Genomic DNA, 72089 nt, shown 5'->3' on the forward strand with positions numbered 1-72089 from the left:
TGCCACCTAGGGGGACAACGCTCCACCACCTAAACAGAGGAGCCCCCCCTGCACAGATGTCCCAAGAATTACCTCTAGTATTCCATTTCCTGTATTTTTAATATGGGCATCCTTTATCCTAAGAATTGCTTTCAGTTTGCAAGTAGCCAGTATTTTGTCACAGGTGCAGTGGTGTGGAATTTAATAATATATCTCCTGCTTCATAAATCTACCTGTACTGTAAAAAAAACACTTATTCATTTTGTCCCACGGCAAAGTATGGCAGCAATCTCATTATATGAGAGTTCTGATAATAGCCTCTTTGGTATTTTGTTTAATGTTTTAAGGTTTTTTTATTAACTTACTATATTGTATTATGCAGTGTATGATTCATGGAATGAAACGTCTGAAATATATGTTTCTGACTGATGGAATAGCCTCCCTGATAATGCCAGAGCTCATACTATAATAGGGTTTGAAAACTAGTTGAAAGTTCCCTTATTTGCCTATCTGCAGAGCTACATACTTGGGCTGGAGGTAGCAGTAAGGAATAGTTCCAGGGTTGGAATGCCATTTTGACTCTGTACAAACCTCCTAACTTGCATGTTTTTGGGGGTTTCACCAGCTCTTCCCTTGTTTTTTCCCATACTGAGAAAGGTTGGAAACTTACTCCTGAAAAGGGCAGAATCCAAACTTCTTCCAGGGTTCTAAAAAAAAGTGGTTGAAGGGAAAATGAACTTGAAAACTTTCAACAGGTTTTCACATAAGCAAATCTACACATTCATATTTGCTCTTACTCCCACTCTTTAACACCTCTTTACACTTATTCATTCTCAATCACTTGCAGTCACTCATTTTCATGACTCACTCATACTTACTAACACTCAGTCTCTCACTTTCTCACTCACTACCTGTTACTGACTCTAACTCACACATACATTCACACTGTCTCACACGTACTCACTCTCACATAAACACACTCTCAAGCACAACAGATGTTTAAAATAATTTTTTACTTACCATGGCTGCTACCAAAGGTCCTAACTTTACTACTCCTAAACTGAGAAAAATCCTAACTTTAAGACTTTCAGTATGCACAGAAGGCATTTAAGAGTCCTAAAGTTAAGAGTCCTAACTTCTGTGAATACCGAAATGAGTAAGTGCCTTCTGTGAATACCAAAATTAGTAAGTGCCTTCTGTGAATACCAAAATGGTAGTAAGTTTAGGATGTTGTCTTAAGTTAGTTCTGTGAATCGGGCCCTGTGTTTCTTTTGTCACTTTCACATTTTCATTGAAGTTCTGGCTCCCAGCATTTTAAGATGTTATTTTGCCTCTCTATTATTACTCTGCAGAACTAAACACTTTCCATTCTCGTCGACCAGCCATTCCATTCCGTAGTTCTCGTCAGTTTATTTCACCACCTTGGAAGAACTTTTGACACCAGGCCACAATGTTGTGAAAAACGTGCTTGCTTTGGGAAGCATATTAGAGACTTCTGAATATGAACCTGCTTTTAGCACAGATGTGCAGCAGCCTGTGCTCATGGACGTCATTTGGGGATCAGCAGGGGTTGCAACTGCAACCCCTGTCATGGTGGGTGGAGATGGGCATAATGGCACACATGCTCTATCAAGCAGAGCCCAGTGTACACCCACAATGACTATGGGTCCTTGCCCATATCTACAGACTGTCACAATGCACAATGCCAAGCTGTCTGAATGTCAACATGTACCATGCAGCTACATACATGTGGACACATCATAATACACCATCTCCCCTTCACATCACAGGGGTACCGTCAACACCTCCTGCAGAGCAGTCCCAGCCACTCTTCACTGATGACGAGGAGCACAACACTAGCATCGACACCCAAGCCACCCACAACATCATTGACCTCATCCGCAACTCACCTCCAGGGTCAGGGTAGGCCAGCTGCATTGAGGAAACCCCGCCCACTACCCAAAGCACTGAGCAGGAAGCACCCACAGCCCCGGCACCCCCCAAGACTCTCAGGAACAACACATGGCCTTCCACCTCCGTGTGCTGGAGTGCCAAAGGGAGACCGCAGAGCAGGAGTGGTTGGGCTTTTGCAAATTGGCAACCAAAGTTGACGCCATCCTTGGGTGAGTAGCCCCGCTACATGGTCTCCAACAAGCCCTGACTGACATCGCTGGAGTCATGACGTGGAGAGAAAAACAGCTGTCCACTCAGAGTGGCTCTAGCGATACCAGCCATGAGCTGCCACAGATGTGGTGGCTCATGGAGGACATGGTGCTGTGGTGGAAATGATGGCAGCCACCGCTGCACATGAGCGGAATGTAGCTGAGATCTACCATGCCCTGCAGATCCTCATCTTGGCATTGCTGCCACAAGGCGTAGTGATGTTGAATGCTGCTGCCCCCACACCATCCACATCTCCGCCCTCTGGTGTAGCTATGCCTCCCTGTGCGGCTGGCCTAACCACTCCGGCACCTGAGGTGTCAGTGGCACACAGTGCGGCAGGCCTAACCATTCCGGCACCTGAGGTGTCAGTGACACACAGTGCGGCCGACAAACCACCTCCAGCACCTGAGACGTCAGTGGCACACAGTGCGCTGACAAACCACCTCCGGCACCTGAGGTACAGAAACACCCACAGGTGGAGCAGGGCATATAACCGAGGATGTGGATGGGCCTCTGATCCGAAGGGCTCAGTAGCATTCATTTCCACCACCTGGCCTGTTCTTAGTTGGTCCCGCACAGACCTCATTACCTTCCACTGACGCCCGATTCACTCAGATGCACTCACCTTGGACAGTGACATGGACTACCACATCCTGTTTGATGACCAATGACACAGCAACCAGACTACGGACTGCACCCCTTCTCTTCCACGGCTGGACTCGGGCCCGCCCTACACGAGTCCATGTAGTGTGGTGTATTTGACAGTGCCCTGTACCGCTCCAGCTGCGGAAAAGCACTGGAGCTGCAATAAACATCCAGTGAGGCACTGCTGTGTCATGTCTTTCATCATTCATGTATGTATGTGTGGATGAATGTAGGGACAGTGATTTCCCTAGCGTCAATGATGCTCATCCTGTGGGATGCCAGTCAGAGGGTGCTACATAGCAAATCGTGTCATGGGTCCTGTGGACACCACAACAGGGACACACGCACCAGCCACTTTCTTGTCCGGACTATACTGAACCACGCCCAGTGCCCATGAGTCATTTTTGCAAGCCTTGCCCTGTTTCGGCATACGGCAGGCCAGACCACTCCGCTCACGCTTCCAGGGAGGGGCCTCATAGCTACCCATCACAGGCGTACTCGCTGGTGGTGTGCAGATCACTGGTCTAGTTGTCAGCATGTCACAGACACTCCCTGAGGGCAGGTTTGCACGCACACCACACCCACCCGGCAAAGACGTCACAGGCCATGTGACCCCACAAATATGAGGGGCCGACGACTCACACACCCATCTGCCGGTGGTAACTGAATGACAGACCTGAGGCCTTGAGGCCTGCATGGGTGTACCACCACGTGGCACCAACTGGGGTTGTACAGGGTTTGTGGTAGATGCTGCATTGCGGCCGGCACAGGCACCCCGCCACGGGACACTGACTGGGGTTGGACAGGGTTTGCGGCATATGCTGCATTGCGGCTGGCACAGGCACCTGCCACGGGACGCTGACTGGGGTTGGACAGGGTCTATGGCAGACGATGCATTGTGGGGAGCACAGGCACCCCACCACGGGACAGCTACTTAGGGTGCAGTGAGTCATTGGCACCTTGTGCTGCTGAGTGGGTGTGCAACCTGCGATGTTGGCCCATCATGGCGCTCCTGACTGCTCAGGATTTGTGTGCCTTGCTGTACCATGGTGTAGGTCGGGCCTACTGCCACGAAGCCCCACTTCCGGGGTCACAGAATTAGTGGCACCCATTGGGCTGAGCTGCTGTGCAGGCTGCGATGTTGCCGGGAGCCCTGGTATGTCCTATGCCATTGTGTGATTAAGTCCCAGGACCAGGCATGTGACCTGGTGACCTGCACAGCGTGTATGCATGGTGTGGAGGGTACCAAGTTTGCGGGCCCGGGCTTGTGGCTTGCAGCGGCACGTGGTGGGACTGCAGTCTGCAAGCAAGTGTCGGAAGGTGAGCAGTGTGGCCCGGATGTGCATGGGCTGGCCTGCTCTGATGGGCGGTGGGAGGGGCTGGGATGCCTCTGCCTGGGTGTGCATGGGCGGGCATACTCTGATGGGCGGCGGGAGGGGCTGGGATGCCTCTGGCTGGGTGTGCAAGGGCGGGTGGGCGATGTTGTCTTGTGCAAGCGTGTGTACTGTGCCAGTTATGTCTCTGGACTTTGTTTCAGATGACGGCTCTGTCTCAGATGTGTGACCTGGTGTGCTGCTATACGTACCGGCAAGTGGTTGGAGACACACTGATGGCAGCAGGTGAGCAGTGTGGCCATGGGACACAGGGTCGGCTCTCTCTTTCTCTCCCTCTCTCTTCTTCTCTCTCTCTCACTTCTTCTCTCTCTCCCCCGCTCTTCTTCTCTCTCTCTCTCTCTACCCCGCCTTTCTTCTCTCTCTCTCTCTTTCCCCCGCTCTTCTTCTCTCTCTCTCTCTCTCGCCCGCTCTTCTTCTCTGTCTCTCCCCCGCTCTTATCACGTGTTTTGGGTTCTTATCGCCGATCTGTCTGGTCATTGTGAATTGAGGTGTGGTGTTGTTGCGGCTTTTGGCATTGGAACGCCTACTCTACATCTCATTTGGGATAGTTGCGTGGGTCTTCTGTGGCGATGTTTTTTGCGGCTGCTCTCATGGGTAAACTGGTGCTGTTGGGCTGTTAGCACCTGCTTGTGAATGGTGGGGTAAATTTATCACAACTTTGGCTGCGTTAAAGTGCCATTAATTCGGCGATAGCTCCTTGTGAATATCCCCCACAGTTGGGGATCAAATCAACATAAAAAGATTTTTAAAACAAATGAAATGGAGAGAGAATATTTGGAACTAAGAAACATTTATTGTCTCCACCTATAGCAAGGCAAATGCTAGTGCAACAGTGCAGAAAACCATGTTCAAGCCCACCGTGGGGTGCCAACTATTTGGCTGATTCCCAGGAGAGAACTCCCTTAAATTCGGACACAATGGTAATCATAGTTGGGGTCCTTTTAAATAAGCAGAGTGTTCCTAGGATATGAGGTGGATCTGAAGTCGGTTGTACAGTTTGCGGCCCCCGGCAGTGGCTGAGTTCATGGGAGGCTGTGAAGGTTAAGAGTAGCAGATGGGCTCCAGCTCTGAAGTGAAGGTGCCAGTGGCCAAAGGGGATTGAGTGAAATGGCAGGCCAAGCAAACATCATTGAAAGAGTTTCCAGAAGTAAAGAAATGAGGTAGAAAAAAAGGGAACACCTCCAGGGAGAATCTGAATTTGAACAGGGGCACAAACGCATATATTTTAGAGCAAAGGCTGTGCCGTAGCCGTGAACTCCATCAATGATCAATGGATGCCACAGAGTTGAGGTCTTGGAGTCTGTGGAACAACGTAAAAACCCTCTGAGACAGAATCTGAATGTTTGTGGGAATTCACTACATTCACCGAGGGTGAGGGATGCAGTTGAATGATCCCCAAGAATACTCTAGGGTGGAGGAAAAGAAGAACTTACAAGTTGCAGCATCAAGCATCTAGTGAGGATGGTAGGCGATGCGGTGGGAATTGGTGGGCTCTAGCCGCTTAACCGTGGTGGCAATTCCGCCGAGGTGCTGTGGTTTAATTGAGTGGGCGGGGCCACGTTGGCCAAGGGACGTGTGCAGCACTATGGAGGTAGTGGTCACGACGGCCGTTGGCCGACGCACGCATTGACGCGGCTAGATACCAGAACTGTGGGGATATGTAGCTAGTGTGTGATGATATACACCACCCCTTTCTTCTATGTGTAACTCTCTGATGATCTGGGTTGCTGCACATGGTGGGTCCTAACTAGTCCTTCTAGACCCAGCAGCCACTGCTTCCCTTGGGGCTTTGATACAGCTGTACAAGCAAAAGAAAGCAGAATCCTCATAAACCTTCATCTCCCCAGGGATGATTGCCAGCCAAAAAATCCTGTAAAATACTTGATTTAATATAATTGGATCTGACAACTACACAGAGCTCCCTCCTCCTTTCAAGATTGCTGTAAAATCAGCAGAGCAGGATGCAGTGGTCTGCCTGTGATGTCATTAGTTTTAGAGCGCAAGAAGTAGAGAAAGTAGATATGCCGTCCCACACTGTCCCATTTTCCACCTCACAGGCGATCTGGCCACCTGCACATGGTGGAGTCTAGACTTGCTTTGAAGATCAGGTAGCAGCAGCTGGCCTTAGCTTTTTGTACCTGGTACAGCAGTCAGAGAAAAGAGAGGACCTAGGTCACTAGCTTCCTTTTCATACCTGGGGATGACTGCCAACAGCATCAGCCAGCTCCAGGAAAAAGCCAATCTTATGGTCCAGTTGGGTCTAGGCTCCAAACACTGCTCCCTCCTTCAGTCTAGAAGAGCAGAGCGTGGTTAGTAGGCCACTAGACTCCAATATGGAATGATCATTCTTTGTTTAAGAAGAATACCATAAGGTAACTAGATTCAGAGGCCAATCCACAGCAAGCAGCCAGACCTTTTTCCTTGGCATTGACTGATCCAGCGGAGGCCTTGCAGTTCATGGATCCTTTCCTAGAGCTGTAGCCCATCCAGTGTGCTTCCGCACAGGTGGTCGTACTGTGGTCCTGGCGGATCAGGCATTGAACAGTACTGGAGTGCGCAAATTAGTCTCCAGGACCGTGTTCAGGCTTCTCAATGTCACCTTACCCCTAGAAGGAGGTCAACGAAAATCCACTGTGATGGAAGCAACACCAACCACAATGGCTTGCGTCCACCCAAGGGTCAGGCTAGACAGACAGATCCTGGTGACAGATGTTCAGAGGTCCCCAAGCTAGGGGCTACTGTCTCACCTGAGGAGCAGTAGGTTAGAGGAAAGAAAATACGAGACCGGAAAGGGTAAGAAATACGTAGAACAAACAGAATGATACAAATAGTGGGGTTAAAGAGATAGCCTAAGGAAGCATAAGCCCTCCACCTCCCTCCAACCCACTTCTTGGAGAAAGCGTAATGGAGTAATCCACTGAAATATGTGAGTCTCACTTGTAAGGTATAAGGCATCAATTGAGGAATGCGTGAGACTTCATGAAATGACATGATTCCAAGGCCTTGAATGAGAGGGACACCAGGGCAGGATTTCCATGATGAAAGTGAATGAGACTTTAAAGGGAGGTACACGTCCTGTGATGGATACATGAGTGGTGCTCCATTTATGTGGAAGAAATGTTACCCCACCTGCCCCCTCCCCGAATTTTGAGACCAGTGATTAGGGGATGAGTGACTCCTGGCGGAAGTGACTGTGTCCAGTATATATACTGCTTCTTTGAAATGTGTGGGACGAGTGGCGTGGTATGCGTGAGACTCAGTGAAATCCAATTGAAGTGTGTGAGTCCAGGCATAGAGTACTAAATGAGATTCCATTGAAGTGTGTGAGGCCAGGCACAGGCCTGTCTAAGACTCCATTGAAGTGTTTCAGGCAATGGGCGAGAATGAGTGAGACTCCATTTATATATGTGAGGTCAGGAATGCTAATTAGTGAGACTCTTTTTGAAGCGAGTGGGGTCAGTGAAGTGAGACTCCATTGTATGTTTCAGGTAATGAATGAGCGAGATTCCATTTAAGTATGTGAGGCCAGAGATCCTAATTAGTGGGACGCCCATTGAAGAGTGTGAGGCTAGGATTTGGACTGCGTGAGACCCCAAAGAAGTGTGTGATGTAGGAATGAGCCTGAGCGAGACTCCATTGAAGACTCCATAAGGCCTTTCGTGTGGAATTAGTGGGACTACACTGAAGTATATGAAACCACTGGTTGGAAGCCGTAAGTCTGAGTACAAGAAAGACACCCTTAAATTATAAGACTATTGAATGGGGTATGAGTGAGACTCCAGTGAAGTGTATGAGGCTCTTGCTGTCTGAGAACAAGGCAGGGATGGGGTAAGTAAAACTCAATTGACGTGTACAGGGCCTTTGATGTATGCAATTACCTAATACTTTTAATAGGACAAGTGTTGCCAACCATAATTTATTTTGTTTGTTGATAAAATACCAAAAATGCCTTTCCACCTCCCTTCTGGACAGACTCAGACCAGAGAAATGAGAAACCCTGAAGATCCTTTATTAGACATGCAGAGAGGAGGTCAGCGGTATTGGGCCCTCCACCTTGTCAACAACATAGAATAAAATATCAATGATTATGATTACACCACCAACTGAGGAGCGCCAAGAAGGATGGGCGCGGCTTGTGGTATTCTGGTTGCCTAACAGCTCTCCCCCAGGGTGTGCTTGTCGAACAAGTACTCGCCCATCCCGTTTTGTGGCACGCCCAGGCGACGGAGGTTTGTGAGATGGTCTCCGCGTTGCTTTATAGTCTTCACCTGCTCCTCCAGGTACTCCTCCAGGAAGTCACCAAGCTGCGGAAAAAGAGAGGGCAAAAATCCATCAGAAATTGTGAACCCGGCAAACCTCACTGTCCCGCCCTGATGATCACTGTTGTTTAGGCTCACAGTCTGAAGTGGGAGTGGCTTTGACACAATTCAGTGAGTCTAGAACCTCCACAAACCATCAATGTATGAGTCAACTGGTCACATCAGAACCTGCTATTGATCCCTCCCATCTTCCTGGCCTTTCTGCTACTCAAGCATATTTAGACTATCCCCAGTTCCCCTACCCCCTGACCTGTGTTGCTCCCTCTGGCTCTAGTTTTATCATCTTCAATTATTTCTGATCAGTGGCCTGTTTGCCAGGCACTGTTGTCAAGCAGCAAATCCTATGATTTTTAGGATACACTGAATAAACTTTAGTGTCCATAGAGTAATCTTCAGGATCCATAAAATTATCTTTACAATAATAAAAATATATTTTGAATCTACTCTATGGTCTTCAAGATCCACTGTGCAATTTCTATCATCTACAGAATTTTTTATTGATCCGCATGTTTTTCTTTAGAATCCATAGAATGATTCTTTAATGTCTACAAAATGTTTGCTAGGATTTATGATTCACAATCTTAAGGATCTAAACATTTAGCTGTGGGATCTAGGACATTAGCATGACGTACTAGTTTTAACATCTATGACACAATCTTTGTACTACAAAATATCTATGCTATACAGGTCAATTTGTTAAGATCGACTACAAAATATTTTGTATCTATACAAGAATTCTTAGGAACTATGCCACAATCTTTGGGATCTACAGCCCATAATTATTTTGAACCTGTAATGCAATAGTTAGGGCCCATAATAGAATCAACAAAAAAACATGGGTAGAATGCCTGTAAAGGTCTCAATCACTGGTCAAATTCCACTCCATCATTTTTTTGCACATTGTGCCGCTTCAGATTAGAATATGCTTTAAATAATTGCCAGTGTCTGAGATTAATTTAAGCATTCAACCCATCACATTTTTCTTTTTCTAAATAAATGCTGTGAGTGTGGCAGGTATACCCTGATGTATACTCTGTGCATATTGTGCCATAGGACTCCAGCTGTACCTCACTGACCTTAAACATGGACAAAACGGTCTGGGTTGCAGTTGTTCCCGTCTTTTGCGGACCTACCCTGGTAGTTCAGGATGGACTGTTCCTATTGGAGTAGGACCAAGTCCAATTTGCTTACTGTTGGTCTCTGTCTAGAGCAATGTTGTGGACAATAAAATGAATAAATGCAATGTAGCCCCTAGCAGTTACCAGTAGGTGAGATCAACTCAAGGAATCCGTAACACTTTTTACTTTTCTAATTGAAACAATCTTTATGAACCCCAGCACATTTTGAGGGACATATGATATGATCTTAAGAATAAAAGGACCACTCTTTAGGTATTACAGTATCACCTTTAGGACATAAGGCACAATGTTCATTACCTATATCACACAATTTAGGTTCAATATTTAGGATTCATAGTGCAATGTTGGGATCTATGCCATGAGCCTTAGGTATCACCTTTAAGATCTATGGTGTGAATATTATGATCCCTGTCATGATGGTTTGGATCTATTGAATGGTTTTTAGATATGTAGAACAATTTTTAAGAGTCGTGAGACTATCTTTGTGTTCCAGTGATTAAGGATCTATAGCAATTAACTTTATGATCTGTTACATTTTGTGTATGAACTGTATCGTGATATTTTGGATATAAGGATCATCTTTGGGATCCACACAACAATATTTAGGGTCCATGGTACAATAGTGAGGACCTGTGGGCATACTTTAAGATCTAAGGCATGATATTTAGGATTGTGTGAACAGTATTAATTCTTTTCAGCATGATCTTGAGGGCAAATGGGATGAGTTGGGTCCATGGCACAATCTGTATGGTCTATGGAACAAACATTAGGCTCTGAGGTAGATTGTTTAGAATGTAGGACTAATCTTTAGCATCTGCACCATGTAGTAAACTGAGCCAATGTCTACCTTTGGTTCCCCTTTTAAGTGTCAATCCACTCCGGGAGTTGATATACTCTGTCCTTATAATAAGCAAGTCAGAACTGCTTCCCACAAGTGTCTTCTGGACAGTGAGGCGCATTTATTTGGGGGATGATACTCAGCTGAGGGTCAACCATCTGGGGCGAGTACTAACCGAGAGTGGTGATGGTCCTTGGGGATTGATACTCAGCAGAACGACCTTCATTGGTGTTGCCAATACTAGAGGAGCAGGCTTGTGTGACATGTTTCTTGATGCCACTGTAAAGGGTGCAATCAGGAAATCTTAGGCTTTATGAAGTCCTTCAAAATATCCCAATTTCATTACACCTTCATGCCAGATGTAATGAAATACTACAGCCTAGCCTCCCTGTAGCAATTTCCTGCACAAGGGTTTCCTGTGACCAGGACATCATAGAACAGGTAGCTGCTGTTGATCATGTTTGGTGCTGGTGCCCGCAAGTGATGACCTGGGACGCCATCAAGGTAGGCAGGAGTACTGTGCAAGAGAGGGTGCGGAATAGAGGACTCCTTACCATCATGACAGCATCACTGGGGAGGGAAGGGTGGACAGTGATGCAGTAGTGCCACCCCCCCCCCCTCAACTATTTTGAGCAGCCACTCACAAAAGCAATAATAGTTCTTAACTGCAATGACTGACTGCTTGAGTGATGCAGCTCACACTGCATGCATAATGCAAACTGTCAATATTTGAAATTGCATAACCACATGTCATGCAATTTTGCATGGCGCAGTTTAGGATTCAAACCTCAGGGGATGATACTCAACTAGAGGTTTCTGTTCTGGGGCTATTAGTCACCTGGGGGTCGGTCCTCTCCATAGCCAGCTTGTGCAGGTCCAGCAAGGCCTGGTTCATGTTCTTCTCCATCTGCACCGAAATCTGCATGACATCCAAAGTGTTACCCCATTCGTCCTGTGCTGGCTTCTGCAAGAGAGGTGTCAAAGCATATGAAGAATAAATCCACACTCCAGGGCTGGGGCTGACTTGGTGTGTGTATGCGGAGCTGAGGGCTACCATAGGTGGAACAACATACTAATGAGGCCCCTTTAGGGCTCAGAAGGCTCGGGGGCAGCTTGTGCTGCTGGAGCATAAAGGCACAGACAGAACTCTGTTGGCGAGTGCTCACACTGCTGGTTCAGTGTACAGCCAGGGCACTGCTAGAAGGAAGATCACTCTACTGGAGTGCTATGAAACAGACCGATCCATGCTTGGGGGCCCCCGGACTGATGGATCCCTACAACACTGGTGGTAGTCTTCTGGTTAGAGGCTTACGCTGCTGGGCCCATTAGCACACAGGAGGTTGCCAGAAGGAAGCTCACAATGATATCTCAGCCAGAACAGGGCCGGAAGGCGCTCAACACCTGGGGTCCTACAGCACTAGTGTGGCACTAGCGTGGCACTGTAGTCACAAAGCTTGAACTGCATGTCATCCACTATACCACCACTAGCCTTCACAATTCAAGCACCATCTAAATTAATATGCCTCCTCTCCCCTCACTTCAATAGCCTTCACTCACCTCATCAGCATCTCAACTAAGGGTGGGTGTAGTTGGCTGAGTACTAGAAACTACGTCCGTCTACAGCAACCTCAGATACTTTTGGTAAAATAACAAGTATCTCTGTCTTAATATGCTAGAATGCATAGTCATTTCACAAAAGTGAAAATGAAAATTTAGCAAGCAGTGAGAGAGGTGATGATTTTGGGTTCCTCCCTAACCTAGGGAGAGAACCAAGCAGATGCATTGAAAACAAAGAGCACATCTTGCTGAATGATTCAGTGGTGGTCCGATCCTCTTAAGACCACCCCAAGCACAGTTATTATGGGCAAAAATACAATCCCGACAATTTAGGATCAATATTTAGGATTCATAGTGCATAAAGCATTATCGAACGAGATTAGATTAGCAGTAGGCAGTGAATGTTATAGTATCCAATATCAGAATATTTCTACAAAGAGCTCCAGTTCAACTCCTCGTTACTAGGTGTCCCTCCCGAGTCAAATGCAAAAGCATTGAAAATATTACATCAAGCTGCAGTTCCACTAGTCATTACTAGATGTCCCTCACGAGCCAAATGCAAAAGCATCGACCCTTTCATGAAGCTGCGGTTCAGCTCTTTGTAGAATTTATAAAATTAGCTCTCAGCTCAGGGTTTCAATGCTTTTGCATTTGACTCATGAGGGACACCTAGTAACGACTAGTAGAACTGCAGCTTGATGTAATAATTTCAATGCTTTTGCATTTGACTAGTGAGGGACACCTAGTAAGGACTAGTTGAACTGCAGCTCTTTGTAGAAATATTTAGATTTTGGATACTATAATATTCACTGACTACTGCTAATCTCGTCTCATAATGCTTTGAAGGGCCTTGCGACTGGAACCCTGCCACCTTCCCTTCCGTAAAAAATGGAAAACTCTGCTTTTCCCCAAATAAGCTCCCCTCCCCCCCCTGGTCTCCACAAGTATCATAGCGCGGGGATGCCTCCGGGTCACCAGGCGCTTCTTCTCTTTCTCTCCTTCACGTCCCCCGCTTCCGTAAATCCCGGACCGGGGGCACCCGTTTCTCTGTTAGGGCCCCCCAGATTTGGAACAATCTCCCTCTTTCCATTCGCTCTATCCCGATCTTCTCCCATTTTCGTAAAGCCCTCAAAACTTTTCTTTTCCTTCAGGCTTTCCCCGGCTAATCCCATTGGGCTCCTTTGCAGATACTGATGTGTCCCCTAGCGCCAGGAAGCCGCTTGGCCACAGTGCGCTTTAGAAATTTCTTTTCATTTCATTTCATTTCAGGTGCTCTATAAATCGCTAATAAAAAAAAAAAATATTTTTTTGCTCATATTAACTGTGCTAAGAGGATGGGACCACCACTGAATAAATCAGCATGATATGCTCTTTGTGTTCAAGGCATCTACTTGGCTCTCTCCCTAGGTTAGGACGGATCCCAAAATCATCACCTCTCTTTGTTGGCTGATATTTTTATTCGAAAGTTCATGTTTGTGAATTGGTTATATGTTTTTTAGCATGTAAAGTTGCTTAATTAAAGAATTTGTGGGTGCCGTTAAGTAGCTGACTCAGAGTTCATTGCCCACCCTTACTTAATATCCTGCAGCACCATGTGCGCACTCACATTGACATCCGGCAGTAAGTACTACTCGCACTCACCTTGACATCCTGCAGACTCCCACACACTCAACTTGACATCCTACAGCACGCCACACACTCACCTTGACATCCTGCAGCACGCCCGCACACTCACCTTGATATCCTGCAGAACCCCGCACACTCACCTTGATATCCTGCAGAACCACACGTACAAGTACCACACTCACTCGCATCAATATCCTGCAATACCTCGTGCACTAACCTTGACATCCTACAGTACCACAAGCACTCATCTTGACACCCTGCAGTAAGTACCAGGCGCACACACATTGATATATCTTGCAATGCACTCACCTGAACATCCTACAGTACCAAGTGCGCTCACCTTAACATCCTGCAGCACCACACCCACATTGACATCCTGCAGTAAATACCACATGCACTGACCTTGATATCCTGCAGCACCACGCGCCCACCGCGCATGTTCTGGTACTTCAAGAACTTCTCAGCGTGCTCGCGCTCCTCGTGGCTCTGCTCCTTGAAGTACTTGGCCACGTGACTCAGGGCCACGTCATCACGGTCGAAGAAGTAGGACTAAAGAGAGAGACAGAGAATGATAAGTGAGTATACTGGGCAGCATAGCTGCACTAGCAGCTCCCTTCAACCCTGGATTCTAAAGTCCATTCACAGTATCTTAGGAGCTATATATGAAGTACGCTCTGTCGACTGTGGTATTCGTGCATGTATCGTGCGTGTGTGTCTCGTGTGCGTGGCGCGTGTGTGTGTGTGGCGCGTGTATGGCATGCGAGTGTAGAGCGTGTATGGCGTGCGAGGGTGGAGTGCGTGGAAGGTCGTTTGTAGAATGCAGGTGGGAGTCAGTTGCTGGAGGGGAAGGCGGAGGAGGTCCTGTGCTCATGTTGCTGTACTACTTGCTACTACTAAATAAGGAAGAAGATTGAACAAGCAACCCTGTCTGCGTGTCCCTGCTTACAATACATGGCGACGAGCGGGATCTACAGCGACAGCAACATTGAGCACGAATTTTTTTGGGATTCTTAAATTTTCACATCTTTCATTCAATTTTGCTCAACCAACTTCAAAACGGTAACTACTCAACGAGCGGCGATCTCCTCGATAAATTGGTACGTTTTAAATTTTTTTTTTTTACCTCCAAATACACTATTTTACATAGTGCATCTTTCAAGTTGCCCTCCTAACCAGCATCGGCACGCGCAAGCTGTTATTTCTCAAGCGTGGAACTCCAGAGTGTCGTCACTACGCTGAGCGTCATCACGTGACTCCATCTCATCGTCACCACGCTCACGCTTCAGTGATATCCTCTTCACGTACAGCGGCCATTTTTGTTGTTCCTTGTATCCTAGCAACGCGCTAACGGAGCAACGCGTCAAGTGCACAATGTGTTAAGGAAATAACGCGCTTTGAAAAGAATTCAACAAATACTAATTGCCGGATGCTGATTCTTGCTACTACTAAATAAAGAAGAAGATTGAACAAGCAACCCTGTCTGCGTGTCCCTGCTTACAATATCGACAGTGTGGATGGGTGAGTTTGTGTTGTTATTGTGGAGAGAAGCGTATAGTCTGTGATCTTTCCAGGACACTAGGGGCCTCATTTACAACAAAAGGACGCAGCGTGGCGCCGCAAGCCATTTTGCTGCGCCGAGCTGCATCATTTTAACAGCACAAGGATGCGTTGTATTTACAACAATATGACACATCCCTATGCTTTCCCCTGCGCTGGTGCACAATTGGCTGCCATATGCCAACGCAAGGTACCCTTGCAGCATAGGCACCCTTGGAACATGGTGCAAGGGTGCCTGCTTTGCAGGGATGATTGTTGTTGTGCAGTAAGGGACATCTTCCTGCACAGAAACAATCATTGATGAGGTTTCATTTTCCTTTGCGTGCTGAATGCAGCATGCAACAAAAAGAGGAAAAAACATGGAGAAATAAAAGTATTTCTTCTCGCTGCTCCTCCTTACACCTCCCCTGGGGAGGCCTAGGATTCTGACTCCTTCCCAGGTTTACGAAACGTTGTAAATCTGGGATAAACAGGAGACTAGGTAATCCTAATCGAGACCTGGGAAATAATGAGTAAATTGTTATTATTTAATTTCTGCAGTGTAATTAGGTTATTCCTTAAATTACTTGCCCACATTGAGTCCCGTTAAGACATTGTTGGATGTTGTGAATAGTGTCAGGCACACAATCATGGGCACAGTTGTAACCATGGCATGCGGTCTGGAAGGCTTTGTGTGGTGGGCACACAGGACCTGCTTCATCTCCAGTGTCATTTGTGTCCTACTGTAGTTTTCCGGCAGTCTGACGGATCACACTCTGGCCAAGAGGAGGCCAAGGAAATCCTCTAGGCCTGGTGTGGACAACTGGTGGCACAGGAGGTCAGGGGGAGGGCCTAGACCCGTGACTGGCAGTTTCCATCCTTCTCGTATACTCCTTTCTCCGTTGTGGCTTCAATATTACTTGTGTGGCCTCCCAGGACCTATCGGAGGCGGTTCCTTAAGTGTTTGTACCTTTTATCCACAGCAGATACAGCCTTGTCTCCAGGGATGGAAGGCAGTAGGCAGTGATGCTGGAAGTCCCCACTGGGAGAAGCCACAACCTGAGCACAAAGAGGACAGAGTCCTTTACGCCTAACACCTGCCAGCACTTTGGGAGCAGCTGCTCTGATGCATGAAAAGGCTAATCCTTCCCTTGAGAGGACATTGTTGTCACCAGGGTCCCACAATGTCCATGTATTCCAGTGGGAGGAGTGCAAGAAAGAACAAAAGGCACCACACAACAAAGGGAGCCCGGACTCTCTGCTCCCACACCTCAGAGTCTGAAGCTTCACAAAAGCTTCAGGAGTGCAATGCATACACAACTCTAGTCGGCACTCGCTACAGACTGGACGGTGTCAACAGTACACTCAATGGGGACTGGAAGGTGTAAACAGTACACTCAATGGGGACTGGAAGGTGTAAACAGTGCACTCAATGCGGATTGGAAGGTGTAAACAGTACACTCAATGGGGACTGGAAGGTGTAAACAGTGCACTCAATGCGGATTGGAAGGTGTAAACAGTGCACTCAATGCGGACTGGAAGGTGTCAGCAATGCACTCACTGTGGACTGGAAGGTGTCAACAGTGCACTCACTATGGACTAGAAGGTGTCAGCAATGCACTCACTGTGGACTGGAAGGTGTCAACAGTGCACTCACTATGGACTAGAAGGTGTCAGCAATGCACTCACTGTGGACTGGAAGGTGTCAACAGTGCACTCACTATGGACTAGAAGGTGTCAGCAATGAACTCACTATGGACTAGAAGGTGTGAGTAATGCACTCACTATGGACTAGAAGGTGTCAGCAAGGCACTCACTATGGACTGGAAGGTGTAAACAGTGCACTCAATAAGGACTGGAAGGTGTAAAATGTGCACTTAATACGGACTGGAAGGTGTCAACAGTGCACTCAATACAGACTGGAAGGTGTAAAAAGTGCACTCAATATGGACTGGAAGGTGTCAACAGTGCACTCACTATGGACTGGAAGGTGTCAGCAATGCACTCAATACGGACTGGGAGGTGTAAACAGTGCACTCACTATGGACTGGAAGGTGTCAACAGTGCACTCACTACAGACTGGAAGGTGTAAACAGTGCACTCACTACGGACTGGAAGGTGTCAACAGTGCACTCACTATCGACTAGAAGGTGTCAGCAATGCACTCACTATGGACTAGAAGGTGACAGCAATGCACTCACTATGGACTAGAAGGTGACAGCAATGCACTCACTATGGACTAGAAGGTGTAAACAGTGCACTCAATGAGGACTAGAAGGTGTAAACAGCGCACTCAACGAGGACTGGAAGGTGTAAAAAGTGCACTCAATACAGACTGGAAGGTGTAAAAAGTGCACTCAATACAGACTGGAAGGGGTCAACAGTGCACTCACTATGGACTGGAAGGTGTTAGCATTGCACTCAATAAGGACTGGAAGGTGTCAACAGTGCACTCAATACGGACTGGAAGGTGTAAACAGTGCACTCAATATGGACAAGAAGGTGTAAACAGTGCACTCACTATGGACTGGAAGGTGTCAGCAATGCACTCAATACGGACTGGAAGGTGTAAACAGTGCACTCAGTAAGGACTAGAAGGTGTCAGCAATGCACTAACTATGACTGGAAGGTGTCAACAGTGCACTCAATACGGACTGGAAGGTGTAAACAGTGCACTCAATATGGACTGGAAGGTGTAAACAGTGCACTCACTATGGACTAGAAGGTGTCAGCAATGAACTCACTATGGACTGGAAGGTGTATGCAGTGCACTCACTATGGACTGAAAGGTGTCAGCAATGAACTCACTATGGACTGGAAGGTGTCAACAGTGCACTCAATAAGGACAAGAAGGTGTAAAAAGTACACTCAATACTGACTGGAAGGTGTCAACAGTGCACTCAATATGGACTGTAAGGTGTAAACAGTGCACTCAATACGGACTGGAAGGTGTCAACAGTGTACTCAATACGGACTGGAAGGTGTCAACAGTGCACTCACTATGGTCGGAAAGGTGTCAACAGTGCACTCAATACAGACTGGAAGGTGTAAACATTGCACTCAATACGGACTGGAAGGTGTCAGCAATGCACTCACTATGGACGGAAAGGTGTCAACAGTGCACTCAATATGGACTGGAAGGTGTAAACAGTGCACTCAATACGGACTGGAAGGTGTAAGCAGTGCACTCAATACAGACTGGAAGGCGTAAGCAGTGCACTCACTATGGACTAGAAGGTGTCAGCAATGCACTCACTATGGACTGGAAGGTGTCAACAGTGCGCTCAATATGGACTGGAAGGTGTAAACAGTGCACTCACTATGGATTAGAAGGTGTCAGCAATGCACTCACTATGGACTGGAAGGTGTCAACAGTGCACTCAATACGGACTGGAAGGTGTAAACAGTGCACTTAATACGGACTGAAAGGTGTAAGCAGTGCACTCACTATAGACTAGAAGGTGTAAGCAATGCTCTCACTATGGACTAGAAGGTGTCAGCAATGCACTCACTATGGACTGGAAGGTGTCAACAGTGCACTCAATACGGACTGGAAGGTGTAAACAGTGCACTCAATACGGACTGGAAGGTGTAAACAGTGCACTCAATATGGACAGGAGGGTGTAAACAGTGCACTCACTATGGACTGGAAGGTGTCAGCAATGCACTCAATACGGACTGGAAGGTGTAAACAGTGCACTCACTATGGACTGGAAGGTGTCAGCAATGCACTAACTATGACTGGAAGGTGTCAACAGTGCACTCAATACGGACTGGAAGGTGTAAACAGTGCACTCAATATAGACTGGAAGGTGTAAACAGTGCACTCACTATGGACTAGAAGGTGTCGGCAATGAACTCACTATGGACTGGAAGGTGTCAACAGTGAACTCAATACGGACTGGAAGGTGTAAACAGTGCACTCAATATGGACAGGAAGGTGTAAACAGTGCACTCACTATGGACTGGAAGGTGTCAGCAATGCACACAATACGGACTGGAAGGTGTCAACAGTGCACTCAATACGAACTGGAAGGTGTAAACAGTGCACTAAATACGGACGGGAAGGTGTATGCAGTGCACTCACTATGGACTGAAAGGTGTCAGCAATGCAATCAGTATGGACTGGAAGGTGTCAACAGTGCACTCAATAAGGACAAGAAGGTGTAAAAAGTGCACTCAATACTGACTGGAAGGTGTCAACAGTGCACTCAATATGGACTGTAAGGTGTAAACAGTGCACTTAATGCGGACTGGAAGGTGTCAACAGTGTACTCAATACGGACTGGAAGGTGTCAACAGTGCACTCACTATGGACGGAAAGGTGTCAACAGTGCACTCAATACAGACTGAAAGGTGTAAACATTGCACTCAATACGGACTGGAAGGTGTCAGCAATGCACTCACTATGGACGGAAAGGTGTCAACAGTGCACTCAATATGGACTGGAAGGTGTAAACAGTGCACTCAATACGAACTGGAAGGTGTAAGCAGTGCACTCAATACGGACTGGAAGGCGTAAGCAGTGCACTCACTATGGACTGAAAGGTGTCAGCAATGAACTCACTATGGACTGGAAGGTGTCAACAGTGCACTCAATAAGGACAAGAAGGTGTAAAAAGTACACTCAATACTGACTGGAAGGTGTCAACAGTGCACTCAATATGGACTGTAAGGTGTAAACAGTGCACTCAATACGGACTGGAAGGTGTCAACAGTGTACTCAATACGGACTGGAAGGTGTCAACAGTGCACTCACTATGGTCGGAAAGGTGTCAACAGTGCACTCAATACAGACTGGAAGGTGTAAACATTGCACTCAATACGGACTGGAAGGTGTCAGCAATGCACTCACTATGGACGGAAAGGTGTCAACAGTGCACTCAATATGGACTGGAAGGTGTAAACAGTGCACTCAATACGGACTGGAAGGTGTAAGCAGTGCACTCAATACAGACTGGAAGGCGTAAGCAGTGCACTCACTATGGACTAGAAGGTGTCAGCAATGCACTCACTATGGACTGGAAGGTGTCAACAGTGCGCTCAATATGGACTGGAAGGTGTAAACAGTGCACTCACTATGGATTAGAAGGTGTCAGCAATGCACTCACTATGGACTGGAAGGTGTCAACAGTGCACTCAATACGGACTGGAAGGTGTAAACAGTGCACTTAATACGGACTGAAAGGTGTAAGCAGTGCACTCACTATAGACTAGAAGGTGTAAGCAATGCTCTCACTATGGACTAGTAGGTGTCAGCAATGCACTCACTATGGACTGGAAGGTGTCAACAGTGCACTCAATACGGACTGGAAGGTGTAAACAGTGCACTCAATACGGACTGGAAGGTGTAAACAGTGCACTCAATATGGACAGGAGGGTGTAAACAGTGCACTCACTATGGACTGGAAGGTGTCAGCAATGCACTCAATACGGACTGGAAGGTGTAAACAGTGCACTCACTATGGACTGGAAGGTGTCAGCAATGCACTAACTATGACTGGAAGGTGTCAACAGTGCACTCAATACGGACTGGAAGGTGTAAACAGTGCACTCAATATAGACTGGAAGGTGTAAACAGTGCACTCACTATGGACTAGAAGGTGTCGGCAATGAACTCACTATGGACTGGAAGGTGTCAACAGTGAACTCAATACGGACTGGAAGGTGTAAACAGTGCACTCAATATGGACAGGAAGGTGTAAACAGTGCACTCACTATGGACTGGAAGGTGTCAGCAATGCACACAATACGGACTGGAAGGTGTCAACAGTGCACTCAATACGAACTGGAAGGTGTAAACAGTGCACTAAATACGGACGGGAAGGTGTATGCAGTGCACTCACTATGGACTGAAAGGTGTCAGCAATGCAATCAGTATGGACTGGAAGGTGTCAACAGTGCACTCAATAAGGACAAAAAGGTGTAAAAAGTGCACTCAATACTGACTGGAAGGTGTCAACAGTGCACTCAATATGGACTGTAAGGTGTAAACAGTGCACTTAATGCGGACTGGAAGGTGTCAACAGTGTACTCAATACGGACTGGAAGGTGTCAACAGTGCACTCACTATGGACGGAAAGGTGTCAACAGTGCACTCAATACAGACTGAAAGGTGTAAACATTGCACTCAATACGGACTGGAAGGTGTCAGCAATGCACTCACTATGGACGGAAAGGTGTCAACAGTGCACTCAATATGGACTGGAAGGTGTAAACAGTGCACTCAATACGAACTGGAAGGTGTAAGCAGTGCACTCAATACGGACTGGAAGGCGTAAGCAGTGCACTCACTATGGACTAGAAGGTGTCAGCAATGCACTCACAATGGACTGGAAGGTGTCAACAGTGCACTCAATACGGACTGGAAGGTGTAAACAGTGCACTCACTATGGACTAGAAGGTGTCAGCAATGCACTCACTATGGACTGGAAGGTGTCAACATTGCACTCAATACACACTGGAAGGTGTAAACAGTGCACTCAATACGGACTGGAAGGTGTAAGCACTGCACTCACTATAGACTAGAAGGTGTCAGCAATGCACTCACTATGGACTGGAAGGTGTCAACAGTGCGCTCAATACGGACTGGAAGGTGTAAACAGTGCACTCACTATGGACTAGAAGGTGTCAGCAATGCACTCACTATAGACTGGAAGATGTCAACAGTGCACTCAATACGGACTGGAAGGTGTAAACAGTGCACTCAATACGAACTGGAAGGTGTAAGCAGTGCACTCAATACGGACTGGAAGGCGTAAGCAGTGCACTCACTATGGACTAGAAGGTGTCAGCAATGCACTCACAATGGACTGGAAGGTGTCAACAGTGCACTCAATACGGACTGGAAGGTGTAAACAGTGCACTCACTATGGACTATAAGGTGTCAGCAATGCACTCACTATGGACTGGAAGGTGTCAACATTGCACTCAATACACACTGGAAGGTGTAAACAGTGCACTCAATGCGGACTGGAAGGTGTAAGCACTGCACTCACTATAGACTAGAAGGTGTCAGCAATGCACTCACTATGGACTGGAAGGTGTCAACAGTGCGCTCAATACGGACTGGAAGGTGTAAACAGTGCACTCACTATGGACTAGAAGGTGTCAGCAATGCACTCACTATAGACTGGAAGATGTCAACAGTGCACTCAATACGGACTGGAAGGTGTAAACAGTGCACTTAATACGGACTGGAAGGTGTAAGCAGTGCACTCACTATAGACTAGAAGGTGTAAGCAATGCTCTCACTATGGACTGGAAGGTGTCAAAAGTGCACTCAATACGGACTGGAAGGTGTAAATAGTGCACTCAATATGGACAGGAAGGTGTAAACAGTGCACTCACTATGGACTGGAAGGTGTCAGCAATGCACTCAATACGGACTGGAAGGTGTAAACAGTGCACTCACTATGGACTAGAATGTGTCAGCAATGCACTAACTATGATTGGAAGGTTTAAACAGTGCACTCAATATGGACTGGAAGGTGTAAACAGTGCACTCACTATGGACTAGAAGGTGTCAGCAAAAAACTCAATATGGACTGGAAGGTGTCAACAGTGAACTCAATACGGACTGGAAGGTGTAAACAGTGCACTCAATATGGACAGGAAGGTGTAAACAGAGCACTTACTATGGACTGGAAGGTGTCAGCAATGCACACAATACGGACTGGAAGGTGTCAACAGTGCACTCAATACGAACTGGAAGGTGTAAACAGTGCACTAAATACTGACTGGAAGGTGTATGCAGTGCACTCACTATGGACTGAAAGCTGTCAGCAATGCACTCACTATGGACTGTAAGGTGTTAACAGTGCACTCAATAAGGACAAGAAGGTGTAAAAAGTTCACTCAATACTGACTGGAAGGTGTCAACAGTGCACTCAATATGGACTGTAAGGTGTAAACAGTGCACTCAATACGGACTGGAAGGTGTCAACAGTGTACTCAATACGGACTGGAAGGTGTCAACAGTGCACTCACTATGGACGGAAAGGTGTCAACAGTGCACTCAAAACAGACTGGAAGGTGTAAACATTGCACTCAATACGGACTGGAAGGTGTCAGCAATGCACTCACTATGGACTGGAAGGTGTGAACAGTACACTCAATACGGACTGGAAGGTGTAAACATTGCACTCAATACAGACTGGAAGGTGTCAACAGTGCGCTCAATACGGACTGGAAGGTGTAATCAGTGCACTCACTATGGACTGGAAGGCGTTAACATTGCACTCAATACGGTCTGAAAGGTGTAAACAGTGCACTCAATATGGACTGGAAGGTGTAAGAAGTGCACTCACTATGGACTGGAAGGTGGCAACAGTGCACTCAATACGGACTGGAAGGTGTAATCAGTGCACTCACTATGGACTGAAAGGTGTAAGCGGTGCACTCAATTCAATTCCATTCAAGAAATGTCTATTCAGCCCATCTAGGCCATTAAAGAGATGTGCCAATACAATACAAACAAGCAAAATAAATTAAAAAAATAATACAATATCCTAAACCTATAAACAAATACTCGTGCAAAGTGTATGGCGACACAATATCACAAATATGCATATGCAAATCAGCCTTGACCCTGTGCCTCATGGGAACACTCCAGCCCGAACTGCAAAGCCATGTCTTACCTGGACCGGAATCAAACATCCTAGGACTGGTTTCTAGCTATCAGCCGTCATCAGCCAGGATAGCTTGACTCCAGTGGTGTGGAGAGCACAGGACTCACGTCTGAGCATACCCGTCCCACTCGGGGTGACAAATGCCAAAACAACAGTTGATGGTCAGAATGCAGAACAATGTCATACATTCACCCCAGTACAGAGATATGGGCCTAAATCCATCGTGTTTTAGCACTCCACACCACCCCAGTTCAGACATGGCTATATGCAAATCAGCCTTGACCCTGTGCCTCATGGGAACAGTCCAGCCCGAACTGCCAAGCCATGTTTTCCCTGGACCGGTTTCAAGCATTCTAGGACCGGTTTCTGGCTATCAGCCGTCATTAGTCAGGATAGCTTGACTCCAGTGGTGTGGAGAGCACAGGACTCACGTCTGAGCATACCCGTCCCACTCTGGGTGACAAATGCAAAAACAACAGTTGACGGACAGAATGCAGAACAACGTCATACATTAACCCCAGTACAGAGATCTGGGCCTAAATCCATCGTTTTTTTGCACTCCACATCACTCCAGTTCAGACATGGCCATGTGCAAATCAGCCTTGACCCTGTGCCTCATGGGAACAATCCAGCCCGAACTGCCAAGCCATGTCTTCCCTGGACCGGAATCAAGCATTCTAGGACCGGTTTCTAGCTATCAGCCGTCATCAGCCAGGATAGCTTGACTCCAGTGGTGTGGAGAGCACGGGACCAGGTCTGAGCATACCCGTCCCACTCGGGGTGACAAATGCAAAAACAACAGTTGATGGACGGAATGCAGAACAATGTCATACTATCACCCCAGTACAGAGATCTGGGCCTAAATCCATCATTTTATTGCACTCCTCACCACCGCAGTTCAGACATGGCCATATGCAAATCAGCCTTAACCCTGTGCCTCATGGGAACAGTTCAGCCCGAACTGCCAAGCCATGTCTTCCCTGGACCGGAATCAAGCATCCTAAGACTATCAGCCGTCATCAGCCAGGATAGCTTGATTCCAGTGGTGTGGAGAGCACAGGACTCACGTTTGAGCATACCAGTCCCACTCGGGGTGACAAATGCAAAAACAACAGTTGATGGACAGAATGCAGAACAATGTCATACATTCACCCCAGAAAAGAGATCTGGGCCTAAATCCATCATTTTTTGCACTCCACTCCACCCCAGTTCAGACATGGCCATATGTAAATCAGCCTTAACCCTGTGCCTCATGGGAACAGTCCAGCCCGAACTGCCATGCCATGTCTTCTCTGGACCGTAATCAAGCCTCCTAGGACTGGTTTCTGGCTATCAGCCGTAGTCAGCCAGGATGGATTGACTCCAGTGGTGTGGAGAGCACGGGACTCACGTCTGAGCATACCCGTCCCACTCGGGGTGACAAATGCAAAAACAACAGTTAATGGACAGAATGCAGAACAATGTCATACATTCACCCCAGAAAAGAGATCTGGGTCTAAATCCATCGTTTTTTTGCACTACACCCCACCACAGTTCAGACATGGCCATATGCAAATCAGCCTTAACCCTGTGCCTCATGGGAACAGTCCAGCCTGAACTGCCAAGCAATGTCTTTCCTGGACCGGAATCAAGCTACCATGGACTGGTTTCTGGATATCAGCCGTAGTCAGCCAGGATAGACTGATTCCAGTGGTGTGGAGAGCATGGGACTCACGTCTGAGCATACCCGCCCTACTCGGGGTGACAAATGCAAAAACAACTGTTGATGGACAGAATGCAGAACAATGTCATACATTCACCCCAGTACAGAGATCTGGGCCTAAGTCCATCGTTTTTTTGCACTCCACACTACCCCAGTTCAGACATGGCCATATGCAAATCAGCCTTGACCCTGTGGCTCATGGGAACAGTCCAGCCCGAACTGCCAAGCCATGTCTTCCCTGGACCGGAATCAAGCATCCTAGGACCGGTTTCTGGCTATCAGCCGTCATCAGCCAGGATAGCTTGACTCCAGTGGTGTGGAGAGCACAGGACTCACGTCTGAGCATTCCCGTCCCACTCGAGGTGACAAATGCATAAACAACAGTTGATGGACAGAATGCAGAACAATGTCATACATTCACCCCTGTACAGAGATCTGGGCCTAAATCCATCGTTTTTTTGCACTCCACACCACCCCAGTTCAGATATGGCCATATGCAAATCAGCCTTGACCCTGTGCCTCAAGGGAACACTCCAGCCCGAACTGCCAAGCCATGTCTTCCCTGGACCGGAATCAAGCATCTTAGGACTGGTTTCTGGCTATCAGCCGTCATCAGCCAGGATAGCTTGACTCCACTGGTGTGGAAAGCACAGGACTCACGTCTGAGCATACCTGTCCCACTCGGGGTGACAAATGCAAAAACAACAGTTGATGGAAAGAATGCAGAACAATGTCATACATTCACCCCAATACAGAGATCTGGGCCTTAACCCATCGTTTTTTTGTACTCCACACCACCCCAGTTCAGACATGGCCATATGCAAATCAGCCTTGACCCTGTGCCTCATGGGAACCGTCCAGCCTGAACTGCCAAGCCATGTCTTCCCTGGACCGGAATCAAGCATCCTAGGACCGGTTTCTGGCTATCAGCCATCATCAGCCAGGATAGCTCGACTCCAGTGGTGTGGAGATCAAGGGACTCACGTCTGAGCATACCCGTCCCTCTCGGGGTGACAAATGCAAAACCAACAGTTGATCGACAGAGAGCAGAACAATGTCATACATTCACCCCAGTACAGAGATCTGGGCCTAAATCCATCGTTTTTTTGCACTCCACACCACCCCAGTTCAGTTATGGCCATATGCAAATCAGCCTTGACCCTGTGCCTCATGGGAACAGTCCAGCCCGAACTGCCAAGCCATGTCTTCCCTGTACCAGAATCAAGCATCCTAGGACCGGTTTCTGGCTATCAGCCGTCATCAGCCAGGATAGCTTGACTCCAGTAGTGTGGAGAGCACGGGACTCACGTCTGTGCATACACGTCCCTTTCTGGGTGACAAATGCAAAACCAACAGTTGATGGACAGAAAGCAGAACAATGTCATACATTCACCCCAGTACAGAAATCTGGGCCTAAATCCATTGTTTTTTTGCACTCCACACCACCCCAGCCTAGTTGGCAATGGTTTGCACCTTTGTCCAAGTAGGGACCCTACTTCCTAGCAAGGGTAAGGAGGATTCTCTTCTAAAATAACCCCTGTTCACCCCCTTGGTAGCTTGGCACAAGCAGATTGGCTTGTCTCAGAGGCAGTGTATAAAGCATTTGTGTACAGATACAGTAATACAGTGAAAAGACTACAAATGGACACCACACCAGTTTCGAAAAATAAGTAATCTCTAAATCAAACAAGACCAAAAGAACAAAAATCCACAATACAGTAATCAAAATGTAATCCTTAGTGGGCAAAAACAGTTCTGTCCAAAGCAAACTATGGATGCAACACTTTCAACACAAAGTACCTTGGATGCGTCACAGTCACAAACAAAAACAGCCACATGGAAGGTGATGCATTGGTTCCTTACGCCCAGGGAAGGTGATGCGTTGGTTCCTTACTCCAGGGGAAGTGATACGTCGGTTTCTTACTGCCACGCAGGGGAGGTGATGCGTTGGTTCCTTACTGAAGGGGAGGTGATGCTTCGGTTTCTTACTGCCGCCCCGGTGATCTTGTAGACTGACACCCAAGTGCGATGTATTGCGCACTGGAGGTGAGGCATCGCCATGCATGGCTTTGCTTCATCTGGCGGCATTGCTTGTGCCTGTGCAGTGAGGCTTTGTATCCCACTGCAGGACTCGGCGCGGCTTTGCGTCACCCAGCGTCGGTGCTGGGGGGCTGCGTGGTGAGGCTTTGCGTCATCCGGCGGGACTTGGTGCGTCGTCCAGCGTCGGTTCTCAGAGGTTTTGCATGGATTTACGATGCTTTGTGCCGATTCTTGCAGAGAGTAGCTACAAAACCCACTTCTGAGGTCTTTTGACTCCAGAAGTCACCTCAGGCAAGGGTAGCACTCACAGATGGCAGAATCCAGCAGCACCAGCAGAATTGCATGAAGTCTTTTGTGTCCCTGAGACTTCTTAACAGGAGGCAAGCTCTATTTCAAACCCTTGTAGTTCTTCCTCAAGCAGAGGACACAGCACACAGTGAAGACCTTGTCCTTTCCTTGGCAGAAACAGCCACTGCAGGCCAATCCCAGGCAGCAATCAGCAAAGTGGCAGTACTCGTCCCGAGTTTCTCCAGCTCTTCTCCTTGGCAAAGGTTCCTCTTGATTCCCAGAAGTGAACTTTGAAGTCTTTACTAGCCCTGAGAATTCCAGCATGAGGCACGCTCTACTTCAAGTCCTTGGAGAAAACTCTAACAACAGGATGATGAAAGCACAGTCCAGTCCTTACCCTGCCCAAGACAGAGGCAACAACTGCAGGCTAACCCCAACGGCACACATCACAGCTTTCCCGGTTCTTCTTCCTGGCAGGTTCCTTAGTTCAGGATTAATCTAAAGGTCAGGGGTCTGGGCCCCACTTTTTATGACACAAATTCCTTTGTTCTCTGGTGGCAGAGAAGCTCTTTGCCCAGCCGAGACCAGTTCTGTCCTCGCTGGCGTAGCTGCCCAGCAGGAGGTGGAGACAGCATTGTCCAAGGCAGACCAGGCCAATTCAGGTGTGAAAGAAATCTCCTCGCCCTACTCTTAATGCAGCCAAGGGCTATTCAGTCCAGCCCTGACTCATTCAGGAAAAGCATGACACACATCAACCCCCCCAGTGGCTATCTACAATTAATGCACATCCCCACACCCTGTCACTCCAAAGCCAGACAATCAATACACAAACCTAGCAGAGGCACACTGGATGGCTAAGCAAGAAAATACCTACTTTCTAAAAGTGGTATTTTCAAACACAGAATGTAAAAATCACCTTACTAAAAGATGCATCTTTAGATTCTGAGTTGAGGCATACTGAACTTCACCTTCCTATCTTGTCCCAATAGGAAGGTATATACTCCCATTTTATCCTTTTGGACTTTCAGCCTTTCGATAGTAAAAAGCAAAATTCACTGTAGTTCACTATCAGGACATGTTTCACACATCAAAACATGTCATACCTTTCACATACATTGCACCCTGCCCAAAGGGGTATCTTGGGCCTACCTTGGAGCTGACTCACGTGTAAGAAAAGGGAAGGTTAGGTCCTGGCAACTGGCAAGTGGGTGCACTTGCCAGGTCAAAATGGCAGTACCAAACTGCACACAGAGGGTGCTCATGTAGGTGGCACAATCAGCGCTGCAGGCCCACTAGCTTATCAAGAAAACAGTGGTTCCTGTGGTGCAATAAATGTACGGTAATGATTCAATACTCTGTACAGCAAGATATACGCAGTGCACTAACTATGTATCGGACAGTGTAAGTAATGTGTTTGCTATGTGCAGGAGGCTCCAAGCTGTGTGCTCACCATGTACAGGAAGGTGTACGCAGAGTGCTCACTGTGTACAAGAAGTTATTAGCAGTGCCCTTACTATGAGCATGAAGTTGTGAGCAGTGTACTCACTCTATACAGGAAGATGTAAGCAGTTTGCTCACTACAGGAAGGTGTAAGGAGTATGTTCACAATACACAAGAAGATGTAAGGAGTGTTCCCAGTATGTGGAGTGGAGGACAGCTCAAGCAGTGTGCTCACTATGAACAGGTTGGTGTAAGTAGTAGGGTCTCTCCGTACAAGACGGTGTAATGACTGTGCTTGCTATACACTAGAAGGTACATGGAGTGTGCTCACAATGAACAGGAAGGTGTAAGCGGTGTCTTCACTGTGGACAGGAGGGTGATCACAGAGTATTGAGTAAGGACAGGAAGATGTAGGGGGTGCACACATCATGGACAAAGCTGGGAACAGAAGGCTCTAGGCCTAGAATTACCAATGGAGAGGGAGGCACAGGAAGGAGCACGCTGTGTGCTCACCATGGCCACACATGTGTACGCAGAGCACCGACCCTGTGCAGAAAGGAGCAGGCTGCGTGCTCACCAGGGATGCATAGCTTATGCACTCGCCCTGTGAGTGGTTTACTCATCAGAGACAGGTGAAGGCAGTACATGATTCACCACAGAAGATGTAGTGTGGAAACGAAACTACTCATCGTGAACAGCGGACGGGGCGTGCACTTACCATGGACAGGTAGGTGTAGGACATGTGCAGCTCCATGTTCACGATGCGGTTGATGGCGACCTCGCAGTCGTGGCTGTAGTGTTGGCGCACCTGGGAATCCATCTCGACAGCGGCGATCACGGTGACGTACAAGGGGCTTTAGGGAGAGATGAGAGTCAGAAAGAGGCGAGGTAGAGAGGCGCGCGAGATGATCCCGTCCAATCACTGTTGAAGCAAGAATCCGACCCGGCACCGGTGTGAGGCGCCAGGGCGCAGAGGGGCCTCTTATACCTGCGCAACGAGTGGCGCAGGTGAGCCCTGCACCAATGGGGTGCTTGGAAACGGGGCACCATGGTGAGCCCCCGGGGAGGTGGGGTGTCTATGCACGTGCCAGCTCTCGGGTTCCCATCCCTATCAGGGGCCATGGAAACGGGCCATGCTCATTTATTTATCAGGGAGACGTGATACACCCGGCCGCGCCCAGGGCGTGGTTGGTACCCAGTGTACAAACCAGGATCCATGCCAAGGCTCGGAGGCACACAATGAAGGGCTGGTGAGATAGCTCGATGTCATAATACGGCTGTTGTGGATTTCAGTACAGGCTCCGGTTCGAAAGCGAGCAGTACAGCTGACTCAGCCTCTCATCTTTCTGCTGTGGATGAAATGCGCATCGCTTGCAATAACGGTTGTTTTGTTGGAAGATACTCAGCGATGTCGGTTGGGTAACAGGAGTGTATTAATGACGATACAAACGCTGTGCAAACAATAGCCCATAATATATCTCGGTGGGGTCAAAAGTCAAATGCAGTCTCAGTCAGGTAGCCCGGGCTTCCACATCTCAAGGCAGATTGAATGGCAGTGTGCGGCACTTACTACGTGAGGGCAATTAATACGGCAGGATTCCCTGGACTATGCTGCAAGGAAATGCACATAGTATAATATATCATTTATCCAACATATTCAGTAGAATTAGTTAGCCAGATTGACATGTATTAGGAAACATTCCAAGGAAAGTATGCAAATGCTACACAAAATAAACGTTTCTTAAGAAAGGTTAGGATACAGCCAGAATATTCTACTCAAGTTGTAATTTTCCAAAAATATATTTTTTCTCATTTACGGAAACACTGAGGGGCATATTTACAATAAAGTGGCGAAACATGCAGTTAAACCAAGATGGCTAACGGCACGGTTTGTCACTTTAGAAGCGCAGGGCTGCACCGTATTTACAAGAATATGGTGCAGCCCTGTGTTTCCCCCTGCGCTGTTGCTGACTTTAGCTGCCTAGAGCCAACGCAGATACCCTTGGTGCAAGGGAGCCTGTGTTGAGGGGAATCTTTAAATGCTATTTTGTAACTTCTGTATGTGATGCTTAATGCAGCACACATCAAAGTTACAAAACAGCATTTTTTAAAAATGATTGTTTATGTGCAGGAAAGGTGGCCTTCCTTCACATGAACAATCATAGGCATTTTGCTGTTTCGATGTGTGCTGCCCAGGGCAGTACACATGGAAACAACAAAAACGAGGAGAAATAAAGCAATTCTCGTTACGCCTGCCTGTTAAAGAACAGGTTTTCCCTGGTCTTAAGTCTAGCTCTGCCTCCTATTTACGCCTCCCTTGTAAATAGGAGGCAGCACCAAAATCAGTGGATGTTGCCATGGAACCCCTACCACATCACCTATTTCCCGCCCCTTTCACGATAAGTGTAGCGTGAAAGGGGGCCTAATTTACAAGTCAAAAACCACAGTTGATGGACAGAATGCAGAACAATGTCATACATTCACCCCAGTACAGAGATCTGGGCCTAAATCCATCGTTTTTTTGTACTCCACACCACCCCAGTTCAGACATGGCCATATGCAAATCAGTCTGACCCTGTGCCTCATGGGAACAGTACAGCCCGAACTGCCAAGCCATGCCTTTCCTGGACCGGAAACAAGCTTCCGAGGACCGGTTTCTGGCATTCCAGCCGTCTTCAGCCCGGCTTGCTTGAATCCAGTGGTGTGGAGAGCATGGGACTCACGTCTGAGCATACCCATCCCACTCGGGGTAAATGCAAAAACCAGATCTCTGTATTGGGGTGAATGTATGACATTGTTCTGCATTCTGTCCATCAACTGTGGTTTTTGCATAATTAACAAGGCAGCATTAAACACGGCTTGTCTTGTAAATAAGGAAAAGCTCTATCGCCATCACAACGTCACTAAAAGTGAGGTTGTTTTCAGGGCCGGACTGGAAACAGAAACCGGCCCTGGCAAATGGCTCAGCTGCCTCCCCGCTGGGTGAGGGGGAGTGCAGCCAAGTAGTTTGCGAGGGCCGATTTCGGCCGATTTTGTTACCGGGAGAGACTATTGCCAACCCCCGGTAACAAAAACAGCCCCCCAGGGGCCCAAAACCCGCTCCCCACCCTAGCGGCCTACCGAGAAAAACGCCAGTTGCCTGCTACGGCCAGTCCGGCCCTGGTTGTGTTGGCAACAAGGGCTTGTAAATATGCCCTCGAACGTCCTTTTATCAAGAACGGGAGATGCATTGCCCCGCTGTAGTGGGCAGAAACGCTTGCCCTGTCCATCAGTTCGGCAAGTGTACACTATCCCAACAAAACAGCCGTCTCCTTAAATGCTCGCATACGGGGATCAAAAGCTGAAAGGTCGTTGGTTACCTTTGTATTATGTTTTTGGTAAATGCTGGGGATTGTGCAGCCAGTTCAAATGAACCGGGTATGAAGACACAACACTACTCACGAGTCACGACAAATATTCAGTTACAATACTTCTAAATCTCCAAGAAATGGCTAGAATTGTCCAACCCAGTCACTCAAATGGAGATTCCGCTGCTGGGGAAAAGTGTTATGCGCCGAAAAGAGAGAATGTACATGGCTTACAGTAAAGTGTTTCCACTGCATTAAAATGCCATCTCGCGGTTTGTTTTTAATCCGTCCCCCGTCATTCAGCATGGTAACTGTAGGAGTGCATCGAATCCGTTTTTGTGTGCAAAGGAAACTTCTCTCCCACCCCCTCTTTTTTGCACGGCTCATCGTGACTCAGCATACACAAGCTATCCCTTCCTCACCATGAATCAGCAACTCTTACCCTGATGAGCTGCAACAATATCGGTATCAGGTGACCCCTGCTTCCGCTTTCCATCAGATCAGCCCATCCTCCCTGTTACATAATGCTGTGGGTGGGGCCAAGGTGACCTTGCGGATGACACAAGCTCTGCCGGAATATTGCGTGTGTGGTCCTTCCAGCTGTTGCGTCAGCGCGTACTCAGCGGCATTTCAGTCTTGTCTTGCTGAGGGTGGATGTTATTGGTGGGTGAGCCAACAAGTCAAAGCTCTGGTGTGGCTTTTACTACCTGTGCACGAGGCCATCCCCAAAAATGTTTTCTAATAAATTATACAACAGACATCACGTAAAATATGATGAAGGCTCCTCAAAATTCAAAAAAGTGTATTTCTCTAACATGTAGAAGCTTTGACGTTAATACATCACACTATAGCACTGCACTGAGAAGTACTTATTAAAAGCGAGAGTTTTGAAACATGTTCCATTAGTGTACTAAGAGGCAAAACAGTTGTCACGTAAACCCTGTAAGTGGCCTAGATTAGTATACATCAACACTATAGTTTATTAAATCAAAAACAATAGGTTTTTGTACAACTAGTATCCTGAACTCACATATTTAAAACTATTTTAATATGCGATAATGAAGAAAAAGGAGCTTTGGGAAATTAAATATTTGCCTCAGATTACACAATTTAAGAGGGGAAGCCATGATTTATCCAGGTTTTCGGGTTTCACTTAGAACACATTGGCCACTACATGGGTGTCTATTTCTTTCACCTTTTTTATGTTAACGCATTGCTTTTACTTCTTAGTGTATTTTTCTGCAGATTTTATATAAAGGGTTGATTGTCAGTTTTTAGAGACACTGCAAAATACGGTGATATTTGAGACCTAATTTGACTATTTGATTTTGGACTTCCAAGAGCGCTTTAGAAAAAAAAGAATAATACATTTTTATTGGCATATTGATAACCACATTACATCTGTATCCATGAGTATCATTTTCAACAATGACCGTTTACCTGCAACTTTGGTTCTCACATGTTTTAATTCAATATAACATACCCAACAACTTTCTGAAGTTACATTACCTCAGCGCCTCCACCCCAACTTCCCCCCCTTATCTCAGTTTCAGTTCAGAGTACAAGATCTCATACACATTTCAGTGCTATATCTGTGTGTAAAAGCCCACTTGTGTCCTAGCAGGGGCGTAACACAGCCCCCCCGCATACCCTGCTGTGCGGGGGGGGAGGGGGCCTCAAGCTCCAGGGGGCCCCATCAGCACAGCACTCTGTCTGCAGGGCTCCTGATTAAGCCCGGAGGGGGGCCCCGAGCTGCCTTGCAGGCAGGCCCCTCAAGGTTCGTTACGCCTGTGTGTCCTAGGCAACCTTCCATCTTTACTCTCTACTATCGGAGGCCTCCTCGTTCTGGACCGTCTCAGATGTAGGTGTTTGGTCTCCCTGTATAGCTGTCAACATAGAGGTCCATGCCATGGGGTCTTCCATCCTCAGCCTTTGCATCCTTCCGGACTAGTTTTATTCTACCTGACTCCGCCGTCGCCGGCGACGGCGGAGTCAGGTAGAATAAAAACTAGTCCAGAAGGATGCTAGTAGAATAAAACTAGTCGTAGAATGATGGACTAGCAGATTAAAATAAGTCCATCCTGTATCCAGTCTGTATACTACGGGGGCGGTGATGCATCTATTCTATAACAACCTGTCTCCTGGCTAGAACTAGTCCAAGATAAACAAATCGCCTGGCAATACCCCCAGCAGTGCCTGTTTAATATCCCTGGTAATACACCAGCCCGTAACCACCCGCAAACATGCAAACACTCTCTCCCACAAGGGAAGCAGCAACAAGCATGACCATATCATATGAAGGAAATCTGCCCCATGCTGCTTACATCTGGTACATTCCTCCGTGCGGGATGGGTAGATTATGTTGAGCATGTGCGGGTGAGGTATACTTGATAGACTAAGTTATATTGAAGGAGCTTGAATTGTGCATTGGTGCTGTTCCTCTGTACCCATATAAGGACCTTTCTCCAGTCACCCTCTGTGAGGGGTTCGTTCAATAGCGTCCAATGCTGGATTCTAAGAGTCTCTTCTGGCAGATCATTTCTAAGTGCTCTATAGAGATGGGAAACCAGTCTCCTTCCCCCGCCATGTATAGCATTACTTTCAGAGTGTTAGTAATGTAGGGCTCCTCTGGGAACCCCAGCCAAGCTTCCCATACAACACTAGAAATGCTCCCATATTGCAGGAATTATCCTGGTCCGAGGTTGAAAGAACTTTGCGTCTACATAGAGGTCCCCAAGCGTCTGGCAGCCGCCATCTCTCCAATCGTGAACTGACAACGAGTCTGCGATACTGGCGAACGGGCGTAGTTCCCAGAGGGGCATACCAGGAGTGAATGATGCATGCTGCACTACCCGCCTTACCACATTCTCCCACACCACTGCTACGTGTCGTACAACATATGGACATTCATTGGGGACTCCAGCCCCCAACATCAACAACTCTGTCAGCATGTGATCGCCATAAGTTCCCGCCAACATACGCTTCTTCCAGTTTCCCTCTCTGTCCAACCAGCATGCTGCAGCTGAGAGGCCATATAATAAATCTCTAAGTGCGGCACCTCCAGCCCTCCCTTTTCCCCTGTCCTCTGTTATGTTGTCAGCAGCACCCTTCTGTGCTTCCCCCTCCACAAAAGGTCTATCAGCAGACTTCCAGTATGTGAAAGTATGACTGCAGGATTATGTACAAAGAATGCGCCGTACGTATGAACAGAGGCAAGAACAATCATTTTAACAATCGCGATGCGCCCCATGAGAGACAGCAGTAACTCAGTCAAAAATCGAATCGACCCTCGCAATCCTTCCACCACCCGGCCAATGTTAAGTTTAAGATAGGCAGCTTCTGTGTTTGCCAATAGGGATGCCTAATTAGCGTGTTTGATCCTCTGCCCATAGCAATTCAATCTGTGTACGCTCCCCATCCGGGACCAAGGCATATCTGCTGACAGGGACTACCCTAGACTTCCAGCGGCTAACAAGAGGTCCAGAAACCTCCCCAAAGTTGCATAGCTCCATCATAAGCACAGGGATGGAGCTCTCCGGGCTCGTCGGATAAACCAATACACCATCAGCACATAGTGAGACCATATGGTTAGTCTCCCCCAACGTAACTCCCCCAGGCCCAGAGCAGTTCTCAACCAGGCCACTATGGGTTCCATGGCAATTGCGAATAATAGGGGAGAGAGCGGGCAACCCTGAAGAGTGCCCCACTCAAGGCCAAATTGTCTCGACACCACCCTGCCCACCCGTACTCTGGCTGAGGGATCTGTGTACAATAACCACACCCATTTTAAATATTGCTCACCCAACCCAAATCGTAGGAGTATCTGCCACATATAGTGCCATTCTACTGAATCGAACGCTTGTTCGATATCTAATATCGCAGTCAGTTTCCAACATCACCTGGTATGCCACATGTGTGCCAACCAACGTAGATTATGAGACTTGCTCCTCTTCGGTATGAAACCAGCTTGATCCGAATGGATAAGCTGTGGTATCTTGGGGAGGAGACGTTCCGCCAGTATACCGCTGAGCAGTTTCACATCAATATTGAGCAAGAAGATTGGCCTGTAAGAACTGGGCAAGTTGGGATCCTTGTCCTTTTTCAGAATCATGGCCGCCAGTGCTTCCCTCATAAAGGGTGGTAGAAATCCCCTTTCCAATACCTCATTATAGTCTTCCAGTAGCCTATCTACCACCAGGAAGGCGAATTGCCTATAAAACTTGGCGGAAGTCCGTCAGATCCCGGACTCCTAGCCAGCCGTAGCCGATTGATAGCCCATGTTAATTCCTCTTTGGTGAGCGGTGCTCACAAGACCTCTGTTTCTTCGGGTTCCAGCAGAGGAAGCTCAATTAAGTTTAAGTATGTAAGAATTGCATATAGGCCTGAGCCAGACCGCTCTGCATATACCGCTCCCAAATGGCTTGCGGGCGCATGTGCAATCACTCACTGTTTGCACACTAGTGCCCCGTTATCGGCCATTATCTGCATTATTGGTATCACCAATGCTTCTTGCCTTACAAGTCGAGCCTGAAGCGCTCCTATTCTATCTCCCTCTCTGTGCAACCATTGCTCATAGGCTGTGTGGACATGTTTTTCCAACCAGCAAAGGCTGGTCAGAAGGCCTCCTTGGTCGCGTACTACACCTAAATTTCTGAGGGGCCGAGGCTACCTCAGACTCTAGCCTACTTAGGGTGGCCTCGTGAGTAGCCACATCTTGCTCCAACTGACGCCGTACCCCGTATGATGTCTTGATACGTATTTCCCTCATGACCACATTCATAGCTTCCCATTCTGTCGCACAACAGGAGGTCGACTCCCAGTTCTCCTGAAAGTACCTGCACAGTTCCTCAGATACTGTGGCTATGAATGGAGGGTCTGTCAGGGCTTCATTACTTAGCTGCCAGAGTGGTATCTCTGGTCTCATCCCTCTCCTCCCTAACTCCATCAAGACAGATGGAGGGATCGGATATCTGGGCAGGTACCTAATCCCTCCCACATTCCATCCAAGATCTGTAGAAAGAATCCAATAATCCAGTCTACTGGAAGTTCCCATGGCAGGCGTTTAGTATGAGAACTGCCTAAGAGCGGGATGACACTCTGGTCATACATCTCGAAGGCGCAGCCCTTCTAGCAAATCTTTTAGTGCATTGGTCATTTTAGGCTTAGTGTGTGCTCTCGGAGGTTCGCAGTATAGAGTACCATCAATGACCCTGTGGAGGGTACCAAGCAATCATCCAGGGAATCCCTAGCATCCAGCCAGTCACTCGCCTCCGCAGCAGAGAAGAAAAACAACGCCTTTCCTTTGCTCTTGACCAGGGCACAAGTCCTATAAAAAGAAGTGGAGGGACTGACCAAGTAAGACAATATGCGAATGACCTCATGACGTTACGACGTAGCGCTATAAAAGAAATAAAATAGTGCTATTTAAAGTATTTGTGTAAATACAGGGACAGACTAACCCATCTGACAGTCGTACAGCGTCTGCATTTATATACCGGGACAGAACAAAGGCAAAAGCATGCCTCTCTTAAGTACCTGTGAAGAGAAGGAAAGCTGTGTGCCTTTGCTTCCCTCTGTGGTATTTACATTTAAATGTAAGGTTCCCCCAGTCAGCATATATAAACAAAAGGAGGACAGATGGCCCCTTAACTTCGGCTCAGCTGGAAGTGAAAAAAGGCTCCCTCACTGCCTGCACGTTGCTGCTGGTAATGGAAAGCAGGCAACGTGCAGATACTGCTGAACGTGTCCCGGTGTCTGAAAATTACACCAGGACAAGTTCAGCATATTTCTGTGGGGTCCAACTTCTTGGCAGGTGGGATGGCATCCACCCTGTGAAAAGAGTGGGGGTAATGCCTTGTACCTGCGTGTACCCCAACTCGAGCCATGCTCTCGTCCCCAAAAATTCACAGAGAAAAGGAGACTGTACTTGAGGTTTCGTTTTCGGCAGCTGCCGTTTTACTGCCAGAAAGGATTGGCATTGCTTGTGCACTCGCTGTGTGTAATCTGGGTAAAGGGATATCTGGTACCCCTCATATGTCAGTGGGCCTCGGTTGAGGGTGAGCTGCAGGATGGAGTCACGGCAGCGGAAATTGAGAAAGCATGCTATGAGAGCCCTGTGCGGCGTCCCCGGCTTCAAAGGCGGGACCAGTGCTCAATGGATCTGTTCCACTGTAAAAAACTTGGAGAGCTTCTTGGGGCCAACACAGAAACTAGACAGTCCTCCATGAAGAGGTCCGCAGCCGGCCCTTCTGCTTTTTCAGGGAAGCCAACAAAGCGAAGGTTATTCCTACGTGATCTTTCCTCTGCGTCTTCTGCTATTCATCAAGGCGCACTACTCATTTTTGGAGGTCAATGATTGTCTCTCATAAGGTGTGCAGCTCTGTTTGCAAAGACTCTACTGTTTGTTCTGTTGTAGTCACACTAGCAGAGACCTTCCTTAGGTCGCATTGAAGGAAGTTAACATCAGTGTCAACTGCATACATTTTAGGGATCATGTCATCCCTCGTGGAATGAATAACAGTCAGCACATCCGCTATGGAAGGGCCTTGATCATCAGTTTGCAACATCCCATCTTCGCGTGCGGCCGCGGTCGCCGTTTGCACCCCCGGTACAGCGGGAGCACATATTTGGAGATTTTATTTGCCAGTGCTGCCTTGCTGCTTTTCTCTTTCACCATTTTTATACTGTGGCCCCCTTGTTCTTGGTCTATTACTTCAGTCATATCGCTGATGTCCACACAATGCGACCACTTTTCGGACCCACCTGGGTCTTAGTGGACCACCCCACCAGCCTTTAAGTTTGCGAGGGTAGCCAACGGTGTCTTTCATTCCTTCAGTGCTCCCTGTTTTTCCATGTAAGGTCCAGACCACCAGGCAGGGTTAGGTCTATAGTTTGGTCCAGGATGCTTATGTCACCTCGATAGTGCTTGCACCACCATGCAGTCCCCCACTGGGAGCTCCAAACACCTGGCAGTGTCCCCCTCACCCAGGCAGACGCACTCCCAGCCGGGCCCGAGCATGCAGTCCTACTTTTTGTGGTTGTCCCTCTACAGGAGCCCTCCAGCTGTGGTGAATCTCTCCACAAAGAAGGGTCTGCTGCTGATGGTCATCTGCAGGGGCCACAATCCGCCCTGCCACTCCCAATACGGCCACCTCTATCTCCTTAACAGTGATACCTACCATGGGATCAAGCATATGGAGCGGGTTCTGCTCAAGCGGGGACACCCACGGCTGGTCTCTATAGGATTATACCGGTCTCCCCCAGTTCATATGATTGCGTGCCGTGCAGTATATAATGGGGACTGTGCCTGGCCCCAGTGCGCCTCTCCGTCGCTTTCTGGCCCCCTCATCTATGAATCACGGGGGTCAAGGCACCCCAGTCCTCCCATCACCCAGGAAGTGACCTCTCCTGTGTGTGGCTGGGCCCTCTCGTCCACCAGTCCATCTCTCTGCGCTGGGACATCACACTCCACACCGCTCCCCCTTCTTGCAAATGGTGAGCCTCACCTTGCAGCTGTGAAATGATGTTCCGGTTGAATCAGCCGCGTTTCCATAATGTTGTGTAGCAGCTGTCACAGGGAGCCGGGATCATGCACCTCTCTCTCAGGCAATCAGTCTCCCTATATCGGCACCACCATTCACCGGAGTCAACCGCCAGCCACCATGCGGGTCTCTCACCAAATGGGCAATGCAGGCGTCAGTCCAATTGATATCCGCCTTCGGTGGCCACGTTCCTGCTGCTTAAAGTCACAGCTCTGCAGGTGGCCAATATCATGCCCTGGGTGCAGGCAGATGCACCTCGCTGGTCCGCCTCCTTTCACAAGTCCCGGTGCCACGAAGGTGGGCTGCCCCTCACCTCGCGGGCATCCCTCAGCTTCAGTAAAAATGTCCGCCCGTCCGGGTCATCCGATCCCTTTTGTCTCCACTTCAACGGTTATTAAGGCGGCGGGGCACCGGATATCGCCAGAGAAGGTAAGGGATTCTCAGAGCCCTGTCATGTCATATATCGCTGTTCTGTACAGTTCAGGATGATTTCGGATGATCCCTATGTATATAGAGTTAACTCTAATCACTAGTATATGCAGTAGACCTTTATACTATCCACCGTTCCTATGTGACTCTTAAAGTATATCCACGTGTCTCTCCTCCTTGTGTGACTTTACATCTTGTACATTTGCAATTTTTTTCCATGTGTATCCTTTTTGTAACGCATGTAATCCTAAATCCTTATGGTTTTCAACTGGTGCTCATGTAAAGCGCTCTGACACCTTCGGGTAAAGTTCGCGCTATAGAAAATCGCATAAATAAATAAATAAATAAATACACCGCCATGTTGCTTGGCCACCTCAATTCTTCCAAGAGTCCTCAATACATAAAAATGGCCACATGAGTTATATAGCCGTATTTATTGAATATGGGTTGGACATGTACTTGCTTATTGTCTGACTCAAACAGCTAGAATTGACCTTGCGAACTACACGGCTTTACCAACAGACGTCTGTGGAAATGCTGACTGTTCTTTGTGGCATTGTGGATTCAGATTGATGATTTCCACCCAAATACTCTATGGTGCCCTGAAGAAGTCTACTGTAGGTGAAATGTGTTGGCTGGGCCTTTCTACTTATTTATACAAAAGGACGAATAAAAGAATATACATACAAGCAGAGGATTGATTTGTTTGCTTATATTTGGTTTATATTGTAACTCTCTGTTTAGACACCTGATCTGTTGCCTCTTGACATGTGTAAAAAATGTATATAAAGGGCGCTGTAAGCCACCTGCGTCCCAGCTCCAGCGGAGGGTTGACTATGAGCCCACTGAAATGTTATTTAAGGATGCTTCTGCCTTTGATCTTTGACTCCCAGACCTCTATGAGGTGTTTATAAATAGAAAATGGCATCCACAGAGCAGTGGGCGTGGACTGATAGTTGCTACAGAAGTTGAGCACAGTGAAGTGACAAAGAGAAATTATAAATTGTAAAACTGACAAAGAATAAAATGAGAGGCAAATGGACTGAATGCACAAAAGGGAAATGGAAGGAAAGACAGTGTTGAAAGCAAGGAAGGGTGTCAAGAAAGATATAAGGAAAGAAGGAGATGGAAGTAGAGATGGAAGGATGGAATACACAATGAAAGCAAAGAGGTAGAGAGGGGAATGAAAATAAAAATACACCAATAGTAGTGAAGATGTAATTATACATTATAGCATAGAAGAAAAGTTGGAAGGAAGGATGGAGCAATGGAAGAATGACAGATAAGATGCCAATATGGAAGAAAGGATTAATAGAACGAAGAAGAAAAACAAAAGGATGTATGAAAAAACAGAAGGATTGAAAGGTATAAGAGAAGATAGAAGGATGGGAGGCAAGTGAGAAGGATGTAAGGAAAGGTGGCAGAATGGAAGGATAGATCAATAGACAATTGAAGGAAAGATACAGGGACGAGAATCATATAAACGGCTTTCAAATATAAGACATCATCTGATATATCTTTTAAAGCTTCCTTAGGGTGATCGCATAGTTTGTTCACTTATGGCCATTCAGGACATGGTTCAAAGTGGAGGGTGTTGCATTTTTCTGACCACTCCCTTGACTCAACCCGAAGGTATAGGAGTGCTTTACATGAGCACCAGTTACATTATTCATGGGCATATTCTGTTTTTTACAGGCATGGGAAGTTTAAGTGATTTGCTCAAAATTACAGGATGTCCATGAGACTCGATCCTAGGACTCCAATTTGTACGTTGGCAGCCAGCCGCGGCCAGCATGACTCGCAAGTGGGGGGGAGGGCAGAGGGGGTCGCGAGGGGAGGGGGGTTTAATTTAATAAAATAAATAAATATATAATTAAACTTACCTTTCCGCCAGTCGGGTCCCGCGTCTACTCTGCTCTCCTGCCTCTGGCAGGAACAGGACACAGAAGCAGGCAGCCAGGCTCTCTCCCCTTATTTATTTTTTTTAAAAACATTTTTATTGCAGGAAAATGGTGCAGTTCACATATGTACAATATTTCTTCCCCATGGGTGCCACCTCGCCCCCCCCTCCTTCATTTTCAAAGTATACACAGCCATTAAGCCCACAACCCGGGGGTCGGGCGGCGTCAGTCAGTGGGTCGACCTGCTTGCCATCATGCGCATATGGCTGCTGATGTATTCGGAGTAGTCTAACCTGCTTTTAACATTTTCGCCCCACACCCCTCTAACCACCCCTCACCCCCAGCCCCCCCTTCTACCCAACTCCCTACCCACCCCAGCTAGCCCCCCCCGAGTGCTCGACCCTGCGCCTAAGCTCTGCCATAAAGTACACATATGTGTGCAACAGGAGTGGCGATGTCGTGTTGGGAATGTGCAACTGGTTAGTGACGGGGTTCTACTTCACTCGACTCAGAGAGGCTGTCCTCTTCTTCTAGCGTGCTGTCCCGGAGAGCCTGCACTAGCATCTCCCATTCCATGGCCGCTTCCAGTGCCCTGTCGTCTGATCTGAGGCGGGCCAATTGGTACCTGAGCGTGCTTTCGCTCGCTGCCCACTTAAGCATTTCATTGGTCCACCTCCTTAACTTTGGGCATCGTTTCAACTTCCAGTTCCTCGTCAGTTCTCTTTTAGCTAAAATCAGACCCATATCCACAAATTTGCTCGAGATCCTGCTTTTGGGTGTATGCGGGAACCAATGTAGCAAGCCCACAGCCTTGGTGATTTGTAGTTCCCTTTCGGTAACTGTATTCAAGGTCTCAATAACCTCCCTCCAGTAGTCCCGCAAGTGTGTGCAATCCCAGAGCATATGGCCCAGGTCTGTGCCCCCACTGTGTTGCATCTGGGGCACGCCGCATCTGCCACTCCAAAGTTCTTCTCAATCCTCCTGGGTGTGAGATAGGCCCTATGCAGTATATAGAAGTGAATCAGCTGAAAACGGGCGTTTCTTGTACTCTTTCTTGCCCGCCGCACTATCTGTGCCCATGTGGTATCCGGGATCTCAGTCCCTAGTTCAAGCTCCCAAGCCTCTTTCAACGTGGTTAAGGGTTGCAACGTTTCGCGTGACATTCGCGATTAGAGGCATGTCACTGCTTTATATGTCCCAGCCGCCATCATTGTATATTGACAAGCCATTGATATCGGGGGCTCTTGAATCCCCTCCCCCCAGTGTGCTTGCATCGCGCGTGTTACAGCTGCATGCATTAAAAAGTCCCCACTCGGGAGGTCGAAGCGGTCCTGCAGCGTTTGGTAGGGGATCAGTTCCCCGTTCTCATATAGGTCCCCCAGTATCTGCAGTCCCGCATCTTCCCATCCCTGTAGCCTCGACCAGTCGCCCCCATGCGGGAGTGCCGTTATCATACCGAGGGGTATCTCAGGCGCATACATGCGTCGCACCCCAGCCCGTTTCTGCGCCCGGTTCCAGCAGAGTCTGTATGTCTGCTCTTCCAGCGACAGATCCCTAAGAATCAGCTTCTGTTGTAAAGTGATGAATGCCAGCACATGGCGGGGGGTGCCCGTTTCTCTGTCCTGCTCTGGTCCTCGGTACGCCCGCGCCAGCTCCTGTGTGAAGGTCTGCAGCTGCGCCGCCAAATAATATAACTCAAAATCAGGGACCGCTAGGCCTCCCTCATCTTTCGGTCGGAGCAGCGTTGATAAAGCGATTCTGCGCCTGCCCGTACCCCAGAGGAAGCAGATCAATAAAGATCTCAACTGCCGGAAGATCAACCTAGGTATCCAGATGGGCAGCGTGCGGAAATAATAGAGGAGGCGCGGCAAGGCTATCATTTTCACCAGGGATATGCGTCCCGTGACTGATAGCGGGAGAGTAGACCAGAAGGTCATATTACCACGTAGCGCCCGTATACAGCAACCCACGTTGCCCTCTAGCAGGTCCGTAGCCTTGTGGTATATATACACTCCCAGATACTTCAGGCAGTCCTGCGCCCAGGCAAGCTGAGTTCTGATAGTAGGTCCCGGTTCGCCGTGACGTAACGGGAACAAGCATGATTTGGGCCAATTCACCCGCAGCCCAGATAATCTGCCAAAGGCCACCAGGAGTCTCTCCGCCCCCTCCAGTGCTTCCCTCTGGTTTTCCAGATATAACAGGAGGTCGTCTGCGTATAGTGAGATAAGTTGTGGATGTCCCCGATTAGTCAAACCCGTGAAAGAATGCCCCTTCCCGACTTCCGCCGTGAAAGGTTCAATCGCTAGAGCGAACAGCAGGGGGGATAGGGAGCATCCCTGCCTAGTGCCTCGACTAACTGGGTACGGGTTCGACACAAGGGGACCCACCCGCACCCGTGCCACCGCCGAGGCGTATAAGACTCTGGTCCAGCGTATGTACCCGTCCCCAAGGCCGAAGTGTTGCGTAACCTTGTATAGGTATTCCCATTCCAGGCTGTCGAATGCTTTTTCTATGTCACTCGACAGAACAACCGGCGTGTGCGTGGCAGGCCACGGTTCCCTCAGCAGGCGAATCAATCGACGTATGTTAGCAGTCGTGTTACGGGCGGGAATAAAGCCAGACTGGTCACTGTGGACCAGGATCGTCATGTGTTGCAGTAACCTGGTCGCCAAGACGGTGCTCAGGATTTTGTAGTCCACTGTCAACATGGACAGTGGCCTGTAGGAAGCTGGGTGTTTGCTCTCTCTACCCTGCTTTAAAAGCGGAATCATGAGAGCTTCGCACATCGAGTTAAAATCCCCTCCCATTATGATGGGGCCAGCTAAGAACCCAGCCAGCGCCCCCGAAAGTTTGGTGAAGAAGGACGCTTGGTCAATGTTAGGCGCATACACACTGCACAGCGCTATGTCCTTGCCTTTCAATTTCCCTTCCACTGCTACAAACCTACCCTCCGGGTCTATGATGTGCTTATTGACTTGAAAAGGAGTCCCCGCCCGCACCCAAATCAGCACCCCCCTGGCGAATGCGGAACATGTGGTGTGAAACAGTTGTCCCCTCCATCTCCTCTGTAGTGCTATACCCTCCTGCTTAGTCAGATGCTTTTCTTGCAGCAGCGCTATCTGCACCCCTCTTCGAACCAAATATGCATGTATTTTAGGCCTCCGTGCCATTGTGTGCAGACCCCTCACATTCCAGGTTAGGCACTTCACATGTCCATTATTAGCCATATTTTGCAAGGTTACAGGGGGTTGATTCTGTTTAGGAAAACAGAGGCAGGAATCAAAGTAAATATAGTTAAATGCAAGTAGCCTCTGACACCATGGATCACACAAGTTGTTTTCTATTCACGTCCTATTTATTGACAGTGAATGCTCTTATTTTTTAGCACATTATTTAAAGGTTCGAGTAAGTACACATTGGGTGAGAACAGCTCAATTTTGATTATCTCCTTACATCAGAAAATACATTCGATAATGACAAAGAATAGCTTGCTTGCTATTAAAATTGATCAGTGTGAGACAAACACGATAACAAAAATAAGTGGAAACACTTAATAAATTCAAATGAAAACAATCCACACAAAAAGTGAAAAAGTGCATTCATATATCAGCAGTATCTTATTTACAATTGATATGTTTAGGTCCTACTATGAATCTCAAGGAGATTGTGTTACTGTCCCGGGGGATATTGTTGGTTTGTCCCTCAAACGGGAAAGTTAATTGTCCTGTGGTATGCCAGGGAAAGTCAAATGTTCAAAGGGTTCTTTAATGCCTAGTGGTGAGATGCGTCTCTCACTATATGTCCCAATAGTTTAGTTGGATCATATGGCATATATTCCTCCTGGCACCAAAGCTGAGCCTACGCGTTTCGACCTTATAGAAAATCTTGACAGGAAGGGAACTTTGTGAAGGTCTTCATCAGGGCTCTTAGTAGGTGATGAGGAGCATCATGTTGCACCTACAGAAAAAGTTATGGGAGCATGTTTTAGTTGTGGGGTGTAGGGTATCTAGGACCATATACAGTGCTTATAAAAGAGTTTACAAATAGAAGTTAGCTCAATTTTTACATGAATCACGTACCCAAGGGTGAAAAAAGTGCTGATATATGAATGCACTTTTTCACTTTTTGTGTGGATTGTTTTCATTTGAATTTATTAAGTGTTTCCACTTATTTTTGTTATCGTGTTTGTCTCACACTGATCAATTTTAATAGCAAGCAAGCTATTCTTTGTCATTATCGAATGTATTTTCTGATGTAAGGAGATAATCAAAATTGAGCTGTTCTCACCCAATGTGTACTTACTCGAACCTTTAAATAATGTGCTAAAAAATAAGAGCATTCACTGTCAATAAATAGGACGTGAATAGAAAACAACTTGTGTGATCCATGGTGTCAGAGGCTACTTGCATTTAACTACATTATTAGCCATAGTCCCATGATACACTGCAAAGTCCAATAACGGTGTGCAGCCTGGCACACAGGGTCGCACTCACCCCCCCCCAGTCCCAACGCAACAAAGCCCCCTCCCCGCCCACCCCGCCTCGAGCGCCCCCCAACTACTCTAAGCGCCCTACCCCCAGAACAGGGCCCAGCCTAGCAAGCGCAGCTCCCATCCAAACTTGTTGAGGACCTAGTGTCCTACCCCCAACAACCCAACTATTCCGCAGTCGACACTACGGTGGCCTTAGGGGCCCGAAAGGCGTTGCTCAGCTCCGAAGGTGGTCAACCTAGTCCCATTCCCCCCAACCTGTGATCCCCCCATGCGAGTCCAGAGTTCCATCCCACTTTCCAGTGTCCGTCACCATCTGCCAGCTAAGGTACACCCCAGGCGCCTTACCGTCCCGGCGTGGGGGCATCTCCAGTATCATTCGTCCATAAGGCCTCCCGACGTCTGTGGTGTGACGTCCGGGCCCTTAACACTATTCAAGTCCGATTGTTCTGCTTCTGAGCCAGTGACTAGGCCCTCCGCCTCCGAGCTGTTGCACGATCTGGATCTCGCAGTTCCCGACAGTTCCATTACCGCTTGCATCGCGGCTTTCCTCTCGCCTTCAGTTTGCGATTCTGTCGGTTTTTTGGATTTTTGTTGACGCTTCCGGATCCTCTGCGATTTCCGAGTCGGCTGCTGGGTCCGTTCGTCCTCGGCTCTGTGCTTCGCACTATCGGTGCCGGCTTTGTACGTGTCCCACCACGCCCAGGCGTCTGCCGAGTTATGGAAGAAGATTGCCTTGTCATCCACCACCAATCTGAGTTTGGCCGGGAACAGAAGTGAATGCGCCAGACCCTCCGCCCGAAGTTCTTTTTTTGAGCGATAAGAAAGAGGCCCGCAATTTCTGCGTTTCATACGTGTAGTCCGGGAAAAGCGTCACCCTGCTGTTGTCCACCTGGAAAGGACCCACGTACCTTGCTCTCTGTAGCAGCCAGTCCCGGTCCTTGTAGTGCAGCAATTTTATCACTACCGGGCGGGGCAGTTGGCCCGGTTTAGGAGGTCGAGCCGGGACTCTGTGCGCCCGTTCTAGCATGGAAAAGGGTGAAAGGCATTCCGGCGCCACCTCTGTCCTCAGCCATTGTTCAAGATATCCTACCATATCGTCCCCTTCTTTCTGTTCCGGAAGGCCCACCAAGCGCACGTTGTTGCGCCTGCTACGATTTTCTTACTGGATATGAAGGTGAGCGACCCAATATACCCTTGCGGGCTCGGGCAAAACTTGTTTTAAAGAAAATGGCCATCAAGGGGTTTTGTTGTTTTCTTATTTCTCAGCACTGTTAGGACCTGTTTTAAATAATCAAAGTACCTAAACCTGAGATTAATCAGTGGCTGTCCTGTGTTATTAATTTTTAGGAAAAGTCCCACAAAGTCAGAACAAAAAGTGTTACCACACTAACACCATACATACAATAAATGATCAATAAAATACGAAAAACCAGGATTTTGTGTTATCTGAAAGTTATTATTTGTTTTCAAGACAGAAAAATATATTTATATACAAAAAAGATGAGCATTCATGTAGAATAGGGTACATACATGGATATTATTTAGATATTCAAGGTATTATTTATTTCCCCTTTGACATATCCAAATATTAAGTCCAGACTGCTTAGGCACAATAGTTCATTGATTTCAACTTAAAATCAGAAGAAAATCAAAAGATGACATAAGACAAAAAGTGCAGAGTTGGACTACAATAGTCGACGTTTCGGTCTTTTTTGAAGTTTTCATAAGACCATCATCAGGACAAAACTAGTTGTCCGGCAAGCCTCAACCGGATTCGTTTGACGTTCTTTGGCGCGAGATTGAAAAAACATACAAGTGATTTGACATTGATTGAATTTGGACATTCCGCCAGAATTTGCAGACTGCACTCCTGTATTTAATACGAGAGGGTCATCAATTGTATATACAACTAGTTTTGTCCTGATGATGGTTTTATGAAAACTTCAAAAAAGACCGAAACGTCGACTATTGTAGTCCAACTCTGCACTTTTTGTCTTATGTCATCTTTTGATTTCCTTCTGATTTTAAGTTGAAATCAATGAACTATTGTGCCTAAGCAGTCTGGACTTAATATTTGGATATGTCAAAGGGGAAATAACTAATACCTTGAATATCTAAATAATATCCATGTATGTACCCTATTCTACATGAATGCTCATCTTTTTTGTATATAAATATATTTTTCTGTCTTAAAAACAAATAATAACTTTCAGATAACACAAAATCCTGGTTTTTCGTATTTTATTGATCATTTATTGTATGTATGGTGTTAGTGTGGTAACACTTTTTGTTCTGACTTTGTGGGACTTTTCCTAAAAATTAATAACACAGGACAGCCACTGATTAATCTCAGGTTTAGGTACTTTGATTATTTAAAACAGGTCCTAACAATGCTACGATTTTCGGCATCCTCCGCCCTCCTCTCCAAGGCCTGAATGCGATCGAGCACGTCCCCAAGCCTCCCCTCCATAGATTTGTGCTCGGGCAGTATCTCCTTGAGGGTGTGTTCTGCAGTTTTGACCCTGTTCTTCAGTTTATCATGGTCGGCTCGCAACAGCCCCAGGCCCGTCGCCACTTGGGCAATATCCTGCTGTAGCGCTTCCTTGGTGGCTTGTATGGCTTCCAAAATGCAATTTTGCAGCTGCTGTAGGTCCGTCGGGGGCTCCCGAGCTCGCAGCCTCCTCCATTTTTCCCCTAGGTTTACCCATTCCGTTCACTGGAGAAAAGGAGGGGGAGGGGAACCACAGACCCCTCGCCGTCCGGTCAGTGGAGGGCACTTTCAATGTCCACTTGGCCGCGATTCCTCAGTGTCTAGTATCGGCAGGGAGCGCCGCAACCCGAACAGCGTGGTTGCGTAGGCCTTTGCTCCGTCACCAACAGGATCAAGCCAGCTCTGACCCTAGGCCGCCGGTCCCCCCAGGGAAAGTGAAACTCAGTTCGCCGGTGCCACCTCGGTTGGCTCCAGTCAATGAGTAGTCTTCCCGGAGTCGCTCGGTCTTCCGAGCATTGGTAATTCTCGCTGGTGTCGCTCCGGTGATCAGGCCCCTCCGTGGTGCGACAACTTGGGGTGGTGCTTCCCACTCTGCTATCGTGCAGTCAGGGGTCCCTCTCAGGATGCTTTCAGATGCATGCCCAGTGCGCCTCTGGACCAGGTCGTTCTCGCCTCCCTGCTCTACTGCCAGGCGCTGAGCTCTCCACGGCCATCAGGTGCCAGGGTAGCCGCCATCTTGCGCTCCTCAGCCTTTGTTCGTAGGAGATCCGGTCTATCCGAGCGAAAGGTCCGGCAAACTCCCTTGTTCGCAGCGCGGAGGAATAATCAAGCGAGCTCAGGCGATGACACCTCCGTCCCAGGCCTTCCCCAAAAGGGCGCTATGGGGACTTCGTCATCTGTGGTCTCGAGCGCCAGCTCCGGTCGCCATCTTGTTCCATCGCACCCTCGGCCCTTCTTCATTCTTCTCTCGAGCCGATCAGCGCCGTGGGCACCTTGAGTCCGTCGCCTGGGGGTCCTTTGCTGTTCAGGTGTCCTTTAGTGATCGAGTGATGCACTTTAGGGTGGATTTCGTGCAGTTTTTCAGGATAAAAGCGGGGATCGGGAGCAGAGCTCCCGGCTCACGCCGCCAGTCCGCTCGGCATCCAAGCCACGCCCCCAGGCTCTCTCCCCTTAGCCAATCACAATGCTGCAAGCAGGATTGTCATTGGTTTGGATGCCAACCAGCCAGTGGCTTATGGGGTAGCCAATTTCTCCATGTCGGCTGCATTGTAGCCTGCATGGAGAAGGGCAGAGTGCACATGACTGGTTTGGGCTCTAGGGGGGCCGACCAAACAGTCTGTGCGCACTCGGGAGTGAGCAGGCACACCACTCCTCCCCTGCCCTGCTCTCAGAGCCACCCGCCCGTGAAACAAAACATCAAATGGTAATAACTGTAAGTTACTATTATTTTATATTTCTGCTTCTCCCACTGCGAGAAAGCAGTGGGGCGACGCTCCTCCGCCCTAGTGAAGGAGTCACCCCCGTTGGCAGCAATGACATTAATGCCACATCTTAAGAAGAGAAAGAGCGGCAGGCAGAAGCCACATCAAAGTTTGACTCGTCATGAGCTTGAGTATCCAACAGGACATCGAGCTGAGCCAGAGCCAGGCTTCAGGCTCGAGCCTAGCTTGAGCTTTCAGTGTCGCTGCCAAGTCTAATGAATATACGAGCAGGCTGTGTCTGATGCTGGGCTAAGCTGGGCTGGCACATCACTGGCGGGCTGAGTTCGGGGTTGGGTGGGCGAAGGAGCAGGCACACCACACATTTATATGAACCGGCACATACTTGATCTGCTGCTGAGAAATAATGCCCCTGGTGCCACATACGATACCAGACCCTCAAATACTAAAATAATACCACAAGTTTCTCTTCAAAATCAACTGCAAAACCTATTTGTTTTATGCCAATATTTTTGAAAGATTATGCTTTGAAGTAAATAGTTTCACTCCATGTTTTAACATTGCTTTTCTGAAATCCCCCGTGTTCTCCAAGCCTCCTGGAGAGGTCTGTAATTGTAAATGTATATTTATATTGGGTTTACTACCCCTTTCGAGGCATTGAAGCACTTTGCGGAGAGTAGCATGCTATCTCAGAACCAAGATCTGAGGTAAAGTTCGATTGCTGGTGCATTAGTAACATGTGCTTACTTTTTTCTGTGTAGATTAGTTGTGGTAAGTACGTTTTTAAGTTTATGATCGTGAGTTCTCATGTGTTTACTAGTGTAGTGAGCAGGTCTAGACCGATGGCAGTGGATTAGAAAAGGGAAGCTGTAAGTTGTTGTTGGGAGTAGTGGCCAATTTGGGGGGGTGTAGTGTACTATTCAGATGCCACCAGGGGCCCAGTAGGGGGTCTGAATGGCCTTTACGGAGTCAGATGGGCCTCTGCTACCTTCCTTTTACCAATCTTGATGGAGGTGGCATTCCCAGTCTCTGGCTGGGCTAGACCAATAATGTATGCAGAATGAGCGGGAGCAGGGGGCCTGAGCAGAAGTGCCCTCACTTATATTCAGGTGTGATTCACCATTGTGAACTAACCCGTGCACAGAGTCTTGGCAACATTTACATTTTTTTTTTATCTTAGTGAAGTTAAGAAAACACGCCTCTTTTAGACAAGCCCACCCCCTCTTTTCATACTACTTAAAACACTTAAAACACTGCGAAATGGCACAATGCACAAATGTGTGCCACTTTAATTTAGGGTGCCCGTGCCTATTTGTGATCCTAATCCAACCCTGGCTATTACATTTTCCCAGGCTTCTAGGAGCTCCCTGTTCGGCATCATCAGCAGGGCCCGCTCCTCTCTGCCGGGGTGTTTGACTTGAGAGACCTCTGTACCCACACCTTTCATCAGCAGCTCTTCCCTTTCTCAGTATTGGATGGTTGGGCTCCGGGGAGATGGGCCTGTATGGTGTTCCGGTGAGTTTTCGTGTGTGTTTGTATCTCTGTGTTCTGAACAAGCTAAACATACATATGTAGTGGCATGTGTAGTGTCCTGCCAGGCACGTTCTAGTGTTTCAGCAGGCACTGGTATTTCCAGCCACTCCCTCGAGTGCTGGAAACGCATGCACCCCACACCCATCCATCACAGGAATCACGGGGGACATGACCCTGACAATAAAAGGGCACGTGCCCGTGGCCAGTTCCAGTACCCAACTGCAGTGTGTGTCATGTTTAGTGGCATGTGAGCCCAGGGCCCCCAACACTACAGCATGAAGCTCTGTATATAAACGCTCAAATAAATACAGTTCTTTTCAACAGCCTAGTTTACAGTTTCACCACAATGCACTCCTCCATCTAAACTGATAAACTCTTAAAAGCCTGCCTTATGAGCAGGACCACTGACATCACGTGACTCCACCATGTTTCCATGTAAATCATTATATTCCCATCTGCTGCCTAAATTGTTGGCTTCAACAAAAAAAGAGCCGTAGATCAAATTGAAAAAACGTACTAGCCCCCGTCCACAGGAAGGAAAGGGAGCCTCAAGCAATCAGTAAAAGTGAACTAGTCACTTTTCAGCTGTTTAGTGGGGTCTACTTTTACAAGCATTTTTGCAAAGACAATATTAATATCCCCAATCGATAGACTGTAGCAAACACCTTTGCCTGCAGTGATTCAAACAGTGTGGAAATAGTAATAAATTAATTTCCATGAACGTGCATTGTATTAATATTGATGCAAATTCATGTTTACATAACATACACTGCTCTCAAATCAGCAGTTAATTCGAGTAACCAGTCAAATCACAAACTTCGTGTATTTCTTTTTGAGGTCTTATGTTATGTCTAAGATTTTAAAACTTCCTCCACTGAGAGAAGTACATAATTAATATGTAATGCTCAACACTGTTCTTCATGGCTGTTTCTTAAGGTCCTGTAGGTGGAGTAGAGAGTAAACCCAAAATTGAAAGTAAATTTTCGAATATTTATTTATTTATTTATTTTGAAAGTTTTATATAGCGCGAACAAGATCTTCGCAGATATCAGAGCGCTTTACAGAGGAGAGGAGCAAATATACACAGATACATCTATAGTGTTAAAAGTACAGTGAAGTGATATAATAAACAATCAAGTAAGTCAATTTCAAAGTCAAACAAAAATGCAAAGGGTTCGAACAAGTAGTACAGATGAGCACCGAGTCTTTGAAGTTGATCCCCAGTAGTGGTTCAAGTCCAAGATAAGCAATAAAGTAGGTTCACCTCGTGTTTCACGAAGTGTGCACATTTTTTGGTTCATTGGTACATCATATATTTTTTACCCAAACTATTTAACTCTTGAAGTATAGATGGCAGTTTTACAATACAGTTCACATGCTTCCATGCAAGACAGTGCCGTGTGTTTGCCCTTCCCTTGCCATTAGATCAGTCGCGGATTCTACCTTGAAGCAGCAGTGGAGCGGGGAAGGGATCAGTTAAAAAAAGACACCTCCCAGCCGGCCAGCTGGCCATCCGCCACCGCCTCTCCTATGTCCTCTTCCTGGCTTCTTGGGAGAAACAGGAAGCAGGAACCACCAGGGCTCCCACGCTGCCCGCAGCCAATCACAGTGCTGCAACACAGCGCTGTGATTGGTCTGAGCGCTGTGAAGGCTCAGCCAGGGGCTGGAGGGGTGGGCATGTTCTCCACGCAGGCTGTAATACAGCTTGCATGGAGAACAGGGAAAGTGCGCATGACTGTTTTGGGTGGCCTGAGAGGGACAGCCAAACAGTCTTTGTGCACTTAGGAGGGTTCTGCCACTCCTTCCATGTTCTGCGCAACTTCGCACCCTCAATGGAGCGGTGTGGTGCAGCGGCCAGGGCAGCTGACTTCGGAGCACAGGGTTCATGGTTTGATCCCCGGCTCCGGAGGCAGCTCAGCTCAACACCATGTGACTCTAGGCAATAGCTCACTTAATTTCCACGATGGTCCCCAGCTCCATGAGACCAGTATGGGTGAGTAGTTCACACTTTATACGGAGTTACGTTTTTTTTGCAAGCTTCTGCTGCAGGAGGACACAATAAAATTATGATTGTTTTATCATTTTATTTTTTATTTTCTTTAGCTGCTTCATGGCAGTGGGGCGACACTCCTCCACCTTAGCGCAGGAGCCGCCACTGCATTAGGTTTAGTCCTCCATTGCTGCAAGCTGCTTAAGAGTGGCGCAAGCCAGTAGGCGTGTCTGAGTATGCCAGCTCAGCACTTCTTTCTACACTCATTTTCAAGATGCAGCTTGAAAGACCTAGAGGTGGACATCTCTGCACGGCACGTGTTAAAATGTTGATGACCAATTCTAGGTCTTTCAAGCTGCATCTTGACAACAAATGTAAGGATGGGGCGGGCTGCCACATAGGAACTAGATTATTCATAGGCATCTTAAAGTGACAACTTCTAAGGCCACGTTATTGCCACAGAATGGACCTGGCCAATAGACCAGCGTAGTTGGAAATAGGGTCCACAGTATCGACACACATGACATCTGATTTCAGGGATCTTTCTAATTGAAATTCACGGGATTGAAACCCCCCAATGAAGAGTCCATTCTCATGGACTGAGGGTTAGGGGCAATAGTTGCTGAGCCATCAACATTTCCTTAAGTGCAAATGTGGACAAACCACGTCATCTCTTTGTGCCTGAAATTGTAAACATATGTTATGTAAGTATGTGTAATGACAAAATGTAAAAAACATCTTGTCAGTATTGTTTCTACCACTTATAAATTCGGACAATGGTATTAGATTTAGATAATAAGGTGCCACATAGAATAGTTGCACAAATTAATTTGAAAGAACCCAATATTTAGCGGTGCTAAAAGGTGAGGAGAACCACCCTACTCCCCAGGACAGGCCTCGGCCTTCTAGAACTAATGACACTCCTTAGCACACGTATCAATTTTCAGAGTAACATAGATATGTAGCGCATTTGCACAAATTCAAACATAAATAATACACAAGAAATAAATCTTCTTTCTTCTTTGTCGGTCACTTTAATGTGTGCAAGTCTTACCAGATAATTCTCTACAGCCAACACGTGTTTCGTCGCAACTGGGAGGTCATCCCACGACTTTCTCAAGGCTGTATGTTTTTTTAAAAAACACAAAAAGATCTGTATGTATATTGCAAAAAAACTCCCATCATTAGCAATAACCCAAAACATTGTCAGTTTCAGGACCAAACACAAACCAAGTTTATCTCATGCATGTGGTGGGAAAAGTAAATGAATCAACATAAAAATTATACACAATAACACAGAATGTACTTCTGTGAAAAACAGTAGGTCTATGACCCTAATATCGATGGAGAGACCAAGTATGTGTGCTTAGGCTTAATAGTGCCAGGTAAAACTTACCCATAGTAAAGAAACTAACATCTTTCCGTTGTGGGAGTGATCGTGAGACGTGGGAGTAACAGAGCTAAGGATCATGTTAATTAAGTGTAGAGCGTGCACTGAATTGGTAAGTGATACTGGTGATTTGAATAAGTATAAGTTAGAAACTAAGAGCAGGTCTTAGTTGAAGTTACATTAATACCTATTTCCTGTGTGAGAACTAATTATGTAAAGCAAGCAGAAAGATTTGTATAAGTCACTCTATACATTTAATATCCAATGTAAAAGGTTTGCTCTAAACGTCGTGCCATTTGGGAGGACCTACCTATATTCTAAGTGGTGATAATTCCAAACCACAGTGGCCGTTCTGGTGTGGTAGCGTCACAATTCCAAAAGGATTTCACTGGTTCCTATTTCTTTGAGTCAGAATCTCCACTCAGAGCTTCAAAAATATGATAATCTCTATGTAGTGCTTGTTTTAACCTATCACCTGTATAGGTTCACTAACATTTACTTGCACTAATGTCCATACTAGTCAGTTCTTGGAGGATTCAGTAAATTAACCTATTACTTTTGAAAAACAATCTGCTAGAAAAACATGCAGTTTAAAACACCAATCTGTAAGTTGTACTCAAAATGCCTTGCATATTAAAGCCCATGCAATATCCTGCGCACTGTAAGTATCATATCTCCTTAAAATAAATAAGTAGCACATCTGTGCGGTAGAAACCAAATTCTATGTCAGGACAGGAGGCTCCGATTATGCTTTCTCATTTCTTTATTAGAAATGCTCAGCAGCCAATAGAAAAACAGTATATAAAAAATAAAACTACAATACCCATGAACCTCTAGGTATCACATGACATATCATAGAGTCTCTGGTATAAAAGGTGCCATAGAGAATACCAAATCCTCTTTCTTTGCTGCTCCGCAGCCAGTTAAGTGCATCTCTATATTTTGTTCCAATTTTAATGTTTGACTAATTGTGGCTTTATCACTGCATACTATATACTGCTACTTACAGTGCATTGTTATCGCTTACTGGCGCTTGGCGTCTGCCTGTTTCCTGCCGGTTTTGTTTTCCCTTTATTCTGGCAGTCCCGACTATGTCCGCGTTTGCTTTTGCATCCATATCACCAGTGTAGGCTTTCAGGAGCGTGCGGACGCCTCCTCTGTGCTGGCGCTACGCGCCCCCACCTTTGGATTTAGAGCGGTAGACCGGGGCTGCGAGGCTCGAGCGCGGTGCTCGAGAGCCTCGCATCTTGAACTGACAGGCGGCCATACCGCGCATGCGCGGCGGCCATTTTCCGGTGTCTTTCTTCAGTTTATTGGCACCGGTGCACTGATTTACGAGGAGTTTTCGCCATTTTGAGCCCACAGCCTACAGCTTGCCCCATTTTTATGCCCAGACCTAAAAAATAATAGTTTGGGCTGTATTAATATTCATAGTCTCTGCCTAGAGTGGCTGGTTTGTGCAAGCCCTCCCTCCACATTTTATTTTATTTGCGACATAGGTTGTACCTGTGTGCTCTTGGCTTGCTTTGGGGTTGGTCACTCCCCCTGCATTGTGCCTTTGGCCAGTTTGGATTTAAGTCTCCTCTGTGGGCATTATTGTCGCATATTTGTGTGACTATGGCAGAATATTACGATGAGGATGACTTTTATTATTATGAAGATGACTCCTCTGGCTCTATGGAGCAGGATTTGGTTGAGGCTTTGGATCAAGGGGTCCAACAAATCGTTAATAAGGCCCTGGTTCGAGCTATAACTCAATTAAAGTGTCACTTGTCCAAATACGCCCAACAGCAAGGTTGGTTGCCCACTTCCAGTGGTTCGTCCAAGTCTCCTTCTAATCCCCATAAGTCGGATTTTCAAAAATTGGCGAAATCCTTGTCTTCAGAGCAGTCGACTGCCAGGTCCTTTGTGGGGGCTTCCACGGCCCAAGTTCATGATACAGACAGTGATGATACAAATTCCTCTTCATCTTCGGATCAGGTAGATCCTCCACCCTCCAAAAAGGCTAGTAAGGAGCATTATGTGTATGCTCCCACGCATCCTCCCCTTCTCACTTTTGAGCCTTCGGACACCATTCATGCAAACTCGTCTTCATGGCTACCGTCCCCGGCTGTAGCGGAATATGTTCAGGCACATATTCGCCGACCCTTTGAAAAAGATGTCAGGGCTCGTCTATGATCTGAGTGTCCTCATCCTGATCTGGCTGACAATCTAGCTGACACCCCGGAGGTTGACCCTACCATGGTCACTTACCTTAGGAAGTATGCTAAAGACCCAAAGAAAGGAATTGATCGGGCATGGCGTTCCTGCTAGGATAAAGTGCTGGATTTGTTGGGTCCTCTTACTAAGATCTTGGACCTAGGTTTTCAAGCCAAAGAGTCTTCGGGTCTTGTAGATCCTGATGATTTGATCGCGTGGTCCCAGCGAGTCATCTGTCAATTGGGTAATGCCAATTGTGCAATATCTTGTGAGCGTCGCCGCTCCATCCTTCTAAAGTTGGATCCAAAGTTGGCGGAACTGTCTTCATCCGAATCTAAGCCTTTGGCTCGAGATCTTCTTTTTGGCCAACCTTTCCTAAAAGAACTTACCAAGTTTGTGGCTACATTTAGTGGGCTCGATAAGGCTCAAGCTTCTCTGCAAAGAGCCTTACGACCGTTTTTTGCCAGGGCCGGGCGACACAGGGGACGCTCGTTTGGCCGGGGATCTCAACAGAATTCCCAGCGGGGATTCCAGTTCCAAAGAGGTGGAGGACAGGATGCCGGTTACAACAACTGTTCAAACTTCTACCCCTCTCGCAAAGGGAGAGGTCGGTATAGGAAGGGACGATTCAGCGGAAATCAAGGAGGACACAACGATTCCAACACTTCAGGTGAGGTGAATTCCAGCTTCGGAAGTTGTTTTGGGGGGCAGGGTCCAATTTTTTCTGCGCAATTGGTGTCTGATCTCCAACGATGCTTGGGTGCTGGAAACGGTTCAGGGTTACAAGATAGAATTTTACCAGCCCCAGCATCAATACGACCCTCCCACCCCATTAGTTTTCTCACTACAGGATCAAGAGTTCATTTCAGCAGAAATAGCTTCCCTCCTGGAAAAAGGAGCGATTCTTCGGACTACCCGCCATCCCAAAGGGTTTGTGAGCACAGTTTTTCAGGTTCAGTAGAAAGGGGGCGGTGGGGTGGTTTATCGCCATTTCAAGATGGAAGGCATGCAGCTGCTGCGAGATCTGCTTCGAAAAGGGGACTGGATGGTCCGTCTCGATCTCAAAGATGCGTATTTGTCAATATCGATTTACAGCCCTTATCGTCCGTTCCTGCAATTCCAGTGGCAGGGGAGTTGGTACGAGTACAAAGTTCTCCCGTTCGGCCTCTCGTCAGCACCTTGGTGCTTCACAAAACTTCTGAGGCTCGTCGTGGAATCCTTGCGTGCTCGGGAGTTCATCTGATCATATATCTGGATGACATTCTGATCTTGGCGGATTGTCCTCGCACACTCATGAGGCATCTAGAGTGGTCTGTCATTCTCTTACAGTCTCTGGGATTTCTGGTAAATCCTCAGAAGTCTGTATTCCTTCCTTCTCAGGTGATGGACTTTCTGGGTTACCAAATCCATTCCCTTTCTTGTCAACTCCTTTTGCCCAATCAAAAGATTCGCTACATCAAGAGGGAGTTGAGTTCTGTTCTCTCTAAACAGCTTGTGTCGTTGAGATCTATAGCTCGAGTTGTCGGTCTGTTGGCATCCTCGATTCAGGCAATCTTCCCGGGCCCTCTACACTACCGGGCACTTCAACGATTGAAGATCCTTCATCTCCAGAAAGGCCTTCGCTATGCAGATCTGGTCCTTCTTTTAGAGGAAGCAAGGTGGGAGATGCAGTGGTGGTTGGACCACATGGATGCCTGGAATGGGCGAGCCCTGTTCGGACCGTCTCTGCAGGTGGTGATAGCGTCCGATGCCAGCCTGTGGGGCTGGGGAGCCCGGTGCGGACCGTTGTCGACGGGGGGGTCGGTGGTCTCAACAGGAGTTGTCTCTCCATATAAATTGCCTGGAACTCCTCGCGGGATCCTTTGCGATCCGTTGTCTTTCACCTCGCCAGTCCAATTGTTGCATTCTGCTCCGCATGGACAATGTTTCGGCGGTTCGCTATGTCAACAAACTGGGCGGAACGAAGTCCAGGATATTGGTGGAGATCGCAAAGGATTTCTGGCATTTTTGTCTCCAGAGGGAGATCACAGTTATTGCCGAGTATCTTCCCGGTTGCAACAATCTGATTGCGGATTGGAATTCGCGCCACCTTCGGGACTTCAGCGATTGGAGACTTCATCCTCGCATATTCCGTTCTCTCCTCTGGGTTTGGGGCCAGTGTCAGATCGACCTGTTTGCCTAACGTCTCAACACTCAACTTCCCCTGTTTTACAGCTGGAGATCAGACCCGGAAGCCCTGGCCACGGATGCATGTCTGCAGACCTGGCCACCGCTCCTGTGTTACACCTTTCCCCCTTTTATGATGATTCCCAGGGTCTTGGCTTGCATACAACGTTATCAGTCAGAGCTGATTCTGATCACTCCTCTTTGGAGGGCTCAGACTTGGTTCCCATTACTCCTGGAAATGTGTTGTGCAGTTCCGCTCCTTCTTCCCCAGAGGTAGAATCTCTTGTTGGATCCTCTCGGCAATCCGCATCCCCTGATCCAATCAAGCAATCTTCTCCTTCTGGCATGGTGAATTTTGGGGATCGCTGGCAAATCCCAGGTCTTTCGCGAGACGCTACCAGATTCATCAGCGAGGCATGGTCACCCAACACTCACAAACGTTATACAGGGTCTTGGAAACGATGGTGTGATTGGTGTGTTCAATGGGAGGTGGATCCCACTTCAGCGGATGTCTCTTTGATCATTATTTTCCTAGCTTTCATAGCCTCTTCCGGTCTGGCTTATCGGAAGGTTAATAATTTCCGTTCATTCATTTCGGCTGGTCATATCCAAATTGATGGTAAACCTGCAGGCGAACATCCGTTGATTTCCAAATTACTTAAGGGCATTTGCCTGGGGAAGCCTCCTGGTCCCAAATACGTGACTCTGTGGGATGTTTCCCTTGTGTTGCGCTTTTTGGAAGCTTGGCCTTCAAATTCTTTGTTATCTCGCAAACAACTATCAGCAAAACTAACTATGTTACTATGCCTTGTGTCATGCAAACGTGTGTCTGATGTGGTAGTACTGGACCTTGCTGGTCGCAGTTTTACACCTGAGGGTGTTTCTTTCGTTATTTCCAGACGTACCAAAACTAATACATCTTCGGTTACCTATCCTTCTTTTCCCAATAATCAATGTGTTAAGGATTACGAGGTGAGTACTGCTCCTTTTCGTAATGATATGCATGGTCAATTGTTGATTGCTTTGCAAAAGCCTTTTTCGCCTTGTCGCCCCTGCTACATTGGCCCGCTGGGTCAGATGGCTCATGGCAGAAGCTGGTATTGATGTCTCAACTTTTGGTGCGCATTCAGCACGTGGGGCTGTGGCTTCTAAAGCATTCTCCATGGGAGTGACTTTGTTTGATATTATAAAGGCCTCTGATTGGTCTTCTGACTCTGTGTTTAAAACTTTTTATTACAAACCTATTGATCATATTGCTTCTGTTGTGGTGTATCAGCTTTGAACAAGCATAATCGAAGCCTCCTGTCCTAACATAGAATTCAAAATTTGCGAACATACGTGACAAGAATTTTCAATTCTATTAAGGACAAGAAGGCGAGGATTATCCCACCATTATTCTGCATTTACATTTTATATTACTGTTGATCATTGCTGATTGCAAATGGTGTTTTGCTTGATTGCTCCTTGTTTATCAACCCCCTTTTTTTTTTTTTTTGCTATTGAGATTCTGGGCTCTGAAGGTGCATGTTACGGCTCTATGTCTCTTTTCAGGATCTGATCCAAAATAGTGGTTGATGTCCACCAAGAGTCGTCCAGCCTGGTGGTTGTCTTCTCTTCAACGTTGTCTACGGCTGCATGCATCCAGTTTTTCCTCTCCTTCATGAATTCTGTTGCCTGGTTCCTTCCTTCTGGATCTACTTCTTGTACTGTCATTTGGTTTATTGTTTTTTGATCTGTTTTCGTCGCCAAAGAAAGAGGATTTGGTATTCTCTATGGCACCTTTTATACCAGAGACTCTATGATATGGCATGTGATACCCAGAGGTTCATGGGTATTGTAGTTTTATTTTTTATATACTGTTTTTCTATTGGCTGCTGAGCATTTCTAATAAAGAAATGAGAAAGCATAATCCTCGCCTCCTTGTCCTTAATAGAATTGAAATTTTTTGTCCCGTTTGTTCGCAAATTTTGAATTCTGCCGGGTCATGCTATGTGAGACACTGCGCATTGTGAGTGTCATATCATTTAAAATTACGTATTAGCACAACTGCGCGTTAAAACTCAAAATCAGCTGGGTCAGGCTATATGTGACACATTTTGGATACTCCACCTTGTTAGTGACAGAGCAAAAAGTGACACTATATGTCATGGTCTACTTAGTCAGCCTGTGATTGAAGCTGATAGAAAAAAACGCTGTCTTGTGTATGCCCCTGTTGGAACAATAAAGTTAACAATTGCCGAAAAGGTGGTAACCCTGTTTCTATTACACTGACCACCATATTTTAAACCTCTAAAATTCACGTAATTCGCACTACCACATAAACATTCTTGTTATTATTCCTACCTTGCTCCAATCTTGAGAGAATCGTCTGCGATGCCACCTCTTAAATCCGATGCAGAGGACACTCGCTCAAAGAAACTTCGCATGCTGCTATAAGTACCGGAAGTCAGAACAGCGTATTCACGTTGTCCAGGACTTTACTCCCTACTCTCACAGCTTAAACGAAGAGGAAGGACTTAACGTTCTTAGTTAACTTGGCGACTATCTTCCAGTGTGAAGTACTTTATCAAATAACTGTTTCAAAATTCCAAATGTCGTTATGCTGTTCTCTAAATAGCTAAAAGAGGCTCAATTTATCTTTTGTGCGTTCAGAGCCTTATTAAGGTGTCTACCTAGTTATAGATTAAGTAGACTATATCCATGGCAATGTCCTAAGGTATAATGGTAAAGTTATTGTGAATTGACTAATTCGTACTTTATCTCTTCATCCATTTGAGTCAGTACAAAGTATTGAATATGACATTTAGCAGCATAATTAGTCATACTCTCTTGAGAAAATGGTATACAGGCCGAGTATCAGCGAAATGGTAGGAAGGTTGAAAAAAAGTAGATTTTTTTTAAATAAAATAATTTTCTTAAAAAACGTATATCCAATTATTTAGTTACACATAACAATTCTAGAAGTCATTGCTGGATACTAATAAACCTTGCTTAAATTATAAATGTACAGTCTTATTTCTCATCATTAAGTGGGAGATACAGTTAAAAGACGAGGGTATGTTAGCTGGTCACTTCAGTCACACATGTGTTCGTAAAAATCCCCTCTGGGTGCTTTGTTTCTGTTTCATCTCCCTAGGGTCTGTGTGTGTACTGTTCCTGTTTTGTAGATTAACATTTTCCACATTGTTATCTGCCCAGGAAATAGTGCAGTTCCTGGTCGTTGTTCAAACCCTGTTCAACACTAAATAATTTCAAAATCCATTGTGTTTCTCACTGCCTTAGTGCAAGTTCCCTATTTCCTCCCTCGAGTGTCTAGGGACATGTTCTATCCCATAGAACTCGAAACGTCTGTTTATTGTTTGGGCGGAGCAAATTGACATATGAGCAGCCAGATGGTATCTCATGTCCCCCTGCTTGACTGCTCTTACGTGCTCACTGATCCTTTCAGAGTGTTCTAATCGTGCTTCCAATGTATCTTTTTTTACATTTACATTAAATTGCATAAACCACAAATTTTGTGAGGCAATTCATATTAGTGTAGATATTTTAGTTTCTTCCTCCTAGTCCCTCAAAATGTGTCTTCCTCCCACATGCCCATTTGCATGTGCTGCAGTGTCCGTAACTGTAAAAACCCAATGTGTGTTTGCTCAACCAATTCTCTGCCTTCTCTGGTTTTGAGTAGCTGGGACTCAGGATGTTCCTGAAGGAAACTCCTCTTCTATATGTGATGTTTAGTTTATCAGTGATAAAATCTTTTAGAGAGTTGTCTGTTTTGAGTAAATGCTGACGCTGGATGACCCCTTCCGTCTATGTGGGCAGCACAATTACCGGTGACTACCTTTCGGGCTTCCGGCTTCATTATTAAGGAGGCCTTCAAGCACCGCGATTACTTCCACTACTATACGAAACGGATGGACTACTTAACCAGTTAGTCCCGTCCCCCAGCAATTCCCGCTGGCTATTGTGTTATTTGAATTTATTTTTGAATTTAAAAACATTTATATAGCGCACTTATACCATGCGGTTTCATGGCGCTTCAGATTGCGAGGGGATGGCAAACGAGGAGAGTTAGGCAGCAAAAGCACGGGAAAAAAGGAAGGTTTTGAGGTTTTTCCTAAATTCAGTGTAGGAGGGTGTTGTGCGGAGTGCCGCGGGCAGGGAGTTCCAAAACACAGGGGCCAGAACAGAAAACTTGGTGCCGCCAGCCTTTTTCTTTTTGAATCGGGGGACAGTTAAGAGGGCCAGGTGGGAGGAGCGAAGCACTCTCCCTGGGGTGTAAGGCTTGATAGCCGAGCAGATGAACTCTGGTACAGTGCCCATTCTAGCCTGAAAGGTGAGGCACCCAAGCTTGAACAGGGCCCGCTCTTTCACCGGCAGCCAGTGCAGTGCCTGCAGTAAAGGGGTGGCCCGATGATATTTAGGCAGGCCATAGATAAGTCGGGCCGCCTGGTTCTGCACTAGTTGCAGCCGGTGAATGGCGTAGGCAGGCGCGCCATTGTAAATGATGTTGCCGTAGTCGAGGCGCGACAACACCATCGCCAGCACTATGATCTTTAGGGCGGGGAGTGAAAAGAACCGAGAGATCTTCCTGATGGTTCTGAGGGAGAAGAAACAAGAGGAGACAACAGCACTAACCTGTGAGTGAACAGAAAGTGAGGGATTGAGGAAGATACCAAGGGTTTTGACTTTGGGGACCGGGAGTGGGGGAGCACCGAGTGGGGAGGGCCAGTGAGAAGGGGACCAAGGACTGCAACCACCTCCGGTCAAGACTAGTTCGGTCTTGTCCGGATTGAGTTTGAGGTGGTTGCAGTTCATCCAATCCTGAATGAACAGCATGACAGATTGGACATTCTGGAAGGATGAAGGGGAATGAGAAAGGTTGAAAATAAGCTGGAGGTCATCGGCGTAGTTGTACACCGTGACCTCGAGCTGCTGTAACATAAAAATGAGGGGGAAAATGTATAAGTTAAACAAAAGGGGGGAGAGTGAGGAACCCTGGGGGACCCCACACGTCACCTTGTGAGAGGCCGCAGTGAAACCGGTAAGATGGACTGCCTGAGCTCTGCCGCTTAGAAAGGACTCAAGCCAAGCGAAGGCTAGACCCTCTATGCCCGCCGCCTTGACACGGGTAAGTAAGGTGGAATGGTCCACCGTGTCAAAAGCGGCGGACAGATCTAAAAGAATGAGGGCCTGAGGGAGATTGGTGTCGATGCCCTCGCGTAGGCTGTCCATAACTGAGACCACTACCTTTTCCGTGGAATGGAGGGGGCGAAAGCCCGCCTGCCGAGGGGAAAGGCAGTGGTTGATTTCCACGTGGGAGCTCAGAGTGGCGGTGACGTGGGTTTCTAGAACCTTTCCCAGGTAGGGAAGGAGGGAGATAGGACGATAGTTGGAAGGGGATGAAGGGTCCGCACCAGCCTTTTTTAGAATGGGAATAACGGCTGCAAATTTGTGGGGGGCGGGTACCACTCCATTACTGAGAGAATCATTTAGAAGTGTGAGGGGTGGGGATGGGCATGTTAGAAAGATTTCTCTCAAGATGTGGGCGGGGGCAAAGTCTAGGGGGGAACCTGATTTCACCCTGTGAAGCAGGGGGAGAAGCAATTTTTTGCAATTTTTAGGCACAAAACTTTTGTCCTGATGATGATTCCTTGTATTATGGTTATGGAATCGAAACATCGTCGACCTCTTGTTACGCCATATATGCAAATGTATACTAAATGAGAAGTGTGACTAATGGTGTAACTGAATTTCTGCTATCTTCTCATTTCTCAGAAATCGCTCACTTTCTGCCTAATTCATCTTTTTCTTTGCCTTTTTCTATCCCTCTACTTTGCCAATTTGTAAGCGTGAAGGCACAGGCTTGTGTCTCACTCTTTGTGAATGTAAGATAACCTTTCTGTTAAATTTCTAAATAGTAAAAACTTGTTGTGATCACTGTCCGGCTGGACAAATCACGTCAACTAATATAGTTCCATTGTGTCTATATTCATTACGTTTTATCAATTTATGCATAGGACCACTGATGTTAAATATAGACTTTATTGCTTTGTCACGGCAGATACGCTGGTTTCATGCGCCTGACAAAGGACTTTCCAAGAAAGGCCTCTAGATGGCAGCAACGTTCAAGGTTTGAGTCCAATTAACGCACCCTGAAGTTGTAGCGATTTCTTCCTTCTCATGACTTGGGAAATCCATAAAGGTTAGGAAGGAGAGAAAACCCAGAGAGAACACTACTACAATCATGATTTGCAACGCTTTTAGTACACAAAGATCCAGATGACAAAACTTTTGCTTTAGGTCTGCGCCACAAAAGTGACTCAATCCTGGGCAACATGGAACTTATTTACAAGCCCCTTGCACTGCCAGAGCGTCACTTTTAATATGGCAAAAAATGTAACTTTTTGTCAGCGCAAGGGGCTTGTAAATAAGCCCAAATGTTTTTTGTTGGATTTACTAGTTTTCCACTGGAAAGTTGCCTAAACATAATGGGGTAGATTTACAAGCTCCTTGCGCCTCTTGTAGCTGCCGTGGCGCCACTTTTGTGACGCAGCGATGGCGCAAAAGATGCGCCATGGTGTTCGGTATTTACAATGTGACACATCTGGGAGATGCATCACGTTACAAAGCCCTGCGCCAGAAGAAGGCGTTCCTGCGCAGGGGGGTGGCGTTCCGGAGCAGGAACGCCTCCTAAAAGTGGCTGAGTGAAATCTACAAGATTTCACTCAGTCACTTTGGGGCCCATGCTGTGTCAAGACCCTGCACAGGCGTAAGGATTGGCGCAGCATTAACAAGATAGGGCACCCCCGAGCATTGCTGGAGCTGCGTCTCCAGCAATGCGCCGCCTTAACGGCACAGATGAGTCACGCATCTGTGCCGTTTTTGCCCCATGGTGCGTCGCATTGTAAATGCGGCGCATCAATGGTGGTGGAGGCATGGCGCACAATAAGTGGCGCATCCCTGCTGATATGCAGGGATGTGCCACTTATTTTAAATCTGCCCCTACGTCTTTGCGTTACTTTGCAGAGGGGCATTTTCTAGGTGGTACATGGTTGTTCCCTTGCAACCACCCATGGTTTTGTATGCAAAAACATATATACTAACAATAGTAGGCAGGGTTTTGCACCATATAGTACTGTCAATTCAAAGTAGGCATTAAAAAGGAGAAATTATTTTATTTCTTCTTTCTTATCCGACTTACCATGTGTCCTGCACTGTACAGCACACATCCAAAGTGGGAAAAGTTTTAAAGTTAGTCAGCATAGTATTTTGTGCTGGAACGGTGCCCTTCCAGTACAAAACCTATACTAGACTCACACAGACACACTTGCTTTACACTACAAAGGTGCAGGTGTATCGCACGCCCGCCCAATTGTGTGCTGGCATTAGGGAGAGAGGAGGAGAGTCATATCTCTGCAGGTATAGCATTCTCCTGCTATCTTTTTATCAACTTTGGTTGCAGTGCTGTGTTGTTTGGCATCCTTGAAAATCCTGCCTGTAAGGCCAGATGTACAAAAGATTTGCAATGGGATTATGTTACTTTTATAATGCAGACGCAACGCAAAATCCTTTTCAGGATTTACACACCAATGCAAATTGATATTTGCGTTGGTTTGTAAGAAAAAGTAATACAAACTGGCAAGAAGCGCTGCTATGAATTACTCTACATCAAGGGGGCATTCAGGTGGTGGTATTGGGTGTTTCCACCATACATTCGCACATGGTTTCTGACTCAAAATCCTATCTACTAACAATAGTAGACAGGGATTTGCGCCAAAAATTAATGCAACTTGAAAGGAAGCGTTAAAAACAAGGAATGGTTTTATTTCTCCTAACTTTTCCCACTGTGGATGTGTGTTGCACTGTGTAGTGTTTACCAGTGATGTAATTGGGGAACACCCAAGCGAAGGGGGGTGGGGGGGGTGAGTGGCTCTACAAAGGCCTGCTCATGTGTGCACAATGGATGCGTTCTGAAGTCAAGTGGAAAAAATGATAAATAACAGGGCGCTTGGCTGGGCAGACGGTATTTCCCCAGAGCGCTCTTTGTAATGAACACATGACTGGTGTCCGTGCCGTGAGCGCTCACTGTACTGCACACATGCCTGGTGCCCATGCCCTCTTTAGTGCCAGTGCTCATTAGTGGTTGTGGTCTGGCCACTACTGGCCGCACTGTGGTTGCCAGTTATTCGTGATCACCACACCCTGTACAGCTCACAATCAACGTGGGAAAAGTTTTAAAGTTATTTAAGCACTGTTTTTTTGTGGTGGAACGGTGCCCTTCCAGTGCAAAACCTATGCAATACTCAGACAGATACCTTTGCACTATGGTGCAAAGGAGTGTGCTTAGCCACTTCAGCGCTAATGACAAGGGTAACTCGTCATGGACTTTCCATTGATTTCAATGGAAATTAAATAAGAAACTCAATAAAGCCTTAGCAGCCAAGAGGTTAATTGCTCACCAGCACTAGGAAGAGAGGAGGACAAAGCCATATCTCTGTAGAAAGGACACTTTCCTGCTCTCTCCCTATCACGCAGCGCCTTTGGGTGCTCCTCTGCGTTGTGTGACAGGTTCATAATCAGAGCCCTGATGAGGAGCGAAGAAATCAGATTTTGCTTAATTTATGAAAGCTGTGCTTTGATTGGCATCAAGTAAATCCACTCCAGGTCACGTCCTTCTGCAAACTCGGGGGCATATTTACAAGGGCTTTTTCTCCGCTTTTTTGCCTTACAAAGCCAAAAAAGTGGAGATAAAACCAGCGCCCTATTTACAAGAGGGTGCTAACATAGATAATCCTGACTTAGCCATCCCTAACATAAGGGGTGTATTATGCTGATACGACCCTGTGGGTCGTATCAGCAAGGTTATCACCCTTTTGCAGGGAACATCGCTGGAAAACCAGCGATGTTCCCTGCAAAAGGGAGATAACCTCACTATCTCTGGAATTTTTATCGCCCTGGAGTAACGCGTTGTTGATTACGCGCTACCAGGGGGATAAATACCAGAGATAGCCTGCGATAATATAATTAGCGCTAAGCACGGCCAGCGATGATTATCGCTGGCCGTTGTTAATATGCCCTTCGGTTTTCTCGGCTTGTAATGTGCAAGCAGCTAACTGTGAAAATAACTGTTTCTGTTTATGTCCCAGTGCAAACTTCCTTAGCTACTTGGGCCGAACGTGTTCCTCCAATCAGGACATGACCAATGCCTGACCCACTTCAATGTAAATATGTATAGTTCTTATCTTTGTACCATTTACTGTGCATATGGTTTTCCACTACTCAAAAGCGTACATAAAATATACCTGTTACATCGCCTGCTTATGATTGGTGCAATTTTCTAAAAACGAATCTGTTAACCCTCCTATGTGTGTTAAACACCACACACTCAATACCGTCACTCACGCCACCTGCAGCGTTTCTGATGCAAATGTTTCTGCTGCGAAATAAACAGATTTACAGATTTTTTAGGTCGAGCTGATGTGGCATTCATGCGAAGCATGAATGCATCAGCTCGACAACTTATGCTGCCCGTATTTAGGAGACTGGACAGCAATCAGACGCGCGCTTTCACTCTGTCAGATTTCACCTCGGGAGCGAGCTTTCTAAGCTGCGCTTGCGCAGACTAACTCGCTTCCCTAACTCGCTTCCCTCGCACGCATTAACGGCACAGATACAGCCATCCCCTACTCCTCTGCACGCACGCGCACACATACACACGCTGCCGCCCCCTCACCCCACCCACACACACACACATACACGCAGACAGGCACAACACACGCAGGCACATACAAGCGGCGCACCCCCCTCCCCCTTTCCCCGTCTTACAAACCCGCACACACACACTTCCAACCCCGCTCACCGGGCACAAGCAGGGCTTCCATCACGGGGGGGGGGCTGGCATGGTCAAAGTGCCCCCCCCCCCACTCTCGTCCTGTCCCTCCGTGTCAGACCAGACTCCGCAGCCCGCTCCGTTTCTCCGCCCCTTCAGTGCGTGTCACGCCTCTCCTTTCTCCCGGCCGGAAATCCCTTTTGCGTGTCAGGCCTCGTTTTCGGAACTGAACTGCAATGCCGAGAGCTTGTTACTTTCATGACTTTTCTTTTACTAATTGCTGCGCGTCTTCCGATTCCACCGAGAACACGCCAATGGTACCAACAAAGAGCTGGTCACAACTTCGTACTTCTGTACACTTTAACAACTGTACTTTGAGGTAAGCGCCGATAGCATGATTCAACTCCTGGTGTTTCTCACTCTGTGGGTCCAGTACTGCCTTTATACATCTTCGATATATTACCTGAATCGGTACTAAGTCACTCTTGGCACCTCGCACTGTGGAACATTGCTCAGACTCGCATGTGCCACGTTTGTGATCATATATTGAGCAAAAACACGTTTTAGATGTTTATTTTCATTCACTACCTCATTGTTTCCTTTAGGACGAACCTGGCATGTTTGCACATTGTATTTCCACACTCGTCCTTACACCACATTTTTTCACATGAACTCGCCATTTTTCATCACAGTGAGACGCGTTCCTTAGCAATTTTGAGCACATCGGTGTGTTAAAAGCCTCTGCTGCCACCTTGTGGGTTGTTGACTCCTTCCGTATGATAAAGAAACGGAACTTCGTTTTTAAATGGCTGTTGTTTTTTTTACCTTGTTTCTTTCAAACGTGCGATAACCATTTCGACAGCGCAATTCTACCTACGCCATTGTAGTAGTGGCGCCATCATGGCTCTGGGATTTTGCTTAGACTATTGTGATAAAGAGCAAACGTGTAACGTGACATGTGCATTACGCTTGATTGTTTGGGGACACCTTTCCTTAAATTGAGGCATTCCCGAACATTGCTCAAACAAAAATGTTGTTCCTTTCGTTCCAGTTTTCCCTAGTTTTAATTGTTAGTGCAAGCGGTAGTTAGGCAGTGGCTGCATACATTTTCCGTCTGTTACTGGCATTTCTTGTTTGTGTTTACTCCCGAGTAGCGTCATTTAAACCTCAGCCAAGGCACAGTTGTGCTCAGGGAAAGAATACACCCCCCCCCCCATCTCCTCCCTTATCCATGAAGCAGCCCTGCCCCTCCCTTATTTGGCCTCGCTGAGTCGCTGTGCTTTCACTTCCGCTCTTTTATTTTAGAGCTGCTGCTTGCACTTTTTACTACCTGCACCTAGTGCTTTAAGAGGGTCGGGGTCTCCATTTCTGTTCTCACCCTCAAGGGGATTTTTAGGTCTCGGCCTGAGCAGGAATGCACCCCTCAACAGCTGGCAATGGTTCCATGCCAAGTGTGACACAAGAGCCACCTGGCTGGACCTTTAACATGCTTCCAGGTCACAGCTAAATTGCATCATGCCTCAGCTTGCATTGTAACTTTCCAGTTGCGCTATCTGTCCCCGTTTTCTTTGCTCCTTCCCGTTATCCGTGTTCACTTTGCTCCGGCCCTCTCCCCTTGGTAGTTTGTGTTGCCTTTCCATACCCCCACCGCCCGTTGTCCCCGTTCAATTTCTTAACGCACCCTCCTGTTTGTGTTTTTACCCCAGTACCCCTCTACCCCTCGCATTTTCCATGTTGTCTTTACTCCCGCCCATCTGGTTACCTCACAGCGCTCGAAGTTACCTCGTAGCGCTATTTTTGTGTAATACGAGTGCGTCTGATAAAAGTAGCACCTCTGCAATATCACGTTTATGTTGTTTTTTGGACAGAACAAAATATTGTGTAGGTATGCGTGTGTATTTGAAGATACGTATATGACCATTTGTAACTGCGCTTTTATCTTTCTGCTTTTGAACGCACTGATGCTTACAGTTACATCGCTGTTTTTCCGTCTGTTACTGGCATTTCTTGTTTGTGTTTACTCCCGAGTAGTGTCATTTAAACCTC

At 47.2% G+C, this 72089-nt stretch overlaps 1 protein-coding gene across 2 annotated transcripts; it reads right to left on the reverse strand.

Moving 5' to 3' along the window:
- Window positions 1-8176: 8176 nt before the first annotated feature.
- LOC147701526 (ferritin heavy chain B-like) lies at window positions 8177-33192 on the reverse strand. Of its 2 annotated transcripts, none has more exons than XM_086930203.1 (4): window positions 33086-33192; window positions 14063-14209; window positions 11316-11441; window positions 8177-8485 (listed from the first exon to the last, which is right to left on the reverse strand). In XM_086930203.1, exons 1-4 carry the CDS (start codon window positions 33137-33139, stop codon window positions 8333-8335), a joined length of 480 nt encoding a protein of 159 aa, XP_086786329.1. In that variant the 5' UTR covers window positions 33140-33192; the 3' UTR covers window positions 8177-8332. The 2 variants fall into 2 exon arrangements, with proteins under 2 accessions (XP_086786329.1, XP_086786328.1); XM_086930202.1 differs by lacking the exon at window positions 33086-33192 and adding an exon at window positions 30015-30416.
- Between the last annotated feature and the right edge of the window lie 38897 nt (window positions 33193-72089).

Source organism: Lissotriton vulgaris, chromosome 7 (genome assembly GCF_964263255.1).
Source record: "Lissotriton vulgaris chromosome 7, aLisVul1.2, whole genome shotgun sequence".
NCBI lineage: Eukaryota > Metazoa > Chordata > Amphibia > Caudata > Salamandridae > Lissotriton > Lissotriton vulgaris.

Bases quoted from the DNA above. Each gene is read 5' to 3' on its own strand.
- LOC147701526 (XM_086930202.1), bottom strand. From the start codon at position 30,116: ATGGATTCCCAGGTGCGCCAACACTACAGCCACGACTGCGAGGTCGCC. The intron at 14,210-30,014 runs GTAAGTGCACGC...CTCTCTCTTTAG, and splicing joins CCTACACCTACCTGTCCATG to TCCTACTTCTTCGACCGTGA. The intron at 8,486-11,315 runs GTGACTAATAGC...CTTTTTCCGCAG, and splicing joins TGGAGAGGACCGACCCCCAG to CTTGGTGACTTCCTGGAGGA.